General features: G+C 32.2%; 1 protein-coding gene across 1 annotated transcript; it reads left to right on the forward strand.

Moving 5' to 3' along the window:
• Nucleotides 1-34,643: 34,643 nt before the first annotated feature.
• Nucleotides 34,644-60,393, forward strand: LOC139523556 (uncharacterized). The gene is made up of 3 exons (XM_071317673.1): nucleotides 34,644-34,747; nucleotides 57,966-59,710; nucleotides 59,821-60,393. Exon 2 carries the CDS (start codon nucleotides 57,988-57,990, stop codon nucleotides 59,668-59,670), a length of 1,683 nt encoding a protein of 560 aa, XP_071173774.1. The 5' UTR covers nucleotides 34,644-34,747; nucleotides 57,966-57,987; the 3' UTR covers nucleotides 59,671-59,710; nucleotides 59,821-60,393.
• Nucleotides 60,394-60,948: the final 555 nt, after the last annotated feature.

The following is a 60,948-nucleotide window of genomic DNA, read 5'->3' on the forward strand; positions in this document are numbered from 1 at the left end:
TTGAAGTCATAAAGGATTAAAAACCATTTTAACCTACAAAAGAAATAATTGGTATAGAGTATTACATTTGAAATCTAATGTTTACTTTCGTTTCAGTTTACGAAAAAATTATCTGAATCTGCTGAGCGTGTATTGGAAAACATGAAACGGACACCTGTATTTATTACCAAAAATACTCGACAATTCACAGGACGACTTGAACCATTGCCACCTGAAAGGTTTGGCTAATTTGTATTATGATTAAACCAGCAATTATTATGGTTAAATGAATTGACTTTGAAATTCCAAATTTATCATTTCTATTATATTCCCCTGTAATTGAGGGGTAAACTATAGACTTGATGAAATATCTTATTAAAACGGTCGCTTTTTTGAATGGAATCATACCAATTTAATTGCACAAGATGCACATTTCAACATTTAATTTCAGCAGTGATTTTTTCAGCCAATTTGAAAGTATAAAACTTAAAACAAAGATTGATAAGCTGAACAAATTGACTTGTGATACACAAGAAGACTCACAGTTCGCCTGCACTGAAATTGACTGTAACTTCTTCTTTCACTCTTTTGGGCTTGGTAACTCATCGAAACCTACTACTGTTTCAACATCTAGTTTTTATCATGTCAATCAATAGGCAAAATTTCATCTCATTGTTTTTTATTGTTTACAAAATCGTATTTCATTTAAAGAATTTTCCGTTAAAAATGTTTCAAATGTTACCCAAAAAGCTAATGAATATTAAAGATGTAATTAAAACAAAAGTAAACTATGAGGGTGCCGATATAATGCGATCAACTTTACTGATGCATATAACTGTTAACATTCATATCATTTAAATTTAACAAAACAAAAATCAACGGTTGTACAGGTTAAAAATGTAAGCGCACTTAAACTTAATATGATTGTTCAATTACAATGTAGTGTTTTACCTAGTTAAATTTTTTTTGTACAAAATGTTTGATTTTTTTGAAATACTAAGGCTTTTCTACCTCAGGCATATATTACCTTAACTGTATTTGGCAAAACTTTTAGGAATTTTGGTTCTCAATGCTCTTCAACTTCGTACTTTATTTGGCCTATTCAACTTTTTTTGATTCGAGCGTCACTGATGAGTCTTTTGTAGACGAAACGCGCGTCTGTCGTATATACTAAATTTAGTGCTGGTATCTTCATGATCTATGATGAGTTTGTTTATAACCACTGGGTCGTGTTGCTTATGAGTTAACAAATCCGGTAAGTAGTTTAATTCGGTAGGTCACATTTAACTCACCAGTGGCGCTCAATAGGGAAAAAAACTAAAAGACTAAACGTATAGAGTATTCCCGTAACAGTGTGGACAACCGCTTATTTGTGTTTGCAATAATACTGAATCATGTGTTTGAGCTTTTGATTATGCCATTTGATAAGGGAATTTCCGTTTTGAATTTTCCTCGGAATTCAGTTTCTTTGTGATTTTACTTTTTAGTCCTCTGCTACTGTACACCATTATTTGATTTATGCGTTAAGAATCTTTTGCGAACCCACAGTTTGAATGTCTATAACAAGTACGATGTGATTATTAAATCCCAACCAGTCAATTGATAACCTGAGCGCATTAAGAAATGGTCTCCACACTGTCTTGAAAAAGATTCTATCAAGAAAATCAAAAACAAAAATTCACACTGAAGGTCAAACAAGATACAAAATTGAATGACATTCAAAAACGTGAAATTTTTGAAAAAATATGCATTGTACATCAAAGAAAATACATGCTTTGCGTAGATAAACCTTATTGATTCGACAATGATTAAAAATCTTATAAAATTGAAATCTCCAGCAAATGGACATATTAATGATAGTTATATCAAAACACAAGGACTGACCACTGGGTTGGTGAAATTTTTAGGAAGAAACGTCAACCAAAAACAGGTATAGACCCAATAGAAGAAACGCATCGAAGATGCCAGGGGTATAGTTGAATACGCCATAAACGTTTTGCATTTACATTATAAGTAAAATCTGGCAATAACAATAGTAATAAGTAAAATCACAAAGATACTGAATTCCGAGGAAAATGTCAAACGGAAAGTCCCTAATCAAATCGCAAAATCAAAAGCTCAAACAAATCAAACGAATCTAGACAACTGTGATATTCCTGACTTGGTCCAGGCATTTTCTTGTGTAGAAAATGGTAGATTCAAACTAGTTTTAAAGCTAGCTTAATTTCTCACATATATGACAGTCTTATAATATTCTATTATATTCACAACGGTGGGCAATCAAAGCAAACATACATAATAATATAAAATGTAAAAAAAGAGGTACAGCAGTCAACTTTGTGTTATTTTCATAATCACTCTAATAACAAATATTTGCCTGCGCATAGAAAAAAACCGTAGTGTTTCAAATAATCATCAAACTCACAGAAAGTAAACATGTCAATACAAAAGTGATGAGTCTCGGGTAGAAAAGTAATCCAAACGTAGCATCGACCTACAGATTGCAAAACCTCATCATTGATACATGACTTTGGTACAACATACTCGAGGTAAGGTTATGCAGCAATATGTGTCTGCGGAAAGAACAATTTATTGTTTCGAATATTTGAACATCTTATAAAAGTAAGTGATAAAAAAAATAACTAAAAGTAGAACTTTCATCAAACAGAAAGTTTAATAGTAGTCATACAAATGCAGATTTTTTTGTATAGAAATCCTTATTAAATCTCTTTTTGTAGTGTGATTTTACTTATACTTGAAGACGACAGAAATGTTTCATTGTTGTGACCATAACGCCGCCGTCTTTTTATCAAATGTGACCTACCGTATAAAACGTACCACCAAGATTGTGGCGTTATTTTTGCTTAGTTTCTAGTTTTCTATGTTTTGTTTTGTGTACTGTTTGTTGTTTCCTTTCGACGTTGTTTTTTTTTTCTATGATTTTGTCATTTTGTTTTAGACTTATGATTTTGAATGCCCTTTTGGTAATTTAATTTCGCCTCACTTGCATATTTACAGACTTTGAAAACACATTATATGTTAATCATACATGGTTTCTTTTAGCAGTTTTGTTTTTTTAACTAAATGAGCAATTTTGTCATAACAACGTTGGAAGTCTTTTTGTCAGATATTTTTGAGCAAATTTTTCTGTGTAAATAAACCGGTGAAAAAGATTTTTTTGGGAAAAGCCGAAAAATAAAACATTTGACTTTTAGTGCTTTTTAAGAATACTCAAACTTTTTTTTAATTCAGGGACTCTCAAGTTAGCCTGAACGAAAGTATAGCTTCAAGTGATAACGGAAGTAGTGATGACAAAAGTTGTGAAAACGGAGATCGAACAGACTATCAAGATACAGATGAGGATGATAAACTTAATGACTTCGAATCAGCCTTATCTGACGAAGATGATAAAATGCAAGACTTTGCCTTATCTGACGAAGATGATAACATGCAAGACTTTTCCTCATCTTGTAGTTTTGTCAGTAGCATCAATCTATCATCTGATTTAGACAGTTTGACCACTGACAGCGAACTTTTGGTTCCTTTTAGTGATAGAAAGGAAGACAGAGTAGAACTTGATATGGGTAATGGAATTAAATTGTGGACGACGTTACATTATAGTAGCAATTTACGTCGTTTTACAACAATCAAATGGAATATGAGTGATAGAAATGAGAATCAATTTAAAAACCTATTCAATAATGAAAAGAAGTTTTCATCTGATATCTTCAAAATAATTTCAAGGAAAAAGAGAGAAGGACAAGAAAGCAAGACATTATTTAACTTTCCTTTCAGCCAAGCCATGAGTAACAGTAGTATGTTCAGAGTTCCTGTCGATGGAAAGAACATGTCTGCCAATTTTACAACAGATGCAAAGTTTGTTGTAGCTTTTAGTGTTGGGGTCGGCAAAGACAGCAATTGGAAAGAAGCTGAAGCTAAATTGGAGGTATTCATTAGACACCATTAATTCATTTTTGGTATCACTAAAGTCTGTTTGAGAGTCTAATATTAGGAATTTGTGCGCACGTAAAGAGAGATTACACTCACACATTTTGTGTCTGTACCAAGTCTTGACATCTATGTTAGTTGTTGCTTGTTGTTGTCGCTTGTTCTATTCAGGTGTTTGTGGTCGATGTGTTTTGATGTACCTAAATATTTATTGGTATATCCTGTAACAGTTATTCATTCGATATATTTCAGAAGCTTCAAATTGGACAAATTGAAATAACTGAGATGAGAAGTATAGGCCAATAATGAAGTAATCAAAAGAAACCTTGAACTATTTAACATACTGTCTTTCGCAACAGACAGGTGTTTACAAATAATCACAAAAAGACTAGACACTATTGCAAGCTATGAATCTAATTTGATATACAGTTACTAGATAGTATATTTTGTATTGTTTCTGTATTTATAACATCGAGAATGACGGACAATTTATGACAGTGTCTGTTAAATTTCATTTGATTAATATTACCTAGCACTGTTTTCTTCAATGCAAAAATAATCCACATCTAACAAAAAAATCCACTAAAACTTGAGCTAGAAGCCGTCTTGATGTGCGAGCTTAGAGCCATGTTGAAGACTTTTATACGAATTTGAGATTCATAGTGTAAAACCTGCTATATGTCTTGCATGTTTTTATATGTCCAGTTGTTGTTACACTATTTGTATTGTTTCTGTATTTAACAGTACAATTGTAGAGAAATCTGTTTAAATATGTGTAAGATTGTTTGCCAAATAAAAATCCATTTTGCTGATGTTTCATTACTGCTGTAGTTTGGTCGAAATTCTAGCAAATATTTCCCCTAAAACATACACAGTTTCTTGATACGACATTAAACGAAAAGGGACAAGCACAATTACAGGTTTGCATTTCTCTTAAAGACAACAACCAACATCAGCCAAGAAGATGGACATACAGTTAGGTATAACTTTTCTAATGTCACACCTACGATGGAACGTTAACGGGACGTTGCATTTAATGATCTGCGTGTCCTTTCTGTTTTGGTTTAAGGAATTATATAACTAAAACGTGTAATGGGGGATGCATGCATAAATAGAAATGGTTCTACTGTTGGTTTTCCTTGTTTGCGCTGCGGTTTACCTATTGCTGTTAAAACATTATGAAAAAAGTCTTTTTAATAATAGTTAATGGTTTGGTATCAACAATTATAATTCTAAGTTTTTAAAAAACGCGAATTTACTATGAGCAGTTTTATTGCAGGATAATTTTTTCATATTTCCATGCTACCAAATGAGCAGTTTCTGTATTAAATCCGAACCAAAACAAGTATCGCAGAATGTACAGCCATGTGGTTTAACTTTAAACACAGGAACTGATGGTAAATATGTTATGCATATTCCGCCAATCAGCTTTAGACAGAACAGGGACATAACATATCAGGTAGTTTTTTTTAAAGATAATTTTTATATTTCAACTATGAACTAACAACATATTAGAATTTGAAAATCATTGGTTGACCGGTTCATATGTTGTTGTACGAAAACGACATCAAGTTTCATTTTCCAATCAAACAGAATCATAGATAATTTTGAGAGGTAAACAAAGAAAATCATCAATATAAGACTTGACCTGCATTTTGTCATTATAATAATTATATTAAAATTTAAAAGCATTAGTTAAACGGTAAAACATATCAGCACATAGTTGAATGTTTTCAGAACATTTATATCTTTTGCCCCTTTTTTGTAAATAAACTCATCATAGATACCAGGACTAAATTTTGTATAAACGCCAGACGCGCGTTTCGTCTACAAAAGACTCATCAGTGAGACTCGAATCCCAAAAAGTAAAAAAGGCCAAACAAAGTACGACGTTGAAGATCATTGAGGACCAAAATTCCTAAAAGTTTTGCCAAATACAGCTCAGGTAATCTATCCCTTAGGTAGAAAAGCCTAAGTATTTCGAAAATTTCGAGAATTTGAAAACTTAAAGATGTCATAACATGTAAAATGAATTTATTTACCTTAACCTACTCATGTCATATCAAACGTTCAAAAATGATAGTTCTCCTTTTTAAACGTATATATTTAAATTTCTGTTGGTATTCTCGATGTAAAAATATTTTAACATAATTATCATTTTCTCCTCTCTGTTTCATCTTTATGGTTGGGATCTACAAGTATTTGATAATTATGATAGTGTACAGCAAAGCTCTGTATATTCAAACATGAAAAAAAATATAATCGTGCAATAAACCCTCCTAAAATAAGTTATATATGTCGTGTGGTCTAGCGGGACGGCTGCAGTGCAGGCGATTTGGTGTCACGATATCACAGAAGCATGGGTTCGAATCCCGGCGAGGGAAGAACCAAAAATTTGCGAAAGCAAATTTACAGTTCTAACAATGTTGGGTTGATGTTTAGACGAGTTGTATATCCATTATGTACACAGCCATGTATCACCATCATTGATAGCGATCCGATGGATACATCTGTTGTAGGGTTGTCACTGACTCAGACGTACTTATGAATATAATTATTTTCTGTGACTGTATCTTACATTAATTTGTAGGATCCTTTACTATAGATAATTTAGCTGATCTGTAACAATAACATCTTCATGCCTTATATCTCATATACTGTAGTACGCCGCTAGATTAAAACTGACGTGGAAAGGTAACTGGATGGAGATTAATCTCATTAGCACTCATACCATATCTTCTTATATAACATCTCCATGCCTCATATATCATGTACTGCAGTACGCCGCTAGATTAAAACTGACGTGGAAAGGTAACACATGCCCACCGGGGCTTCACAAAAGTAAAGCTTTCGGTGGGCATGTGTTACCTTTCCACGTCAGTTTTAATCTAGCGGCGTACTGCAGTACATGATATATGAGGCATGGAGATGTTATATAAGAAGATATGGTATGAGTGCTAATGAGATTAATCTCCATCCAGTCACAGCTAGTAAAAGTAGACCATAATAAGTCAAAGTACGGTCTTAAACACAGAGCATTGACACCAGCAAGCTATACAGGGGCACAAATGACGAATGTAAAACCATTCGAACTGGAAATCAAACGGTCTTATCTTTATAAAAAAAGAGAAACGGGAAACATTTATGAACCACATCAACAAATGACAAACACTTAACATCAGGGTATTTTTTAGTGCTGGTGCAAACAAATGCATCGGGCGCCGAAAATCACCCAACCTGTAAAAAGCAGTAATATTTCACAACATAGAAAGACACACCAGAAAATATCGATTGAAATGGTTTAACTCAATCATAAGACATATAACCACAAACAAGTGAAAATACACTGAAGGAATACATTTGATCTATGACACAAGGTATATACAAAATTTATAAAACAAGGGAATTAGATGAAAGACAATATCAGAAAGAGAACCAAAACCTTTGACAAAATGTTGCCAAACAAGATCAAGTACACAGGTAAAAAAAAATAAGTTTGTATTGAGTAATCAAATTGAGTAAGGAAATGTGGAATGTGTCAAAGCAGCAACAACCCGAACATAGAGCAGACAACAGCCGAAGGCCACAATGGGTCTTCAATTTCGCGAGATATACAATGTAGCAAGTTATACAATGTCGGCGTACATACTGATATAGATTGAAGTAAAACGTAAACATAACTATACTTCATGTAGAAAATTCAAAAAGTATCTACAATTGAATATCCAACTTGCTAATGATACATTTGCCGGGTTGGAGGAAAGAAAATAAATGACAGAGCGACATAATTCACTAATGAAAACTTCTGGTCTTGTTTAAACTTGTTAAACTTAGTCCTGAAATAGTTTTTCTTCAAGCTGTCAGATTTAACGCAATCAATGAAGTGATTTAACTAAATGTATACTATCAAAACGTGGTAATATTGACATACATATCTAAATGATACTTTAAAATATGTTTTTCAGATATTCCGACCAGCAATTACAAGTGTAAAAAAATCTCTACCTAAGTGGAAGCCAAAGTTGTTGATGGCAGTCAGCGACAAAATATGCATGAAATTTGCGAGGAAATCTTTGAAAACACCTATATACCTATCTTTCCCCTTACCAGAATTTTCAAGAACATCAGGTTTGGAGCCTCGGCTGATTGGCTTCAGAGATAATCGTATATTTATTATGAAAATGGATGTCAAAATAGTTAATGATGAGATATTGTATAAAGTCAAAGGTTATGATGGGTAAGTTGTGTTTGTGTGGATGATTACTGAACATTGTTACAGAAGTTATATTTTTTTTGTAAAAATATCAACCTTTAAAAGATGTGTTTTTCGGATGTTTCAGTCTCGATGAAACTCGTTTCTTGCTCATTTCTGAAACATGTGATAAAAGTGGAAATATCAATGAATTTGAATATATTACAATCAAACTAAACTATGTTAAAAATATTGTGTACGGACAATAGGTAGTTTTAAGGATTTCTTTGTTAATGCCATAACTTAACCGGCCAGTAGCACCAGCCAGCATGCCGAGGAATGAAGTGCGGTGTACACAGAAATGATTTTTCCAAATCCATTCTTTCTTTTCACAATTATTGATAAATTAATGTATATTTTTCAATCATTTATACAAAAGAAGTCGAAATAGTTTGCTTTTTACTATAAATGAAAGAGAGGGCAATCACAAATTTACGGAATTAACAGCATGGTAACCTGGTTCTATAGCGCTAACCCTCTCACTTGAACGACAGTCTCATCAAAATCCGTTATATTTACATTGATGCGTTAAATAAACAGACACAATAAATAAAATAGTAAAAATATGGGTACATCAGTCATCATCGTTTAACAATTTTAAAAGGAACAATTTAAAAGAACACAAAAATATCTACGAACACATTTATTGAATTGAGTGTCTGACGTCAGAAAATTTGTATACGTCACATAAATTTGTCGTTCAATGTGCATACAAACAATTTTAAAATTTACATAGGCAATGTTAGCATACAGGGTTAAAAAAATCAAAAGTATGTAAGAATAAATTTCAGAAATAGACCGAGATTTAAACTAGTCCAAAAGTTGTATATAGAATTTATAAGAATCCAAATATAGTTAATTCCACTACGCCATGTACGCGATTAAATGATTTTGACGTTCGTGGTTTGTGGATGATAAAATCATCTTTAATGAAAGTAAGACAAATATTTAATTGAGAATCAGTGTTTTGTCAATACTAATGACAGCCCGAAAATTGTCACGAAAAATGAACAAAATGATTGAAGTAGTGTACTTTGAAGTATCCATGCACCACCATATCATTTTTCTTCATCAATGGCTTTATCATAGTCATTTAAACTCCAAAATCATCTTAGGAAAAAAGTTAAACTCTAGAAAAGTAACGTGTAAATCCTTAATATTTTCCTTGATTGTTACAAATGTACAATAACAGTGTGCATTGGAAATATGTTAAAATAAAGGTAAATGACCTCTGCAGATTCTTGTTAATCGTTATAAAATTATAACATGTAACTAATTGACACCGCTCTGAAAGGAATTGTATACAGTAACATATGTATAATAGACCGTTGGTTTATCTGTTTGAATGGTTTTATAGAAGTAATTTTGGGGCCCTTTATAGCTTGTTGTACGGTGTGAGTCTAGAGCTCCGTGTTGAAGACTGTAAATTGACCTATAATGGTTGACTTTTTAAAAAAAATGTTATTTGGATGAAGAGTTGTCTCATTGGCACTCACATCTTATCTTTGACATTCCAAATTGGTTGTCGGATTTATACGAGGTAGGCCTTTCAAGTAGGTCGACTGTGTATAATTTTGCTTCCTTATACTGCTAAACGGCGATCGCGTTTCTGTTTTAACCTTCATGAGAAAAGCATAAAATATGGGACTCTACCAAAAAAACTGTTATACCTTCATAATAATTGTTCCACCCGTATATAAAGCGTTTATCTTATTCATTGACAAGTAAGTGCTTTAAAGGTTATTACAGTTTTGTATCAATCAATTTGACATATTTTCTTACTTAAGAATTGAAAGCTTTAGAAAAATCATGGAGTTATAAGTAATTAAGCTTATTTTAGGAATTTCATTACGATAAAGCTTAAGTTTTGACCGAAATATATTTTGTATGAAGCCCTGAAGCGGCTTATTCTGACATATATGCTCACAGTCAACGCTTTTACAAAGCTATGAAATTACCAAAACGAAGCATTCAATACTTATCACTACATGTTTTGATATGATCATGAAAACACGATTACAATCAAGTGTTTCTTTGATTAACCTGTGCAATTTGTTGTGGAAACGTGATTCATCATGAAGGTGACATGTTGTTCATTCTTCATTTCCACTATTTATTGATATTCAATTATAGCTATTTCCTGATAGAAAGCAGTCTGAGAATTATTTTAAAAATTGAATACGAAATGTTATGATTGGTTTGTTACATTATTATCATGACCTTAACTTTTTCTCGCTTGCTTATAGTCGATACATATATTCTTTTTCCTGACCGATTGACCATTGAGATTTTACGACACAAGGGAACCAAAACAAAACTTCTCTAGATTTTAAAACGGTGAATTGATTCAGATTTAATAAATTGTCACCCAGACAATAATACAATTTATTCATTGTAACTTCTTATTCAAATAAGTATGATAGATCAAAGTTGTTTTGAATGGCATGACTTTTAGATTATATAATGCATGACTTTTAGTTTATATAATAGCATGACTTTTAGTCAATCTGATTAAAAACCGATCTCTCATCTCTCCTGTTTTCGCGTGGTAGATATAACGAAACCCGCTTTGAGGTCACATGTGAGTGAACTAGAAGTTACAAATTTATAATGATATGCAAATGAGTTGACGACCAATCAATAAGCCAATCAAAAAAATGTATGAATATTATTTTGACTGACAATTTCGTCGTATATAAATGAGTAACATCCCTTTACCTTACGGTAAACTTTGAAGAAGGGGAAGACTTAATTTCATTGGTCGAAAAAAGACACACCTACGAGGTCACTCGCATGTGACCTCAAAGCGGGTTTCGATAGATCTCCCATGTGACATATCAGAAAACTGGAGCGATGAGAGATCGGTTTTTAATTAGATTGACTTTTAGTTTATATAAATGTTTGTAAGAATGAAAAAATATTAAAAAAATACTCAGGGAAAATAGTAAAATTACAAAAATACTAAACCCCGAGAAAAGTCGCTAATCGAATTGCAAACTTACTTGATAAAAGACATCAAAAGAATGGACAGCAACTGCCATTTTCCTGACTTGGTACAAGTATTTTTAAATGTAGAAAATCGTGGATAAACCTTGTTTTAAAGCGCTAATCTCACTTGTATGACAGTCGCATCATACACTTGTATTAAAAGAGATAATCGAAACTGGAAATACGATTATCCAAATATAGCGACGACAGATATAGGTAAATTCTTCAGTCATTTTACTATTATGATATAATAGTATGTAGCTGTTTTCATTAGAACTATTAATAATATATGCACAAAAAGAAATGTCATAGGATGTTGAAACGTGATTAATTCATCACCATAATTTTATCATGTGCTACCAGATATACGTTTAAGTGTCAATATCAATAAAACGCTATCCAGTTACGATTATCTTCTCATTCTTTAATACCATAATTATCATCGCGAATTTTTCTACGACAATTTTCGAAACGCTTAGACAATTCCAGTGCACTGTTACGATTAAAATACGATGTAATGGTATAGAAAAACCTTGCAGCTGAATAACTATTGACAAAAACATGCTACATTTGAGTAAAATGACTGTGAAGATTTTACCTATATCTACCGTCGCCATATTAAGATAATCGTAATTCCAGTTACGATTACCTCTTTAATACCAGTGATCAAATTCAATTATGTTGACAACGATATGTGAACAAAACAAACAGACATAGAAGGTAAAATGTCACAAATCGGGGTACAATAGCAACACGAACCCCACTTAAAACTGGGGTTGATCACCAGTTCCACAGAAGGGTAGGAAGATCCTGCTCAACACGCGTCTACCGTCGCGTTGCTCATGTTATTATAAAGGCGTTAAGACGTTGTTACCGCATTATATGACAATATATTTTTACCATTCTTGCAGGGCTGCATTAGCTGTTGTACGAGTTGACAGACATTTAGATATTGGTATTTTAAAGAAAGAACTTGACATTTTTTATGGAAATCGCATACTCTGCAATATTATATTGTTTGCCAAAAGTACGAAGGAAGGTTCAAGTGACCTTGGTCAATTATTTGTTCAATGTGTGATAAGAGCAGAACTTAATGATACACTTACAAATTTGATTTCAATCAGACGTTTCAGATGTATCCATGTTACTGATACCTTATGTTTGAAACCTTTACAGAGAATTCGCATTCAAGTATCTGGTGGCATTTCGTCTCTGAATAGGGTTGGAATTCCGGTTCTAAATCATTTCTTGACATTTTTATGTGGATCTAAGGAAAATACAATCGAGTTTCCAGTCAACGTGATAAAAAGCGGGACTCCTTATGCCATTGTGAAGCTTTTGCTGGATAATATGTCACGCGGGATAGTATCAGAAGTTCATTTTGAACCATATATGCCTTTTAAATGTTTGTATGCGGAACACGCCATGTGATATTGAACAGATGTGTGTAAAGGAGAGCTCGCAAAAGCTTTGTCATGTGTATTTTTATAGTGTTGGTAGAGATTCCCTCTACTGTTGGATTTACCACAAACCATTAATAAAAGATATAACAGTAGTTCAGCTAGTGTTAACTATCATTATTTTAGTTTAAGAAAGTTGAAATATTGAAACGAAGAACTTAAAAGAACAAGCTGCCAAAACAAGAAAACAAAAGACAAAACGTAAGCATAATTTGAAAACAGTGATAAAATATCCCATTGTATTAGTAGTACGGCAGCATTGTAATTCTTGTGTTCGGATGTAAGAATAGTAACATGCATATTAAACATATCAAGCGTTTAGTTCTTTGTTCTTTGCTAAAACGTTTGTAGATTTGTCTTTCATTTTTACTTATGTACTTTGTTTATATGCTTTCTATGTTACATATAACGTGGCTCTTTTCTTATATGAACAGTCATTGTGTTATTATGCTATGGTTATTTTCGTACTCCTGTTTTTCATGTTTGCTAATGTGCCTTGTCTATATATCTCTTTGTGTGTCTTTGTTTTACATGTGTTTCTTTTTATAGAGATTAAGATTATAACACAATGTCGACTGCTGATCCTAAGTTTTTGACATTTTACCTTGTGTGTCTTTAGAAAAAACTATATCAACAACGAAAAACAAAATGGCAAACAGATTCTCTATAGACAAATTACGTCAGCAAAAATTAAAGACATGAATACAAAAAAGTACAATAACAAAATAATAGGATGTAAAGATATCGTTCCACACTATAGATATTTTACCAAAATAATGGAATAAACAGTAAAGGTATAAAATATACAAAGACAAATAAAAAATTACTCGTACTAACAGTATCTTTAATCTGTATATCAAGACCAGCATGTTCTAATTTTGAAGTTAGTACATAATCTTTATCTACAAGGTCTTAGTATAAACCAAATTGACTATGAAATTCGTTTTAGGAAGAAAGAAAAAACGAGACGTTCTTTGACATAATCCCGGTTTATTATTTTCTGACCATATACTAGGTAAATTCTGTAAAGTCTTAAGTAGTATCTGCAAGTTCTTGAATACTGAATTAATTAGGAAATTTATATCCCATATGTCGTTGAAATTTGTATATTGATGCATACATGGCTAAGTTAGGGTTAATTATAAATTCAAAATCAAAATCGTTCCGCTTGTAATAGACTCTGATACTGAGAGATAACCGCTTAAATCAAATTCGAGGAAAAAAAAAGAAAATAGAACGAAGTGTTATCAGATCCTGTTAAGCAAAGCTTGGACAAATGATCTGTACTTTAATCAGATTGTATAATTTTTTATAAATCTACTGTACTGTGACACCTATACAGATAATTTGAAAGTGTTGTTCTAATATCATACCAACATACTTTCAAATTTTCAGTTGTCTGATAAAAGTTAATAGACAGTTGTTTCAAAATGAAATTTTAAGTAAAAAGTATATAGATGCTTTATTTCTTAATTATACCCTAATCTTACGTAAAACTAAGAATTGATGTTGGAAATATGTTAAAGAGACAACACAACGACCATGTATAAAAAAACAGTCAAAGGTCACCAATTGGTCTTCAACGAATCGAGAAATCCAGCACCCGGATGAGGGGTACACCTGCCCCTAAACAAAATGTGTTTTAGTTCAGTGAAAATGAACTCCAAAACATATAAATGAATTAAAATTAAAAAAAATAACATACAAGACTAACAAAGAATAGAGGCTCATGATTTGGGACAGGTTCAAAAATACGGCGGAGTAAGTTCATTTATTTTACATATTTTAACATAATTTCATTTTGTTCACTTAAGACTTTCTTAATATTATTCATTGTCAATTACGAAACGATGCAAGTAATTTAAATTTTCACTTGTTTCATGATTTTTTGACAGAAGAACCTTCCTGTCCTAAATGTTTATATAAATGTGAAGACAACCAACATTATTTTTTTGATTGTCCATCATACACTATTAATAGGATCACACTCCTTGATAAACTGTCTGCTTATGGAGTTGATATTGATTTAAACTTGATACTATTTGGTGATCAATCTTTGAGTATTGAAGACAATGTGCAGATAGTTAAGGCTGTTCATGATTATATAAAAAAATCAGAGAGATTTGTATAATGAAATGTATTTTATAGTCCAAAACCAAATTAACTTTTACTTTGTATGTCTGTATTTTGTATTATATTAAGCTCTTAGACCCGAATCAGCTGAAAAATAATTAATATTGAAACAAAAGTTATAATGAAATGACAGTACATTGAAATTAATATTATTAAAGCTAAAAAGTTACTAAATGCACCTTTATTTCTATATCATTCATATATTCAATTTGTTTATCTTTAATTTCTTAAATCTATTTTTTTCTTTCTTTTATTATTAACATTCTTAATTCTTTTTATATTATTATAATTCTTTATTGTATCAATATGGTTACTACTTGCTGTCGTTTTTCTTCAGGTGCAATAATTTAGTAAAAATAAGTACATGATATCAAACATGTTGTTTTAAAAATGAGTTATTAAATTTATTATTTTAGATAGCTGACTGGAGACCATTTAGTTTAATATGAGACCTCTAAATCAATGTTGGAGTTTATAAAACTTAAACTTTTTTCATAGTAAATTTTTTATTAATTTTTCATTTGAAGCATTTTGAAAATAGTCATACTTTTGATCTGATTTAACTATTTGAAACATCATTCCAGTCAGCTAAGAGGTATTTTTGAAAAAGTAATTCTGTTTTGTCTTTATGTTTGTGCATGTGTTGCTTTGTTTGAATGTAATATATTGTACCTTGTTTTGTGGAAAGGGCTTACATAGGCTATGCCTATTGCCCAATCCAATTCAATTTATTTGAATAAAATATTGTTTAAACTAAACTTTCTTATGAAATAATCGTTATTATAAAAATAGTATTTCTAAAAAATTCGAAAAGGTTTTCTTGATTGAATACAGGACTGACAAAAAAAACCAATGAAATATTATCAGAACGGATACAAGAATAGAAAAAAATATAAATGTGTAATGATCAATTTTTATCAGAGGTTTTTTTTATGATACTTTTGAAAATTCTAATCGAAAATGTAATAAATGTTATATGACATAGATTATATCAGCAACAAAACAGTGACAAATGAACTATAAGTTGAAATATAGTCAAGAAATAGCGATACCAACCAAGTGCAACTATAAAAGCATTAAGAATAAGTGTGTGTCCAACAGATGCTTTTCTAAATATTCATACATCCGGAACGCCTTAACCTATGTCTTTTAAAGCCAGATACCAATTACTAGTAAAAGCGATGCTCCAAGTTAACAAAGGAAACAATAAGTTGCAAATGTTAAACGTCCGACATTCTTGTTTGATTTGCCACTTGAAGCCAAATATTGAAAAAAAAACCAAGTATGTATTCATTTGTAAGAAGCGAAATAGTCGAATAGTTATATTGACAACTATCTGCACTTCAGTTTTTCTGTTGTTTCGTTGTTTTCCTCTTAAAGTTGATGTGTTTCCCCGAGTTTTAGTTTTTAACCCGGATTTGTTTTTTTTCAATTGATTTATGACTTTCGACCAGTAGTATACTATGGTTGGCTTTATTTACATATAAATATAAAAAAGAAAATGTGGTATGGTTGCCTATGGAACAACTGTCCACAAGAGACTAAAATGACACATACATTAAGAACTATAGGTCACCGTACGGCCTTCAACAATGAGAAAAGCCATAAAGTTCATCTGAGGTAGTTGGTGTTTTCGCTTTTAAGTATATAAAAGATACAAAACGACAAAGACCATGCTGACAGTTTGTCTTGCTAACCATATATACTGATAGAATGATAGCTAGAAACATCACAGTTCCAATTTTACAAATTGTAGGCCTTGTTGTGATTCGCTGTTTCGTATGATCACATTATTAACAGGTTGCAAGTATTTTATACGGAGCCTTTAAAATACAACTACTTTCAACACTTATTAAAACACAATAACAGGTTTTTTTGAAAACCAATAGACACATCTTAGAACATCCAGTAGAACCGGGACAAAAATAATCACACATGATACGATTATTCCTATGTAACCAATAGAAACGGAACTAGTTCGGTCATCTGCTGCCGAACTTTTAGAACGTATAAACCGGTTAGTGTTTGTCTTTTGTACCCGGATTTTCATCTGAAGCGCTTCTAATTCCGGTTTCATGAGATCCTTGATTTCAAGCGTGCTGAGGTTAGCATTTTGTAAATACAACGTACCATTTATTATGTCCAACATCCGCGCATGGGCATTGACACGAAATAATTGATAAGCCAGTATTTGAACTTGTCGAACCATGTAACGTTGTGGTATCTGTATTTGCAGTGGGAGTGATGTCTGCTAACACTACAAAGTAAAACAAAATATGTAAGTGTACCATAAACTATTAAATGAAACTATAAACTAGAAGTGCATGTTCTAACTATATAAACTTCATTTGCAGAAATGTGCCTTACTCAAAAACTGCGCAAACAGAGTAACATAAAAGAATGACTTTGATTAACCGACACGATATGTTTATGTCTCGACTCACTACCGACTGAATTTTAACGTCTTTTTTAAAAATATCATAACATATAATTTAAACTATTGTGTCTTATTCCAGATTGTCACATTTGAGTGTGGATTCGAATGGCGGATTATTCATATATATAAGGAGAATCCTACCCTTTTGATGTATACGGTTTCTAACCTTGTTGTATTCATATGATTACATTATATGTTGTTTTGTGAGAATTTAACTCTATTATCTGCTGTTTTTGTCGCATAAATAGCTAACTTACATGAATTTGCTAAATGCAGTATTTTTAATAGTTGTTTTCAAAGGTACCAGGATTATAATTTTAATAGTACGCCAGACGCGCATTTGGTCTACATAAGACTCATCAGTGACGCTCATATCAAAATATTTGTAAAGCCAAACAAGTACAAAGGTGAATAGCATTGAGGATCCAAATTTCCTAAAAGTTGTGCCAAATACGGCTAAGGTAATCTATGCTTGGGATAAGAAAATACTAATTTTTTTCGAAAAGTTTTGTAAACAGGAAATTTGAAAAATTACCACGTTATTGATATTCATGTCAACATCAAAGTGTTGACTACTGGGCTGGTGATACCACGTTTAACTAATACAAATGTTTTTTCTATTAACTGATTTAACGCCTTTTGAATTTTTTTAAAGTACCTTTAAAGAGTTATTGTACACGATAGCTAGAATATTTTAGCTGCTACATTTACTCTTATCAATCGAGAAGTACAAAACAGACACATATAATTACCCCTCCTATAGACAGAATTTCTCCAATAACCTCCGCAAGTCTGACTTTTATTTCCAACACACCCATTGTTGCACTCATTTTCTGGTCGTTGTGGGTAAATAGTTGGATCTCCAATTGAGTTTCCACAGAAACACTGACGTGTTGCCGAAAATGTGCGTTATTTTATTCTTTAAGTTCTTATTCAGTAAGGATAAAAAAAAACATTTTATAACTGGAGATGTTTACAGAAATGTATCGATTTTTTTCTATAACGGTTTATATATGAATTATACCTATTTCATGAACACGTCTGCTTTTACATTTTGTGAACATTCTCACTGCACATTAATTTAATTGTGCATCATATCTTTTATGTATGTGTTAAAAAATAAGATGTGGTATGATTGCCAATGAGACAACTATCCACAAGAGACCAAAATGACACAGACATTAACAACTATAGATCACCGTGCGAACTTGAACAATGAGCAAAGCCCATACAGCATCGTCAGCTATAAAAGGCCCCGATATGAACATGTAAAACAATTCAAATGAGAAAACTAACGGCCTTATTTATATAAAATCTATGTTTTGATGTTATGCTATTGTTTCAGATAAAGAGGTAGAAGGATTGGTACCAGTAAAACGTTTAATCTCGCTGCAAATGTTCGCACCGGTCCTAAGTCAGGAATCTGATGTACAGTAGTTGTCGTTTGTTTATGTAATTTATACGTGTTTCTCGTTTCTCGTTTTTTATATAGATTAGACACATGTTTGAATGGTTGTACACTAGTAATTTTGGGGCCCTTTATAGCTTGTTGTTCTGTGTGAGCCAAGGCTCCGCGTTGAACGCTGCACATTGACCTATAATAGTTTACTTTTTTTCTTAAATTGTTATTTTGATGGAGTGTTGTCACATTGGCACTCACACCACATCTTCCTATATCTATATGTCAGGTTTCTCTTGTGTATGTCTTTCTTGCATGTGACGTTGGTCTGTACATTCCGTTATCGTGTTATTGTGTAATGGTAATTTTTTGATTATATATCTGTTTGGTTTTATAGTGATTAAAATGGTAACAGAACGATGACTGCTGTATCCTTCTTTGTTGACATTTTAACCTATTGTGTCGGTTTGTTGACAATAGAATGGATTTTTAAACGTCTGACTTACATCTGAGGGGTTCAATTAGCTGTAAAACAAGGTTTAATCCACCATTTTCTACATAAAATACCTGTATTAAGTCAGGAATATTACAATTGTTGTCCATTCTTTTGATCCGTTTTGAATTTCCTTGGAGTTTATTTTATTTTATTTTTTTATTGCAATTCTAAATGATCGTGTATTGCTTCAAACTTTTTAAAATTGATAGTTTTATGGGAGGACAGTTATCATTGTTAAGTCATATATAAGTCTTGTTTCGTAATAAAACCGAAAAAAATAGAACCATATTAGTATAAGCATAAATAACAATTACATTAAAAATTTAATAAAATATCCATATCACCTACATAGATAAATATTTTGACAAATAATTTGGTGTCCCTAAAATTTGGAATACACTTTTTAATACTTAAATACTAGAATGAACTAAATTCAAACCAGCTGATCATAAACTATGGATCGTGGAAGAAAACCACAACAGGAAATAAAAGGACGCGATGTAATCTAAAACAAGAACTATCTTTAAAAAAGGTATCCGACGTATTTAAATTTTAGTATATGTTTAAACCTATCATTTCAGAAGCACAATGACTTAATGATGCAGGACCTCTTTAATAAAATCTCCATCTGAATGTAACTACAAGAAATTCTTTACTAAGTCTTGTTATATTAAGGCAATGATATTTAAGAATATTGTGATGACACCTAAAAAAATTATTTGTCAAAAAATCCAGTGCAAATAACAAGAAACAAATATACATTTACTACTGTCTACATTAAACTTAATTCATGGTTAACAAAGCTAGAAACTATTGGTAGTATAAGTAGTATCTTTCTGTTTACATTCACCAAAACCCCGCAGAAATCTCACATGCGTACACATGTAGGTGCGTTCTAAAAGTCATGGAAAAATTATATAATTGTCCCGAATAAACAGCTGTCATGGATCCAAAGAGTTTTTGGAGAAACAATTATTCTAATAAAAATATAAATCTTTGTAACATCTAGTTCAAATATTTATAGTTTTTAACTTGCTTTCCGTCACGATATAATTTTCGAGACGTTTTTTCAAACACAACCAAATCACCCACCATGTCAGCATTTTGTCCAATCACAGAAAGGATTTTCGAGCATGCGTATTCTGTTGCCATAGTTAAGCGTCCTTAAGTTCAAAGTGCACAAACCGAAACTATACCGACTACGTCGGAAAAAAACTCACTAGCAGTGGCGGATCCAGAAATGTTTATAAATATGGGCCCACTGACTGCCTAAGAAGTCGCCCGCGCCGGATATGCTTCAGTGATTCCCTAAATAAACAAAAAATTTCCCAGAAAAAGGAAAAAATCCTCCTCTGACTAGCTCTTTACAACTAAACGACGCCAGTTAAATAAACACAAACCGGGTCACATATTGAGCTATCTAAATAACAAAGAAGAACCAGTATTTTTTTTTACCAAAGGCGTATTTCGTTAGATTTAGTCATTTTATATTGTAAGGATTTAGTTATAGAAGACGACAGTACCAATCTGAAACGAAAGTAAAAAAATAAGCTGTGGGTGCTAGTGAGTTAAATTCACCTCTGTAACACAAAGAACCATCAACGTTTATCACGTTTAGCTTGACACAAATGTCCCCTTTCAACTGACTTTATAGTTTGTTCGTATGTTTTGTTTAAGTACATGTTAAATTTCGACAAATCATGAATGTGTCTGTCTCAAGTCATAACTCTGTTACTTAGTTGGTTGCACGTGCTGTTGTATATCATTCGTTAATTTTTCGTTCATTGGTTTTATATTTTAATCAAACCATTCGTATTTTTGTTTGTTTGAATCGTTTTACATTTTTTATTAGAGGCCGTACATTTAACTTATGGTTGTTAACCATTTTATTGGTCTCTAGAGGAGATTTGGCTCATTGGCAATCATGCCTCTTTTTCTTAGCAAATGCTGAAGACTGGTTTGGGCATTCTTGGAACAATAGATAGTGACATTCTGTATTAGCAGATATTTTATGACGATTTTCAATGATTAAAATACTTTAGACCAGTTTGGTCATTCTTCTAAAGACAGTAAGGAACAGTCTCCTGTTAAAATTTAGATCAAGTTGATTTTTCTCAGACAGAGTCTTACCTGAAGTCCAAAGTGAGAATATTTTGCACATTTATCGTAGCATAGCTCAAAAGTCATACGGCTATCGTCTATCATGTCATCTAGCATTCGCTGTGGGTCATCTTTATAGCAACCCATGTATTCATAACCTGTTGCAAAAGTAATGGCATCTTTTATCAGAAAGCTAAATAACTTATTGTGATATGTATATTAATTTGCATGAATTATTATTATTTTTTTAAAGGTTACCTTTGTATTATAAATTATGTTTATTATTGTAAACTTACCTCATGTTACACATAGATGTGTCCAAGCGTTGCTTTACAATAAAATATTGAAATATTAATCTTGTTACCCATCAAGATGGTTTGTCTGAATGTTTTATTCCTGTAAATTGTATTAGCTTTTTTGCAAAAATGGAACCACTGTTTTTTGTCTTTTCACCATTTGTTTTTTTTTTGTGGTGAGATAAGTATTCGTTACATTTCGTTATGTAAATTGGTTCGTATTCGTTTGTTTAATTCTTTACATTTGTTTTTGTTATAAGTTATACAAAAAATTTGATTTGATAAAGTACAGTTAAGAAAATCTTTGTACGATTTGACAATGTTTTGAACGATTTCTATTTTTATAAAACCTTTGACAGATTTCGATTTTGTTGAATCTTTACAACGATTTTAAATTGTTTGTAGGGTCACAGTACTTTTTGTACATTAAGAACAAAAACATGATAGATGAATTAATTGATTTTGAACTAATGATTCTGAACATGTTCGATTTATTTAATCGTTTAAAAAAACGTTGACACAGCTATCTTGTTTAAGGCCGTGTTCACATTGACCTGAACTTTGTGTTGTGTTAGTGTAACTCAAACATTAACTAAACATAATTACGTTCCTATTGATAAAACTCAATATTTGCATGTAGTTTAAATCATGTTTTGTCTACACGCAGTCGATAGTCGATGTAGGCTTTGTGTAGGTTAAGTGTACACAAAACAAGGCATTCAGAACTTTAATTTTCCCATGTATATTTGAAAAAATATACAATATTAAACGCTATAATGTATGGGGAAACTTTGAATTTCGAATATTTGTTCATTCTAATCATCTGTTTGATCTGATTTTTTTTAAATCAAATTATGGAAAAATCCTTCCCTTTTTTTTTAAAGACAAATGGTCGTTCCCTTACTTAATAGAAAAGTTGTTCGAAAATTTGAATTCGGTTCTACGTCAATCTAATTAAAATATTGATTTCTGATTTCGTAACAGTACATATATAACGTAATCAGAGATCAATATTTTAATTAGTTTGGTTCTACGTAATGAACATTTAAATGACATATAGTTTACAAGCGTGAACAAATCTTATGTACATGTAACTAAACAAATTTTATAGATGTGAACAAATTTAATGTGAAACTAGTGTGCATTACATTAAACCAAAATGTAAAAATGTTAACTGTACACGGCGTTTGGTGTGAACACGGGCTAACTTTGTAAAATGAACTCATTCCAAATTAAAAGATAACAATCGTACGACTCCTTCATCTTTCGTCCGGCAAATGAACAATCATTCAAAAATAAAACACACCCGATATATACAGATCATATGAGTATTCTGGGTTTAAAGACACAATATCGAGATTACACGATGCTAATTATCTAAAGACAATGAAACATCGTATTGATCTATCGATTGGTGACGTTGAGACCGCAGTATCAATATAGTATCGATGTCATTTGTTCTATCTTGTAGCACGTTTTGTTTTATTTGACCAAGTTTGTATCAGAAGCACATCTTTATAATGCAAATATGTAGGGGCGTAATGTATCAATTGTGATATACAAAGTATAATCGTCTGATCTGTAATTTTACATATTGTAAACCTGTTTCAGATTGTGAAACTTCGCCTGAGTGTGAATACACATGACAGAATACGCCTACCCTATCGACATACATATGCTTGGTCTTATCTCAATCGATTAACGAAATATGAACATCGGTAAACTTCTTTCGCCTTGATCTGTTGTGCATCAAATTGAATGTTATTAATCATTTCTGAGCCAAACAGTTTGTTTATGCCCGCGTCACACTGTCCCGATTTTTATATACGAAGGACATCCGAATGCGAAAATTGTAAGTTCGTACGAAGTTTGTCCCGATCTCGTTAATACCAAAAAGTTACCGAAGCAAGTACGATGAATAACGAAGTCTATACGATGGTGCCGAAATTATATACGATAGCAAAAGATGGACATACGAAGGTTAACCGAAGACGGGTATTTAAGATTCATATCTCAGCCGAAGCCTACACGATGGATCACGAAGGCTACACGATGGATTACGAAGGCTACACGATGGATTACGAAGGCTACACGATGGATTACGATGATGGCGCGATGGCCATACGATGTCTAAAAGACGTCGTGTACAGCTTACGATGCATTAAAGTTATATGCCGAAGGCATCACGCGTTTTAAATTGTTTGATCAATATTGAATATATATTATACTGTACATTTAATTTCTGGTTTAATCATAAGACGGAAGACCGTGGGCTTGAAGGGTAAAACTCGACTCTGAGTCTCTGCATATAATGCCGCCTACTACATGTAAGTTGCGTGTAGATAAAATTGTTATGGACACTCTAGAACCAAAATGCTCAAAACTTGGTATAGTGTTACTCGTTAAGAATATCTTAAGCGCTATTGACTTTAAAGTTCAAAGGTCAAGGTCACAGTGGCAATTGTTATATAAGGCAATATCACCCTTCTGGACACTCTAAAACCAATATGCTTCAAAAGATTTTAACCACGTTTGGTATATTGTTCCTCCTTGTAATGATCTGACATTTTTTACGTCCAAGGCCAAAGGTCAAGGTCATGCAGATGGACTTGTTTTTTTCTCCTTGAAATAGAATAATACACAGGAAATTGGTTGCTCATTTTTTTACCTGCTGGTTCTAAAGACAATATTAAAGGTATTTCCAGTTACTGAATGTTTTGGTTGATTTCTAAAAAAAAAATTTATGTATCAAATATGCATATTCAATTTACCATTTTCTGCATGTGTCATAAACAAATATAGTGTCCATATTTGTCCCCAATATGTTACATACGAGGGGATGCCACGCTCGGCATTGCCTTGTTTGAACTGTAAAATGTGTTCACTAGTCTGAATCATCACCCATAATTATGCCCATGTTTACTGATCTATCTTAAAGGTAAGGTAATGGGTTCGTTGATCCCTTTTATTCAAAAAGAGCACTTTCCAGGAGAATATCATAATAATATAGACAAAGGGAAGGATGTGGGGAAAGCAAAAAATGCGGCAAAATATGATGTATAGAAAACAAAATGGTTACAACAACTCAGACGATACATAAAAAATCAGAATAATAAAGAAAAAGTTGGTTTCCCTATATACATGTAGGTAAAATATGATATTTTAAAAGTATTGCATTGATATTAGAATTAATAGCATTTGTTTTTTTTTTGTATAAATGAAAAAACACAGCACTTCAAATGTTACACGGACATAAATTTTTTAAACTTTTGATTTTAACTAACTTCTGAATGTATATTTAGACTCAATTGTTGTTTATATTTGAACAATATTTTTTAAAGTTAGTATTTTCTTAATTTTTTGTTGGCGAAAACAACATTTTCCGCATGGAATGTCTGCATATTTACAATTGATATTAAACAATATCGCTTTGTGATATAAGAAACGTTTTTATTGATTCACTTCTTCCATAGACTGATCTTTAGCGTATACAAGAGCCAGACTGTACTTGTATTGTAAGAGAAAAAAAGGAAAAATCACACAAATACTTAACTTCGAGGAAAATTCAAATTGGAAGCCCATACACATCAAACGAATGAATAACAACTGTCATATTTCTGACTTAGTACAGGCATTTTTTATATAGAAAATTATTGATAAATCCTGGTTTTATAGCTAGCTAAACCTCTCACTTGTATGTCAGTCGCATAAAATTCCAATATATTGACAACGATATGTGAACAAAACAAACAGACATAATAGGTAAAAATGTCAAATAGGGGTAATAGTAAGAGGCATTATAATCTTTGGGATAAAAAGTAAATCACATAAAATCGGAACTCCGCGGAAAACTAAATAATGAAGTCCCCAATCAACTAACAAAATCAAAAGCTCAAACACATCAAACGAATGGATAACAATGTCTACCTCTAACTTGGTTTTAAGGCTAGCTTAACCTCTGACTTGTATGACAGTTGCATCAAATTCCATCAAGGAAATCATGAAAGGAAATATAAGCCCGGGAATAACATTTCAATTGGAATTGGGAGATATATACTCCGTATGCAGGCGCTGCTGGAATGTTGCTACATAAAAATGAAAAGTTCACAATTGGGAAGCTGAAATCTTCTCTTTTGTCGTAAAGTTTTGTTAATCGACTCTCATTTTAAATATTTAGATGGAAGTTAAGATATGAAGCAGACCTAATTGTATCTGTTGTATCATTTATCTGTCTAAATAAAGGCAACAGTAGTATAAGTAGTATAAGCCAGATACAAATTTGGTTTGCATAGTTTACGAGCAGGCTGAGCAACAGCTGCGGCTTGTGCTGGTTTGAAGATATGGTAGATTTTGTCTGATGCTTGGTCCGTTTCTGTGTGTGTTAGTTACATTGTAGTGTTGTGTCGTTGTTCTCCTCTTATAATTATGCGTTTCCCTCAGTTTTAGTTTGTTACCCCGATTTTGTTTTTTGTCCATGGATTTATGAGTTTGAACAGCGGTATACTATTGTTGCCTTTATAGATAACCAACACGATAGTTGGGCTTCAAATACCGAAAAGGATCATGAAACAATTCAGAAAAAAATTCTGATAAAAAATGATCGTTTCTAAGAATCTTGGTTTAAAATTTGTAGTAAAATGGCCGTTTATTTTATCGTCTATGTCATTTCAGAAAGTGTGCTACTCACTTGGAGAGTTAATTTGTATACAAGACAGTTGTATTTACTAAATAATTTATGTTCGGTGAAGCTTGTCGAATCGGAACTGAAATTTATTTATTAGTAATACCGAAATCACATGTATGCGTTTATTTCAATTCGACGCGTGATGAAGAGCACATGGATGAATACCTTATTGTCACTGTATGATATCATTGGTTTCTTAGATAGATGTACTAATATATTGATATGAATTGGCTTGATGTTTTAGAGTGTATTGTTTGAATGATTAAAATATTAAAGTCCGCTTCTCACCTTGAATCTGAGAGCTCATTCGTGTAGTATACAAGTTTTGATTTGTATTGATTAAATCGGCTAAGCTTATCGACACTATAAAATAATCATTTAATCAACCTCTAACAAATTGGTAGTTTGCCAAGATAGGAAAATAACATGTTTGTTTGTGAAAATGGCGAGCTAGCATTGTAACTTAGTATCGTTTTATCGTTTTGGGTACCTAGTCAATATAACGACAATAATATCAAATTTCTACCAACTGAATACGTTATCATTGTCATTGTCAATATCCTGTCACAGTACATTTATGTGCAAAAATGTTGTTATTTAATGAAGGAAGCACAACCTCTGACATGAAAAATAAGAAACAAACGTCGTATTTTAAAATATATACAGATTACTTACACGGAAGTGTCCATTCCTATTGAAACTTACAATAGCTGTCGGAGTACTAGTAAGACTACACATTTACAAAGGTAAGCCATATAGTGGTGATCTCAAATAATTTTATTACAATCAAATAAATTTGCCGTTCTAGATTTTTGCTTGCTCTTGGGACAAAACCATCTGTCCAAAAGAAAGCCGAAAAACCTACAGAAAAATTGAAGGAAGCTAAACAGAGTCACCACAGAATACCGAGTCTTGTTGAGCATATTATTTGAAGGCGACCTAAATGAAGATCTAAATAAACAAACAGGCACGAAGCGCAACCTCTATCTCCGTGATTTCATAAAGGAATGCAACTTGAAATACGATAATAAAGAAAAAACCTTTGTTAACTCACTCGGACAGCAATCATCAGAAATAGACTATTTTCTGCATATCCTGCCAGAAAATGAATCTGACAACAAACAAGTACTCAACCACGTGACAGAAAACACATCCGATCATCACCCAATTCGTATGAGTACCAAATTCACTTATGAAAGCTTAAATAACAGTCATGCGCAAACTAGCAGCAAAATTGCAAAAAGAGCTAACTGGGACAAAGTAGACAAAGAATGGTATTCTGCTCACATCAACATACATATAGACAGCCTCCAACTAAGAGAAAATATGAAAGAAACAGAAATTGAGCAAGCTACATCCAAATTATGTGAACTCCGAAGAGAAACAGCTAACCTAACATCTTCATCAAAGGCAAAATTCAAATCAAAGCCAAAATTAAAAGTGTGGACGCCTGAAATACAAATAGCGTTGAAAATTGCAAGACAAAAATATAAATGTTTGGAAACATCACGGGAGACCCAACAACAAAAGCAACATAGTGCTCCAGGAGAAAAATCAAACAAAGAAGGACTTTCGTCGGTCAGTAAGAATAGAGATTGCTAAAATAAGAGACAAGGAGAAGGAAACTATTCTAGAAACAAGAGTAAAAGATACAAAAATGTTCCACCAACTCGTGCGTAACAACAGGAAGAAAGGAAATGTTGTAATCACGGAGCTAGAGGTTAACGGAGTCAAATACATGGAGATTGGAAATATCATCACAGGATTTGAGGAACACTTTAGAAGTCTTGCAACATTCAACAACCAGAGGACATAGACAGTGCATAGCATAACCAAGTTGAAGATGATATTCAGAGTATAAACAGGATTGTGCAACGTAATAACATCAGAAACGTCACGCACATCGAAATTACAAACGCCATCAGATTGATAAACAGAGGAAAATGGGCAGATTTCCAGGGCATAACCATTGAACATATTACCCATGCAGGATCTGACATAGAAACAACGTTTGTCACACTTGTGGGATGTATCTTCAAGCACAGAAGTGTATCAGCATCGCTAAAAATGGGACTCCTGACACCGGTTTTTAAAAATAAAGGAACAAGACAGCAAGCTACCAACTATAGAGGAATTACAGTGCTACCAGTCATTGGCAAAATAATCGAAACAGTCATTAAAGAGCATACGAACAACAAAGTACTAGAAACACAAAATAAAAGAAAGAGAGGTTTCACTGCAGGATCGTCACCTATGAACTCGGCGCTGCCAATTGAAGAAAGTTACAGAGAATCCAACGACAACAATACAACTTTCCAACTGTACTCTTACATGTCTTAGACGCAAAAGCTGCCTTTGACACTGTCATCCATAGTCATATGATCAGGAGGGTCTTTATGGCAGGAATCGACAATGGACACTGGGGACTGATCAAAGATCTCCACGAAAATGCTAAAAGTGCTATTAAATGGGAAGGAAACATTTCTCAGCCATTCGACGTAAACCAGGGAGTGCGACAAGGATGTCTACTTAGCACCAATCTCTACAAAGTATACATCAACCAGCTACTAAAGATGTATGAAACAACTGATGCAGGATACAGAATTGGAAACATAAGTGTAAACAGTACTGCTTGTGCAGATGACGTCGCACTAATTAGCGAGGAACCAGGCCAAATACAATTGCTTATAAACATGGCATGTGATTACGCATACATGGAAGGCTACCAATTACAACCTACAAAAAGCGTAGTCCTTAACATTACCAACAGGAAGCGAAAACAGGACCCTGTATCAACATCATTTACCATGGCCCAACATGAAATGTCATCAGTGAGGAGTGCCTCGGAGGAGGATTTCACGGCTATAATGGATTAGATGTAGAGACAATGGTGCATCTGTACAAAATATATGTATCCCCAGTGATTCTCTATGGTTTGGAGCTAATACTACCTACAACAAGCTCATTCGCACTAAATAAAAATTTCCAAAAAAAGCTACTCAAGCAAATACTGTCATTACCAACTTGCGTAGCAGATATAACTATTAACATCTTAACCGGAATATTGCCAATAGAAGCCCAACTACATATTCGAGCACTTGGACTCTTCAACAACATCTATAATCAGCCTGAATAAAGTATGGAAAAATCGCTAGCTAGACGACAACTTATCGTTAAAAACAACCAAAGTTCTAGTTGGTTTGTCGCCGTAAAACATATGCTCAGGAAGTTCAATCTGCAAGAAGCCACATGGTAACTGGACAACCCCGTCAAAAAATCCTTGTGGATCTCAAACATCAAGAGAACAGTGCATAATAACTGGAGCAAATCAATAGTGCAACTGCTGCCACTATATAAAGGACTAGACCATCTCACAACGGAAAACCTGGAAAAAGGTAAAATTCATCCTCTATTCAGAATTAACTGCCACTCAGCAATAGATAAGGCAAGACTACCAGTTAAACTAAAACTGCTTATTGGATCATATATTCTACAAAGCAAGCGAATACAAATGTATAAGGATGAAACCGATCCGAAGTGCCTACTATGCTCAAAGGATGATGAAACTGTGACCCATTTCATATTACACTGCGTACAACTCCGAAATATTAGGAACAAGATATTTCTAGAAACAGTTGATATACTAAACAATCTTGGAATTCAATTTAATGAGCTATTGGACAATGAAAAGTTACAAATAATTCTGGACATCACACCGGTAGCAACATCAATGAAACTCTCTCCAGCCAGTGTAGCAAAAGTAGAACGCCAAACTAGACGCTTGATATATCCGTTACATATAGCCCGCTATAAGATAGTATGCGGATGATAATTACAATAATTATGACTTTAAAAAGGGAAAGAATAACCGCTTCCACATTAAAAAGAAGGAACAATATATTTGCCACAAAATTTGTATACATTCACCAGTCAATTTTACAGAGCGAAAATAACGAACCTATTTTAGCATATATATAGCTAACAGAATTTTAAGCAATACATGAATTATATAACACAAAGGACCTTTTAGAAGAAATGAATATAACTTTTTGATAATACTTTATAATACAGCTTCTAATCCATGAGGAAGAGGCATGCACTCATTCTTTTATCTTTTTACCGTTTTTACTGCAATTATGGAATAATGCTGTTGATACTTTAAAGACTCATACTAACTTTTAAAGAATGCATCTAGTATCGGTTAGGGGGACACATGTGAAACCAGTGTATATATATATAAAGAAAGAGAGGAATTTTAAAGTACGTGACGACTTTTAATCAGCACAGTAACATTGTAAATATAACAAGGAATTTTAATATAATTGTGTGTGGGTAGGACGTCACTATGTAAATAGATCACTGCAACACATATTTGGTGACCACATCACTGTATATAGGAAAGATCACAAGTTCTACATACTACCGTATGGTTCCTCTACAAAGGGGGTTAAAGATACAGAGGTAAGGTAAGGATGACAGGATCCACATTTTCTCTAATTATTTTTTCAAACAAATTGTTTGGACGTCTGATCTTAGCGCTACAATAACAATCTGTGTGTATACATGTTTATGTCTCTGTATTTATTAAATAATTTATATTCGTTTGAGCAGAGGCAAATTTTTATAAATATGTTGCTGGTTTGAGCTTGTCGAATTAAAACTGTAAATAAATATAAATCCCAGGCTACCAAAAAAACACGACTTTTTGCGTAAACCCCTGAGGGTTTACGCAGTATATATTGGACGATATCTGTAGTCTTTCGGAACACCGGATGTTATTCGGAACACTTCTGTTCTTTCTATGACCACCTTTCAAATACATGCGCAATAGCTTCTATGACCACCTTTCAAATACATGCGCAATAGCTTACTAATCTGTTGAATACGCATTAGCATCTTAAGTTGCTATAGAGATATTTTACGTATGATCTGAAATTTATTATGATATGATATTTCCTTGCACACGATTACAAGCTGCTAATATTAACCTACATGCGTGTATTTTAATTAGAGTCAAACGTTGAAACCAGCTGTGTTAAGATATGAGATAAGATTTCATGTAAACAATGCGATTTATATTCTGAACGAGAATAATTAAAAATAAAATCTTTTAAAATAGCATTTTATTTTAGATTTTAAGTTTAGGGAAGATGTACATGATGTAAAAAGCAAGCTATTTATTTTTTTACTGAAATTAAAGGGAAGTCTTTCTTGCATATGATTAAATTACAGTTATTTTTTGTGATTAAATATTGCAACTTTAATAAAAAAAAAAATTGGTTATTAAAAATGTAATTAAATAGATATTGAATATGAAATTTTTAGATACCGAGTGATAACAGATGCAGATAGAGATAAGAACAGATACTTTCTATTTATAGTTACCTTAGCCACAATACTTTCTATTTATAGTTACCTTAGCCAGGGAACTAATTATCACTTCTGTAGTAATTAATTTTAAAATGTTCCTCTTTATAAAAACAAAATAATTATTTTTTTGTGAAAACAATCAGATAATGAATTTTCGGTTTTTATAGATTATGTATAAATTTGATATTTAGGTTTTTTATGCATGTAAAATAATTTTATGAAATTTTGAAGTTTGTTTTATTAATGATATTTTTAATTTTTTTATCAAAAGCAACAAAGCTTTGTTTGATCATTTTGATAATGTACTGATATAAACGCGTTCTCTATAAATTAATTAAAAGCTCCTGGTCAACAGTTAGTACTGTTCTCATAACTGTGTAAACTGAACTTCCTCTGATGTCTTATATAATCGTTACGGTGTATGGGTTGTATGTGTTTCTTTGTGGTGTTAAATTAGCCTTGCAAAAACAAATCGGTTGTTGTACTAATTAATTAGTTAACAAGACAGTAAGTGAGTATAAAATTATTTTTAATTGATACAGAGATATAGAAAGATGTGGTGTGAGTGCCAATGAGACAACTCTCCATTCAAATGACAATTTAAGAAAATAAACCATTATATGTCAATGTACGTCTTTCAACACGGACGAAGCCTTGGCTCACACTGAACAAACATAGAAACACCTAGAACCTTGATATTGAATGACATATATAATTGGAGATTACTTTCTCTAGATTCAACTGGTTTGAGTTAAAAAAAAAAATCAATATTGGAAATCAATTAATTTGTCATTCAAAACAGATTCGCTTTAAAATTCAGAAGATGTGGTATGAATGTCATTGACACAACTCCCTTTCAAGACACAATGTGGTACAATTAGGCAAAATGTAAATTTACAGGTTACATTTTTTTCTTTCAATACAAACCATCTCAGTGATCAGTAGGTTATACAGTGCACCCAAATGACTAGACTAGTATAAGAGAAGCAGGATAGGTCAATATAAGAAACCTACAAGGCTACTTCAGTTCAATTTAAATATTTAGATTATTCTAACATGTCTAATGAAATAATCAAATGGCAGAGAGAAAATGTGTTTGTAAAGTGGTAGGAATACCAAAAGAGAACTCTCCAGTAAGATACAGTGTAGTTAAAGTAAGGAATTATAGGTTATAATACAGCCTTCAATATTTGGCTTACTTTGAACTGCATCCTACTAAGTGTACCAAAACACTGTTATAACAATTCAAACAACATGCTTCTGACTAAAACATGTGCTTATGAATATACCTGTTTTAAAAAATATTACATACATACCATAAAACATTAATGTAACTATACCATGTAAAAGACACTTTTTACAGCTTTTACATTAATGCTAGCAAGACAAATCTTTGTTTGGCTTGCTTGCTTTGTTTGCTCAAGCATGGTAATTAAGATAGGCGGGGCTTCAACTTGTATACACATCATACTTAGATTGTATTGGATGTTATGTCTGAGGTTAAGGACACTTAATTTTAAAACATCACATGACAAATATTCTCACATGTTTTCTCACCTGTAAAAATACAATAATTTGTCAATGAAAGAAAAATATAAACTTTTTTCTTGTATGAGGCTGATCGAGAAACTTATAACATATCAATATATTAGTTCAGTCAGTTATTTCCATGTCTCTCCTTCGATTATGCAACTCAAGAAATTTTCCAAAAAATGGGAAACAATTGTATCGAAAAGAGAAAATCGAGTGCACCTTTTTTATGTTAGGGTGTGTTTGAGATGAATATTTTGTCTTGAAAATGTACAAAACAAGAGTATTTGATACATTATCTCGCTTCAGACTCTATCATTTTATATAGCAAAGCTACAGGTTGACTCTTTAACATAAAAAAATCACAGTACTAAAAGATGAAATATAGGGGCCAAGTGAAATACCTATCCAGTGGATCACAAAATCAGAGTAGGTGTGTTCGAATAGCTATTTTACTAAAAGTGCTTGACAGTCTTTAAGTTGGATCTCTGAAAAAATAATTGTCTTCCGTTTCTACGATTGTGAAAATGAACTGGCGTAATAGGAAGATAATTTCGACGAAGTAGAATCCTGTCTGTATTGTATATTTACAGGTAAGGAAACATGTGAGAATATGTATCTTGTGATGTTTTAAAATTTAGTGACCTTAACCTCCAACATAACGTCCAATAAAATTTAAGTATGATGTATACAAGCTGAAGCCCCGCCTATCTCAATTACCATGCTTGAGCAAACATTGATACAAACAAAGCAAGCAAGCCAAACAAAGATTTGTCTTGCTAGCATTAATGTAAAAGCTGTAAAAGTTAATGAAAGAACATGTTTAAATATAAAAGGAACACCTTACAATTTTCATAATTGTGAATTTTCTTTGTTCAAATAACTATGAACATACACTACAGCGCAGGTGGATTCTGCTTTGTCTACCGGCCCACCAAAGGAGTGGGCACCGGGTGGGCAAAAATTCTACCTTGTCCACTCTGCTCACCCATAGGAGTGGGCATGCAGTTTCTTTTGTTTAATCTAAAAAAAAACATGCAAGTACAATCACTTGAAAAAAGCAGATAAGCATTTGTAATCAATATTTTTACAAAAAAGAGATTATAGCTAGAGTGGGCACGGGTAGGCAGGTGGAAAAGGCAAAATCAAACACAGGCTGTTGTGTGTCTCAAATTCCAATAAAAACAGCTATTAAAAGAGGGACAAAAGATACCAAAGGGACAGTCAAACTCATCAATCCATATCAAACTGACAACGCCATGGCTAAAAATGAAAAAGACAAACAAACTAAAGCACACACAACACAACATAGAAAACTAAAGAATAAACAACACGAACCCCACCAAAAACCTAGGGATGATTTCACGTATTGCATTTCTTTTTTTATAAGCACAAACATTATTAATTTGTAATTAAGCCTAGAAACCAACTCTTTTCTTAAAAAATATTTAATATTTAATACCAAACATGCATTTTGGGTTTACGATTGCATTTCTTTTTTAAAGAAAGCAACTTGTTTCTTTTTTCTATAAATTATTGATTAACACCGAGAAGTTTGAATGACATTTTCCTAGCATATTATCTTTGTTTACTTCCCCTTACATACTTTCCCGTTATAATGTAATCAACATGATCAATGACAGAAGAGAATTATGTTAAAAATTATGATTTGAATGTAAGAAACTAAATAATAATTACTAAGTATCACAGTTATTTTATTAAAACATATTTTAAGCCATTTGGAATACAGATGCGGATCAAGGAATTTGTAGAAAAGGGGCGTTGTCGTTGGCTTACTGCCATACGGCTAGTCCAAATAATTATGACGTCTGGCAAGGCGGGGGGTTACACTAATGACTGGACCGAATGACAGGACCAAATGACAGGACCAAATGAAAAATACTAATAACTTTTTCATTTCTCAAAGGATTGATCTCAAATTTGAAACATAATAAGATTTCATCATTTGATATATAGATTTAAAAAAATAAATTAAAAAAAATTGTAAGAAACTTTAGAAAACGTGACATGACCAATTCTGGTAATGACAGGACCAACATCGACAATGACAGGACCAAATAAAAATGCTAATAACTTTTTTATTTTTCAAAGGAATTATCTCAGATTTGAAATATAAAATGATATGTCATATTTTGAAACCAAAATGTTATAAAAAATATAGATTTTTTTCAAAAACTTTCGAAAACATGACCATCGCTGACTGACATGACCAACCTCGACAATGACCGGACCAGGTGAAATTGCTAATTACTCTTTTATTTCTCAGAATATTTCTCTGAAATTTGAAATATGTGAAGATTGTGCCATTTTATACATAAATATAAGAAAAAAGGGGAAAAAAGCTTGCTGTAATGTGACCTGGTCAACGTTGTCAATGATAGGACAATCCTCGACAATGACAGGACCAAATAAAAATTCTCATTATGCTTTATTTTTTGTCATAATATTCCTCTCAAATTTGAAATAATGACAATTTAGACCATTTCGCACATCATATAAGAAAAATATAGAAAAAAAAACGTATTGAAAGCTTTCGGTTATGTGACCTGACCAACATCGGCTATGATCTGGCCGATGAAACTGAATCATAATTTCTTTCTTATTTTAATGAAATTGTTCAATTCTGATCTATAATAAGTAAGATATTTCTTAAAAATTCAGGAAAATATATTTTATGATGGTTAAAAATCTTGACCTAGCTGCTAAACGTATGTTGGCGTAGTTTAAGAGATAGTTCATGTAACTAAAAATAAATTAAGATTTATTGAATTATCATCATAATATTTCTTGATATCATGAAGTCCAATTTAAGCCACTTTGGAAAGGTATCAAACCTTTTAAAGTAGTCCGTGAAAATGTTTGCTTCAGTATATTTTATGAAAATATTTAAAAACTGCCAAGAAATCATGCATGCAATGGTCGGGCATACTTCAAGAAATGTTTATTTGTTTATTATAAGAAATAAAACTAACAAGATATATCCTGCATTAACTCGAGCATTCCTTTAGTAATGCATGGAAATAATTATTTACTGTTCTGAAAATATTAATAAAACAACGACATGAACTATTATGTGATTTTAATTACTGTCATCACAATCTTTATTGGATATATCAACTTCTTTATGGCTTATGTCACATCTTTTGTTTGTTACCTTTTAATTGTGTTCAGACGTGTCAGATTATGACCAGTAATTAATATACAAAATATTCTGAATGAATGAATGAATGATCTTTATTCTCATAAACGAAAAACATATAGTTACAGAGAAGATATAACAATGATATATATAGCATATATATGAGATATAGCATGTGTGAAATATCAATTAATATGATAAATATTTGTACAAAAGATAAATAAACATATAGTTGTACTAATCAGAAGGATAGACTTTCACAGCAATATATTTAATAATCAACAAAGTTTCTCAAGCTCAACAATATTTCTACACCTCTATTTAATACAGTATACCAATAAAAAGTTCAAATAACGCGGTGGGCGTTCGCAGACCTAACGTTTTTCCCCAAGTTAGCTTTTTTCCCTTATTTGCTAAAAACTTAATCATTCAATCTTAATGTGTGTTTTTTTTATAATTAATTTCAACAAGGATTTGTATAGTAGGAACTATGGTCATTTCACGTTTTTGCAAAAAAAAAAATTAGATTTTTTTTTCTTTAGGTATGCCTTGTCTTTAATTGATGTATTAAAAAAGATGAGATCTTATTATATCTTAAATCTGAGATAATTCCTGTCATTGTCGAGGTTTGTCCTGTCATTGTCAGTGTTGGTCAGGTCACATTACAGCAAGCTTTTAATATTTTTTTTTCTATATTATTCCTTTCTCTATGTATAAAATGGTTAAATCTATAATTATATTTCAAATTTCAGAAAATATGTTTTAGAAATAAAAGAGTAATTAGCCATTTCATCTGGTCCTGTCATTGTCGAGGTTGGTCATGTTTCGAAAGTTTTTGAAAAAAATCTATATTTTTTTATAACATTTATGTTTCAAAATATGACATATCATTTTATGTTTCAAATCTGAGATCATTCTTTTGAAAAATAAAAAAGTTATTGGCATTCTTATTTGGTCCTGTCATTGTCAATGTTGGTCCTGTCATTATCAGAGTTGGTCCTGTCACGTTTTCTAAAGTTTCTTACAATTTTTTTTTATTTATTTTTTTAAATCTATATATCAAATGATGAAATCTTATTATGTTTCAAATTTGAGATCAATTCTTTGAGAAATGAAAAAGTAATTAGCATTTTTCATTTGGTCCTGTCATTCGGTCCTGTCATTCGGTCCAGTCATTAGTGTAACCCCAAGGCGGGTACCACGATTTCCCGAGAAATACGAGAAAAACGTAATATCCCCAAAACAAACTAATTTATCCCCGAGAAAAAGATTTTTAATGATGTTATAGGTATTATACTGCTTAAATTAGTGTAACAGCATACAATAATAAGGTTTAAGGCGTTCATAATTAATAAAAATACACGCAATCTTCAGAAAATCGATCTTTATATAATCATATATTTATAGAAAGACAGAACCAAATGAAAAATGCTTATAACTTTTTCATTTCTAAAAGGATTAATCTCAAATTTGTAACTAAATTAAATTTCATCATTTTTAAATGAAATTACACTTTTATTGAATAAAAACGCGTAATATCTCTAATTAATATTCTTTAGTATTGTGAATAGTAGTATGACACTATAAAAAGAAGCATAACACCATAAAAAATCTTTTTCTCGGGATATATCAGTTTGTTTTGGGGATATAATGTTTTTTTCTGGGACGCCTTCCTACGTCTTTTCTGGGACGCCTTCCTACGACCTACGACGTAGGAAGGCGTCCCAGAAAAAAATTAAAATAGCCTTGCCAGACGTTATTATTATTTGGACTACTCAGGAACATATATATGTATACTGTTCCCAGGACTACCATACGGCATACCTACATGATACATGTAAGATCGTTATGGGGCTCATATGGAAGGATCCTTTTTAGACCTCTTTATTTTAGTACACTTTCAAAACTGATACAATCATCAATCCTGCATGGTTTGGGGCAATATTTCACACAATAATAAGTTATGTATAGAAGAACTATGTGTGCATGTCCTCATCAATTTAATTGAATTCTACTTAAGGGCATACATACATTTACAGGGGAGGTAATGACGTTGCTAACGTAAATTGTTATTTCCAGGACGTCACCCTATGACTTATCGGGGAAAAGATGCAGTTTTCGGCTGATTTTTAGCATTTCAACTTATTTAACTTAAAAACAAGTTCATGCCTTCATGGACCCCTCTTTTTAGCTCACCTGTCCCGAAGGGACAAGTGAGCTTATGCCATCACTTGGCGTCCGTCGTCTTCCGTCGTCTGTCGTCCGTCGTCGTCTGTCGTCGTCTGTTGTCGTAAACTATTTCAAGAATCTTCTCCTCTGAAACTACTGGGCCAAATACTTTCAAACTTTAACTGAATGTTCCTTAGGGTATCTAATTTATAAATTGTATCCGAAGTTTTGATCTATCAACAAACATGGTCGCCATTGCTAAAAATAGAACATAGGGGTCAAATGCAGTTTTTGGCTTATAACTCAAAAACCAAAGCATTTAGAGCAAATCTGACATGGGGTAATATTGTTTATCAGGTCAACCTGTTGTTGGGTTGCTGCCCCTGAATTGGTAATTTTAAGGAAATTTTGCTGTTTTTATACGACCGCAAAATTTGAAAAAATTTTCGTCGTATATTGCTATCACGTTGGCGTCGGCGTCGTCGTCCGAATACTTTTAGTTTTCGCACTCTAACTTTAGTAAAAGTGAATAGAAATCTATGAAATTTTAACACAAGGTTTATGACCACAAAAGGAAGGTTGGGATTGATTTTGGGAGTTTTAGTCCCAACATTTTAGGAATTAGGGGCCAAAAAGGGCCCAAATAAGCATTTTCTTGGTTTTCGCACTATAACTTTAGTTTAAGTAAATAGAAATCTATGAAATTTTGACATAAGGTTTATGACCACAAAAGAAAGGTTGGGATTGATTTTGGGAGTTTTGGTCCCAACAGTTTAGGAATTAGGGGCCAAAAAAGGGCCAAAATAAGCATTATTCTTGGTTTTCGCACAATAACTTTAGTTTAAGTAAATAGAAATCAATGAAATTTAAACACAATGTTTATGACAACAAAAGGAAGGTTGGTATTGATTTTGGGAGTTTAGGTCCCAACAGTTTAGGAATTAGGGGCCAGAAAGGGACCCAAATAAGCATTTTTTTTGGTTTTCGCACCATAACTTTAGTTTAAGTAAATAGAAATCTATGAAATTTTGACATAAGGTTTATGACCACAAAAGAAAGGTTGGGATTGATTTTGGGAGTTTTGGTTTCAACAGTTTAGGAATTAGGGGCCAAAAAAGGGCCCAAATAAGCATTATTCTTGGTTTTCACACAATAACTTTAGTTTAAGTAAATAGAAATCTATGAAATTTAAACACAAGGTTTATGACCATAAAAGGAAGGTTGGTATTGATTTTGGGAGTTTTGGTCCCAACAGTTTAGGAATAAAGGGCCCAAAGGGTCCAGATTTAAACTTTGTTTGATTTTATCAAAAATTGAATAACTGGGGTTCTTTGATATGCCGAATCTAACTGTGTATGTAGATTCTTAATTTTTGGTCCCGTTTTCAAATTGGTCTACATTAAGGTCCAAAGGGTCCAAAATTAAACTTAGTTTGATTTTAACAAAAATTGAATCCTTGGGGTTATTTGATATGCTGAATCTAAAAATGTACTTAGATTTTTTATTATTGGCCCAGTTTTCAAGTTGGTCCAAATCGGGGTCCAAAATTAAACTTTGTTTGATTTCATCAAAAATTGAATAATTGGGGTTCTTTGATATGCCAAATCTAACTGTGTATGTAGATTCTTAATTTTTGGTCCAGTTTTCAAATTGGTTTACATTAACGTCCAAAGGGTCCAAAATTAAACTAAGTTTGATTTTAACAAAAATTAAATTCTTGGGCTTATTTGATATGCTTTATCTAAATATGTACTTTGATTTTTGATTATGGGCCCAGTTTTCAAGTTGGTCCAAATCAGGATTCCATATCAAGTATTGTGCAATAGCAAGAAATTTTCAATTGCACAGTATTGCACAAAAGCAAGAAATATCTAATTGCACAATATTGTGCAATAGCAATTAATTTTCAATTGGAGTTATCTTTCTTTGTATAGAATAGTAGTTGATAATATATGTTGGAAATTTACCAGACATGACTATGATGTCATTTTCTATTTTTATTTGCCAATAACTTTATGTAAATAACTTCATTGGAAATTTGCCAATATAAAATGTTGCTGATGAAGCTTTTTTTCCTTATCTTATCTAAAATGTTTTTAGATAATGTATGTTGGACATTTGCCAGACATAACTATGATGTCATTTTCTATTTTTATTTGCCAATAACTTTATGTAAATAACTTCATTGGAAATTTGCCAATATAAAATGTTGCTGATGAAGTTTTTTTTATTGTTTTATACAATAAACAATGTATATTCACTTTTACTACCAACCAATCTTTACCATTCAGTGATAACAAGCACTTTATTTTACATTTTAATATCTTATGATGTATTTAAAAGAGTAGTTATTGTTGCAAACTCCATTAGAAATTTGAATTGATATCAGTTTTGGAAAAAGGGAAACAGGGATGTGAAAAAAAGAGGGGGGGGGGGGGTTAAATTTTTCTCATTTCAGATTTCATAAATAAAAAGAAAATTTCTTCAAACATTTTTTTAAAAGGATTAATATTCAACAGCATAGTGAATTGCTCAAAGGCAAAAAAAAAACTTTTAAGTTCATTAGACCACATTCATTCTGTGTCAGAAACCTATGCTGTGTCAACTATTTAATTTTAGATTTAAAAAGTTTGAAGAAATCTTTAATTGATTTGTAAAATCTTGACATTTGTTTTGTGTAAAAAAAACAACATATAATGTCAAAAATTTGATCACAATCCAAATTCAGAGCTGTATCACGCTTGAATGTTTTGTCCATACTTGCCCCAACTGTCCAGGGTTCGACCTCTGCGGTCGTATAAAGCTGCGCCCTGCGGAGCACCTGGTTGGTTATTATCTTGAATATTATTATAGATAGAGATAAACTGTAAACAGGAATAATGTTCAGCAAAGTAAGATTTACAAATAAGTCAACATGACGGAAATGATCAGTTGATCCCTTTAGGAGTTATTGCCCTTTATAGTCAATTTTTAACCATTTTTCGTAAATCTTAGTAATCTTTTACAAAAATCTTCTCCTCTGAAACTACTGGGCCAAATACTTCCAAACTTTAACTGAATGTTCCTTAGGGTATCTAGTTTGTAAATTATATCCGAAGTTGTGATCCATCAACAAACATGGTCGCCATTGCTAAAAATAGAACATAGGGGTCAAATGCAGTTTTTGGCTTATAACTCAAATACCAAAGCATTTAGAGCAAATCTGACATGGGATAATATTGTTTATCAGGTCAAGATCTATCTGCCCTGAAATTTTCAGATGAATCAGACCTGTTGTTGGGTTACTGCCCCTGAATTGGTAATTTTAAAGAAATTTTGCTGTTTTTGGTTATTATCTTGAATATTATTATAGATAGAGATAAACTGTAAACAGCAATAATGTTCAGCAAAGTAAGATTTACAAATAAGTCAAACATGACGGAAATGGTCAGTTGACCCCTTTAGGAGTTATTGCCCTTTATAGTCAATTTTTCACCATTTTTTGTAAATCTTAGTAATCTTTTACAAAAATCTTCTCCTCTGAAACTACTGGGCCAAATACTTCCAAACTTTAACTGAATGTTCCTTAGGGTATCTAGTTTGTAAATTATATCCGAAGTTGTGATCCATCAACAAACATGGTCGCCATTGCTAAAAATAGAACATAGGGGTCAAATGCAGTTTTTGGCTTATAACTCAAATACCAAAGCATTTAGAGCAAATCTGACATGGGATAATATTGTTTATCAGGTCAAGATCTATCTGCCCTGAAATTTTCAGATAAATCAGACAACCTGTTGTTGGGTTGCTGCCCCTGAATTGATAATTTTAAGGAAATTTTGCTGTTTTTGTTTATTATCTTGAATATAATTATAGATAGAAATAAACTGTAAACAGCAATAATGTTCAGCAAAGTAAGATCTTCAATTAAGTCAATTTGACCAAAATTGTCAATTGACCCCTTAAGGAGTTATTGCCCTTTAAAGACTTTTTTCACAATTTGTTCATCATGTTGACTTACTTTAAAAATTCTTCTCCTTTGAAACTGCTTTATCAATTTCAGCCAAACTTAGGCTAAATGAGTTTCAGAGTATCTAGTATAAGTTTTATATTTTATTTCCTTGTATGTCAAGAAACATAGCTCCTATGGCTAAAATAGAACATAGGAGAAAATGATTATTTTTTTTGGCTTTTGAAGAAAATAGGACAATCCAAAAAACATTTAAATAAATTGAAAAGCCAAAATAATCATTGATGAGAGATTTAACCAAAAGAATTAAGGTGAGCGATTCAGGCTCTTGAGAGCCTCTTGGTTAAAATGCCATTTGGTTTGATTAAGCGAAAAGATTATGTGGGCCAATTTTCATGAAAACGTACATAGTGCAATTTTGTTTAAATTTGATAAATATACAGCAAAAAATGATGTTTTTTTCTACATTCATGAACATTTGATAAATATGAGTTATTTCTGAATAAGAAATGTATACAGTTTTAGGATACTTATAAAATACAGAAATTACAAATTATTTATAAACAAACAAAAAATTGTGCTTATCTTTTAAAACAAAAAGCTATGTTTTTCTTTCGAAAGGAAAATTACAGCCACAAATCGTAATTTTGCACAAATATACAAATTTTGACCTCTTTTTACTCAAAAAGTATATGTAGCACATGAAGGTATATTTTTTATTTGGCCGTGGCTATTTTGCCAGCTCCGGCAAAATAGTCTCTTAGGGGCTATTTTACCAGCTACGACAAAATAGCCTCCTTGGTGCTATTTTGCCGGTGTCGTATGGTATTTGGAACCCCCTAAAAAGTGAACCCAGGGTCAATATACCATGCGATAAAATGACCCCGGAGTCGTAATACCGCATGGTATTTTGACCGGGGTCATTTTTTACATATGGTATTTTGAACCCCCCTGCGGCACATTGAACCCCTCTGTTTTTGATAAATAGTATTGCAGATTATCTAATTTAATATTTATTGGCTATCATTTTTTGGAAAATGACGCAGTCATTGTTCCATAACTGCCGACCTGAACTTCATTACATTGCTCTGCCTACCGCGCTTGGTTTCGTATTTCCTATTTTCCAAACAAACTGGAACCTGCTTGTGTTATCATTATGCATCATTGTGTAGTATTAAACCAGCCAGGACCCAGTTTACACTGGTTTTTGCTTGTATTCCACTACACTCGAACAAAGTGTTGTAGTTTGACGGGAACCAGTTTTAGAATTTGTAAACTACAAAACGTAATCGGTTATTGTTCATTCCGTTTTGGTGTTTCATACCGACTTATATGGTTTGAATAAGCTTAAGACCATTTAAACATTAATGTGATAGGTATATTAAAGATTGTTTTACAAAAGGATTGAACTGTTTTACTTTCAAAGTCGTACTATAGGGATATCTGTCATATACGGATTTCCACTCTCACCGGTTAATTTCTTCTTTTACACGTGCTTTGGAAACTTCCTGTTTAATCGCAAGTTTTAAAATTGTTTTTGAGTGAATTAAACTTATTTTAACAATCATGAAGCGTTCCAGAATCATTTTAAAGCAGTTTCTTCTTCTCTTTGATGATGGGAAATAGGTTTTCTCAAGAAAATACCGCAAACGATCGCAGAGGAATTGAAACGTACAAGTCAAGTCGGCACCTGGTTAAATTGGCATCTAGTCAAATCGGCACCTATTCGACGTCAATTCGGCATCCAATAATATTTGATATAATATTTTCTATTCAATTAATTAATTACTGTTACCAAGTACATAGTGAATATGTTGTTGTGTATTTCGGTAAACCACGAAACGAAAGTGAATATGTGGTGTATAAAGGTAAACAACGAAGCCCTTACCAAAGCTGTTGTTTTAACAATTAGACAATTTGTGTAATTGTAAAAACAAGTCAATTATTAAAATAAAATGGAAAACTATGAGTCCCTTTCAATAAATCAAACTTTCATGCCAAATAATTAGCAAATTTAAGGTGTTTGTTTTTCAGTAAAGTTTAAACAGCATTAAACCAACAATCCTGTAAAATGCTCAACTGGTTAAAATAATGCAGAAAAATACACAATATCTCATGTATTAGTCCAAATAATTATGACGTCTGGCAAGGCTAATTTATTATTTTTCTGGGACGCCTTCCTACGACGTTCAGGTGCCAATTTAACTAGGTGCCAGTTTGACTAGAATTCTTTGACAAATGTTTGAAACTATCTGAGTTTCATTAGACCTTTGATAGCAGTAACAAAAAGATTATTTACTTAATATTTTGTGGGAGAAGGGGGTTCAGACTGTGTGGCATCAGGTCTGTTTGTGCCCAATACATTTTCGCACCCTACACGTTCGCACATTCACACTCTACTCATTCACGCCCAATTTTAATTCAAATTCAAGTTGAATAATTGGAAAATTATGGTTGTTGTTTTAAATTGCTTTGGTGTAAATACTGAATGTATTTATAGCTTGGTATGAGTAAAACATTGAAGATATTTTAAAGGAAAAAACACAAAAGATAATTGTTTTTAACAGCTTGGTCCCATTGATCTGAAACAACGAAACAATAAAACATAGAAACCAAAATATAGCAATCCACTAATATAACCAAAACATGATAAAATTTATTCAACACGCAGAAACAAACATAGTCAGAATCTCACTTCATTTTGAAACAAGTCAATGAAACAAGTTATAGCAATACACTAACCAAAACATGATTAAGAGTTATTCAACACAAAATAAAACGTTGACAAAATACCACTTTATTTAGAAAGGATTATTATTATTTTTAGCAATACCTTATCCAAAACATAATTAAGATTTATTCAACACAAAAAAAAAATTGCTGTCTAACTTTATTTTGAGACAATGACAACAATTATACTTATAAGAAAACACTTGCTTACATAGTTATTAAACACAAAACCAATTAAGATTGGGTGTGAACATGTAGGGTGTGAAAGTGAAAGGGGTGAAAATGAGTGGGCGCAAACGTGAATGGAAGCGAACGGACTCAGATTCAGACTATGTACCAGTGAGAAATATACAAGCCTTTCTACGGTATTTATTTGTACAATTCAGCTAGTCTTGACCTATTCATTTGTCTTAAAAAACCAGCCAGTTGTCACCTTCACTTCACACACACACACATATACGAATATCAATTATATGCTTACGATACATGTTGCATTGTTAAACTAATTACGGTATGTGAAAATCAAGACTTGCATAAAAACTATCCCAATATTAGAGACAGTGGCGTCATTTTTCTTCAGAGCTTTCAGCTCTTTGATTTTAATTTGAGGTTTTAAGTAGGGGGTTCAATATACCGCAGGGGGGTCAAAATACCATGGCTATGTAAAATTTTTAAAATATCTTTTCCAGCATGTTAACTACATACAAACTCCTCATTGGAGTATAATTAATATGTTAAGGAGTTAGGATAGCTAGAATTTTTGAAATTTAAGGTCTATAGTAGGGGGTTCAATATACCGCAGGGGGGTCAAAATACCATGGCTAAGTTAAATTTTTAAAATATCTTTTCCAGCATGTTAAATACATACAAACTACTTATTGGAGTATAATTACTATGTTAAAGAGTTAGAAAAGCTTGAATTTTTGAAATTCAAGGTCTATAGTAGGGGTTCAATATACCGCAGGGGGGTCAAGTTAAAGATATTTTGAAAATTTTACTTTGCCATGGTATTTTGACCTCCCTGCGGTATATTAAACCCCCTACTTTAGACCTTTAATTAAAAAAAATTCTGGCAATTCTAACTCTTTTATATAGTAAGAATACACCAATAAGTAGTTTGTATGTACATGTATTAAACTTGCTGGAAAAGATATTTTGAAAATTTTACATAGCCATGGTATTTTGACCCCCTGCAATATATTGAACCCCTTACTCTAGACCCTTAATTTAAAAAAGACTGGCAATTCTTATTCTTTTATGTAGTTAGAATACACCAATAAGTAGTTTGTATGTATAAAACTTGCTGGAAAAGATATTTTGAAAATTTTACTTTGTCGTGGTATTTTGACCCCCTGCGATATATTGAACCCCTTACTCTAGACAATTGAAAAAATTCTGGCAATTTTGACTCTTATATGTAGTTAGAATACACCAACAAGTTTGTATGTATTAAACTTGATGGAAAAGACATTTTGAAAATTTTACTTTGCCATGGTATTTTGACACCCCCCTGCGGTATATTGAACCCCCTACTCGAGACCTTTAATTCAAAACATTCAGGCAATTCTAACTCTTTTATGTTGTAAGAATAGACCAATAAGTTAGTTTGTATGTACAACATGTATTAAACTTGATCGAAAAGATATTTTGAAAATTTTACTTTGCCATGGTATAATTTGACCACCCTGCAGTATATTGAACCCCTTACTCTAGGCCTTTAATTTCAGAAATTCTGGCAATAGACCACTTTCGAGTTCATCCGTCACCGGCAAAAACTCGTCAATTATACACGCCTTTATGACGTCATTTACCAGATAGAGGGGCTCGCCTGTATCCCTGCACTATTTACGTTCATCAAGCGTCTTAGTGATCGTCTTTGTGCAGGATAAACTAGAAATAATGGTTGCTCTGTAGGTACTTACTGACATTTCCCTAATGACAGCAGTGTTGATTGTCAATTTTGAGAATTCAATTTGCCGAATAATTCGTACAATATAGAATTATAGTTTTCCAACCACTCGCTCAACATTGGAAGGAAGTGACGACGCCCCCAAACGCACAAATGACGATGATAAAGGCGCGTATAATTGACGAGTTTTTTCCGGTGACGGATGAACTCGAAAGTGGTCTATTCGAACTCTTTTATGTAGTAAGAATACATCAATAAGTAGTTTGTATGTATTAAACTTGCTTGTAAAGATATTTTGAAAATTTTACTTTGACATGGTATTTTGACCCCTTACTCTAGACCTTTAATTTCCAAAAATCTGGCAATTCTAACACTTTTATGTAGTTAGAATTCACCAATAAGTAGTTTGTATGTATTTAACTTGCTGGAAAAGATATTTTTTTAAATTTTACTTCGCCATGGTATTTTGACCCCCTCCCCCTTTTTTTACCATGGAAAATCAAAACTACCCTTATATATGTTCCAGACCATATGAGTATTTGGACCATATGGGTATATACTCATATGGTATGGTCGGGGTAATTAACACTCTGTTACAGTTTACTTTTAATACTTCTAAACTCTTCATATGGTATGACCGTTCATTCAAAAGACGCTATCATATAGGTAATTTTATCGTTATATTATAATAAAAAGATAAGCAAATAAAAATAAGAAGTTTCACATTGTCAATTTTACTTAATTGTCAAATTTAAAGTAAACACATTTTATACCGATGGTCATTACCGATGGTCATAACCGATTTGTTAATACGAGTAAATGGCAATATGTCGACTAAAAAATTAAATTCCAAAAATTTCTTAATGAACTGTTACATAAGAAGTCACTGGAAAGTAGCATACTATTAGTTTATTTAAGTTGTGTTGTGAAGATGGTGTATTGCAGTCAACCATTTTACGATATTTGAGATCTAGAGCTTCTTAAAAACACTGTAGACATCAGAATTGCCAAAGACCTCGGTATCACTGTACGCAGCTGCAAAAAAGGCTTGTTTTTCACTCGCAAACAAAATGTGTAAATGAAAAAGATCGTGCACAAAACTTGCAAATGCAAAAAAGCTATGATACCGTGTGGAAGTGAATGTCATTCAAGCCTACATGCACTAATGTAACTAGCGATGAAAACTAACTATGGCATCAATATTAAATTTTTACGTAGTTTTTTTTATTATAAAATTAAAAAATTGTCATGTTTTAAACAATCACTGTTTTTTTTAGATAAAGTTCTTGTATTATTGAAACGTTTATAATGTAATTTGGAAAAATAAATATACCTATATGGTCCAAATACTCATATGGTCCGGCCCGTTCATAACCAAACGAGTATTATACTCATATGGTCCGACCATACGCGTACGGTCGGACCATATGAGTATACGCATATGGTCATGACCATACGCGTATGGTCCAAATACTCATATGGTCCGGAATATATATACATATGTTATAATTATAAATAATTAAAGCATTCAAGCTACATATGGTCTAGTTATATTGTGTCAATAAGTATTTTGAATGACATTTTGTTGGTAGAGACTTCAGAGCACTTATACCAAACAAAGATATTTCTTTTAATCAAGCATGGAAAATGTACCTCCCCTTCTTGTATGAATGATTTTTTAATCTATGATAAGCCTTAGATTAATGTAAAATGTTCTAATAATCATCTAGGATGAAAAAAACAGGGGGGTTCAATTTTACCATGGGGGTTCAATTTACCATGGGGGGAGTTCAATTTACCATAGCGGTATTTTGACCCCGGGGTCAATTTACCATGGGGTTCAAAATACCATGTGACACCGGCTCTATCAAAAAAGCGATTTATATAAAGTTTTGCTATTTTGCCGGTCTTAATTAATATTAAAATAGTAGCAAATGAATTAAGAATAGAGAAAATATAGAAATCTGTATACGTCTTCTTTAAAACATTTATACAAATCTTGCATATTAAAATTGATATTCCATGCAAAGCATTCAAACCCATACAAAACATCGACATTTTAATTAAACCTTTAATAGAAATATCCTATAAATTTGAAATAAAAAGTAACATTAATAAAAATTTTAAAATAAAATGCTTTACAGGCGTTAAAAACCAGTGCCATGTTTTTTGGTACATTTTTTTAGTCTGGTATAAGAAAGATGCTGCCACTGCAGACATGAAGTGCACATAATACTTTTTAAGATTGACTGCAATGTTCCTTTTGTGTCTGCACTGATCACTTGTTTTAAAAGTTGTAGATATATTTAACATTCATAGAAGAAATGCTGACAATAGCTATATTTATATGCATCGTCTCTACATTATTCTTTATTAGTCTGAATACTTTAGTTGCACCATATATTTATTTTTAAAGTTAAGTCTGTTTTTCATGAAATGTATAGTCCTCGTTCCACTGTTACATAATTGTCGTTTTCAAAGTGCTCCAATATCCAACAATTTAAAATTTTTACATGTAATCTAATGAGTGCCGTTCACCAAAAGTTGATTAACCAGATCTAAAAGGCAAGGAAGAGACGAAAAATTTATTGACATCTAGCCACATATGTGATTTGTGCATAAATCATTTATAAAATGTATTTCATAAAGTCTGATTAAAAATCTGAAATAAGACCGGCAAAATAGCAAAACTCTATATAAATCACTATTTTGCCAGAGTCTGCATAATAGCGCCAAGGAGGCTAATTTGCCAGAACCGGTTAAATAGCACCTAAGAGGCTAATTTGTCGGAGCCGGCAAAATAATCACTGCCTTTTTAGCTCACCTGGTCGGAAGGGCTTATATATATATAAATGTGAGCTTTTCCCATCACTTTGCGTCCGGCATCGTCGTTAACTTTTACAAAAATCTTCTTCTCTGAAACTACTGTGCCAAATTAAACCAAACTTGGCCACAATCATCATTGGGGTATCTAGTTTAAAAAATGTGTCCGGTGACCCTGCCAACCAACCAAGATGGCCGCCTGGCTAAAAATAGAACATAGGGGTAAAATGCAGTTTTTGGCTTATAACTTAAAAACCAAAGCATTTAGAGCAAATCTGACATGGGGTTTTAGTGTTTTCAAGGTCAAGATCTACAATGTACCTGCCCTGAAATTTTCAGATGAATTGGACAACTCGTTGTTGGGTTGCTGCCCCTAAATTGGTAATTTTAAGGAAATTTTACTGTTTTTGGTTATTATCTTGAATATATTTATAGATAAAAATAAACTGTAAACAGCAATAATGTTCAGCAAAGTAGATTTACAAATAATTCAACATGACCGAAATGGTCAGTTGACCCGTTTAGGAGTTATTGCCCTTTATAGTCAATTTTTAACCATTTTTCGTAAATCTTAGTAATTTTTTACAAAAATCTTCTCTAAAACTACTGGGCCAAATTAATCCAAACTTAGCCACAATCATCATTGGGGTATCTAGTTTAAAAAAATGTGTTGTGTGACCTTGCCAACCAACCAAGATGGCTGCCATGGCTAAAAATAGTACATAGGGGATAAATTGTTTATCAGGTCAAGATCCATCTGCCCTGAAATTTTCAGACCAAACAGACAACCTGTTGTTGGGTTGCTGCCCCATAATTTAGTAATTTTAAGGAAATTTTGCAGTTTTGGTTATTATCTTGAATATTATAATTAAGATAGAGATAAACTGTAAACAGCAAAAATGTTCAGCAAAGTAAGATCTAAAAATAAGTCAACATGACCAAAATTGTCAATTTACCCCTTAAGGAGTTATTGCCCTTTATAGTCATTTTTAAACAATTTTCATAACTTTTTGTAATTTTTTGTAAATTTTTAACCGGATTTTTGTTACAAAAATGTCGGTTATTGATTTGGGGATGTACGGCGGTCGGGCGGCCGCGGGGTCGGCAACCAAATGTTGTCCGTACATTTACTCATGAAACGTTCAACCAAAGCTTTTCAAATTTTAATATGTTGTTACAGACAACAAGATGAAGGTCAAGTTCAATAATGATGATTTTGACATTTACCGTTCAGGAGTTATGGTTCTTGAAAGATTGAAAAATGGCATTTCCAGTCGTGTCCGTGCATTTACGTATGAACTGTTCAACCAAAGCTTCCCAAATTTTAATATGTTGTTACTGATGACAAAATGGAGGTCAAGTTAAATAATGACGATTTTGACTTTTACCATTCTGGAGTTATGGTTCTTGAAAGATTGAAAAATGGCTTTTCAGTCGTGTCCGTGCATTTACTCATGAACTGTTCAACCAAAGCTTTTCAAATTTTAATATGTTGTTACTGATGACAAAATGGAGGTCAAGTTCAATAATGACGATTTTGACTTTTACCGTTCAGGAGTTATGGTTCTTGAAAGATTGAAAAATGGCTTTTCAAGTCGTGTTCGTGCATTTACTCATGAACCATTCAACCTAAGCTTTTCAAATTTTGATATGTTGATACTGATGACAAAATGGAGGTCAAATTTGATATTGACGATTTTCACTTTCACCGTTCATCAGTTATGGTTCTTGTGATATTGGCAGGATACAAATAAATGTTAATAAATCCGATTTGCTTTCGTTGTGACAGCCTCTTGTTAGAATATATTTTCCACTGTAATTACTGGGCCAAGTTCATTATAGATAGAGATAATTGTAGCAAGAAGAATGTCCAGTAAAGTAAGATCTACAAACACATCATGATCACCAAAACACAATTTTGTCATGAATTTATCTGTGTCTATTGTTTAATATGCACATAGACCAAGGTGAGTGACACAGGCTCTTGAGAGCCTCTAGTTTTTACATATTTCTTTTAATCAGGTAAAAAATAGTCTATATGGAAATGTTTATCATAATGTAAATACAGGATCAAAACTGTATGGTATTCCCTTAACTGATACATACATGTAACTGACTCCCAATGACAATCAATACTAATTTTAACAGCTTCCACAGTTTTTGAAGAAATAACTTCTAATCATTAATAATAGGGTGTGGAAATGTCTTAAATGAAAAGAAGTGTTACATCCATTGTTTTCACTAATTTCCAATTATGGCCACGGGTTCCTTGATGACTAGCTGCAGAACTGTAGCTCTTAGGTCCTTATGTTATTTTTTTTCTATTTGCGGACCATAGAGAGCAACTAAATTTTCTGAAGCATGACAGGAACAAGCCCCCCTTACATGCCTTATGTAAGTCAGCAGCCCCCCCCCCCCCCCCCCTTATAAAAAGTTCTGCATCTGCCACTGGTCATCAAGTAGATGCGGAACCATAGCTCTTAGGTCCTTATGTTATTTTGGTATCGTCTGCATTTTTTTTTACTATAGACTACAACATTGTAAATCATTTATGAATATTATAAAAGAACGGGTCCTAGTACACATTGGAGCACTCCAATTATTATATTTTGCCATTCAGATTTTCCCCCTTTCATCAAAAGTTGTTGTCAACGTTCAAGGGAAATTCCGCGATTTTTTACTTATCATCTTATTATGTTCATCTTAACATAAAAAACACATTTGAAAAGTTTTAAATTTATATTCCTTCTAATAACGGAGAAAATCAAGTATTTGTAACTTTTTTGGTTGAATTCTCGAGTGGGTCGTACGTTTTAGCCCGATTTGTTGAATTCTGGGAAAAAATAAAATCTGTTTAACTCTTATAGCTTATCGACAATATACGTAATTAAAAGCGCACAGCTGACGAATGGTCGTAGTTATTAACCACAATATAAGAATGAACGAAAATGAATATGCATATACCGTTTTGTATTGATTGAATTAAACTCCTATACAATTATCTCTAGTAAATGTTTTCGAATAAATTTCATTAATTATTGTTGAGATTTTTTTCATAAAATATTTCTTAAACATATTTACTGATATTGAACTGAAAATATTTCAGTTCTATTTACCGTTATTGTTTTGATAATCATTTTAATGCAACTAATGTGTGAGCAGAGTGTGTATATTATTTTGTAAAGGTCACTGTATATTTCTCGGCTTGAGGTCAATTCGTTTACCTTGTAGCTATTTAGCCGCAGGTGTGAGTTCAAGCGTACACAGGTATGAATGTTGTTATTTGGAAAGGATTAGCAGAAAGGATTACAAAGAGTATGCTGTATTTAATTAAAATACACTAAGATTTAATACACGATGAGAATAAAGATACAATAATTTTAAAAATTGTGTAAATTAATTGAAAATAAAATTCAGATTCGTAATTCCGAAAGTGTATAAAAATAAAAGGAAACAATTTTTGATTACTTTCTTAGCGGCAATTGGCGTAAAGATTCAAATATGAAGTAAAAAATATTAGTTTTAATCTTTAATAAAAACTAAATGCAATATTATCCAATTTGATATACCAGTGCACATCTGTTTGATATCATTGACTTTACCGGAATTTCTTAACTTGTATTCAAATCTGGCTGTGTTTAAATGCTAATAAAACTATCGCAATTTTAAAGTTTTTAATTGAAAAAAAAATACAACATACAACATGCATGATTTTTTTTTAGTTTCTTTTTAACATTTCATTTTCACATAATTAAATTCATTGGACAATCATTTACACGGTCTTTTTTGTGAAAAGAATACCAATTATCTAAACTAAGGCATTATTATTTTTGAGGATTTTTGTACATCTTTTTTTTTAAATTCTATGATAATATTTGTGCAATGTTGAACATGATAGCCGTCATTAATCCAAATAAGTAATACAGTAGTTATAATAACACTTATATTTTAGTCATGCATAACTGATATTGACGAATTTAGAATAGTTCGTCCATACATCGTTGTTCTTGAAACAATCATTATTAGTACACATGTAAGTTTCCTGACGTATAAGCGCCATTGAGGATGAGCTCCAGATAAAGCAGACTAGTAGCGTTTCGTTCGTTTGTTTGTTGGGAAAGGAGAGGAAATGCAACCACTTGTACAGATAAACGACAGAATTACCATACAAGCATTTATAGTCAACACAATCAGAAAGAGTTCCCATCGTTGGACGGGGAATATGAAGGCTTCCAAGAATGAACAAGTGACATGTCTAACTCTGAACAGTTAGAAAACGGACTATCAACATCGACCGCTTGTTCTTGATATTTGAAACTGCATGCATATATACGTATACGTTTATGATAGTGATGAGTTCTTGCGTCTGACAAAAAATAAATCTCTTCATGGTTATATCTTGCCATACGTGTATATTGGTTTGTATTAAGGTGATTACTCAAAATCGTTATTTGAAAATCCTGTTTGTGAGATGTAGATTCATTTCAATACAGAAATTTCGTCTATATATTAAGTTTCACAAGTGCATAACACGGAGAAGCTCTGAAGGTAAATTACTTCCATTTTGTTTGGGTGTGAACCATCGATGTTTACAGCAATATCAAAGAATAAGATGATGATGGTAGAAAGAACTATGGGCGTCATGTGGCAAATATTACATGCATATCGGACCATGAGTTGTCAATCTGTATGAAAAGATTTCCAATACAACCATATCATTGAGAAGGATTGTTTACATGTTATACTCTCGTACTAGTATTACAGGGTTCTTGTGGCGTTCACCTTTGACACACATCTTTTTAACGATGTTTAAAAAAAAGACAGAACCAATTTAATGTAATATTTCCCTATTTTTTAAATATAACTAAAAGTCTTTTATCTGACAAGAATACCCCTATTTAGCGGACAAGTAATTTATTCTTTTTTCTGTTATTGAATACCAAGAAAGAAAATATATCCCGTAATTAATTTGAAACTTTGATACTCAACAGTTTTCCAGCAAAATATTCACATCCCTTTGGGATACTTAGTGTTCATCCAGTGGCATATATGACAATTGTGATGACGAATTCCTTCCTTTGTTCGAGAACAATCTTATTGAAATATAAATCTGTGATTTTACTATGTCCACAACTTCAACTTGAATGAACCAAAGCAAAAGTTATACATCGACCTGTATTTAAATCAAATTGGTTCTCTTCTTCTTCTGGTATACAATAGTCTATCGACATTCGATGATAACATACTGATGGCATACGTGGACTAGTCTATTTACAAAACTTTTACCCCAATTTATTCAAAATATATGTTTTTTTCTTATGTTCAATGTATACATGTATATCTTTTAAATTGCGCTATAGTTCCATAACTTTCTACCCAGTCGTATAAACGAATCGTCGACAAGTGCGTACATTTTATTAAATCAATATTTCTGGTATGTTCCAATCTGTCCTTCACTATTGACAATGAGTATATATATTACATTTTCCCAAATTCACCCTTGGAAAAAATATTCAAATAGATTTTAATTTCATCAAATCTTATTTTAAGGGTATTATTTATGTTTTTATGAATAATATTCTTTACACCAGAAATATTATTTAAAAACAAGCGTATGAGTTTAGTAATGACAAGTAAGACAGAGTTGTATATTATACATCTGATAGTTCAAAATGAAAAGTTATAAGTTATCGGCCGTGTACACTGATCAATACCTGCAGAAGTGAAACGATGCATGAACTTGCAAGCCCGACAGGAAATCGCTTGAATACCTGGACGTGTCACCTCACACCCCTAACAATACCTTTGGAAGTAATACCTTTAGCCATGCTGGTGATCAGATGAGGGAAGATCAGAATTTATTTGAAAAAAAGTTTATTACTTTACAGAACTATGAACAAATTAGATTTTCGAAAACAATTTTCACGGAACACTTATTTATGATTTTAACTTTGACTTTTTACCTAATTCCAATATCAACAGTTTAAAAACAACAGACCATGGTAATTTAAAAAAAATAAGAATATTTTCCGTATCAAGTTAGTTAGTCGGATAAAACAACCGTACGATTGACAAGATATCGACACGCAATTACAACTACATCGGTTACTGTAGTTTTGTTCCTTTGTGGTTTATAGACATATCGTTGTTATTAATCGGGAAAGAAGACAAAATGACCGAACGCAGAGAATTGATACTCTAAATTTAAAATCGATGGTGATCGCTTATCTAGCGGAATAAAACTTTAATATCTATGAATTTGAGCATTTTTATACAAAATGAACATAATATCAATTTTTGATTTTTTTGCGTAGTTTCCCTTTCAGTTAAAAAGTCAGTCGTCTATCCTAATATGGATCCACAAATACCATATGAACATAGGTGCTTTGATTATCTTTTATGATTTTCAAATTCAGAAATTATTGCATGCATTTCTTAATGCGATTTTGTCATTTTCGACTAAAATGCAATTTTAATTTTTGCAATATTGAGAAAAAATCTGTTTATTTCATGTGAAACAAGAATGTGTCCCAAGTACACGGATGTCTCAACTAAATTTAATGAAATGTATATATAATGCTTATAACCACTAAACTCTGTTTAATTTCAAATTTTCATGATTTTGGCAGCTTCACTTTTACACTTATTGAGCTATGTCCCCTTATAACGTTATATGCTAGCGGGGTCATCATCTGTGTGCCTATGGACACATTCCCCATTTATTTAATATTAAAGATCTTCGTATATTACCATCTTATTATTATATATAAATTATACTGTTGTGCAAATCTTTAGACTTTCATATAAATTTGCTTTCACAAATTTGCTGATTTATCATCGTTTGTGCTGATGTTTAAAGTAATTATGAATATATAATGTGTTTCTAGCTGTGTATCACATTAACTGGTGATCCAATGGAATTTCCAACTGCTTTTTAAGATGTAATCTCCAGGCACTTAGGCTTCCACTGCAAATAAAAACTGAATGCACAATTTTAATGGTGCTGAAAGTGGCAATAAATAATCAATTAATTTAACATAAACATTTTATTTTGTTTAAAAACATCAATGTCTCAGGTCAAAACAGCTGTTTTATCATGTTTATACAAACGATAACTATTCATTGCTAGTGTAATCAACATCCTGTTTGAATAGTGAAAACCTCATTGTACAATGTACATATGCATGTACATATAACACATATAAAGTACATCATCATGTTGTGTCTGTATCAATATATGATTATATTTTACTCCTCAAAATAATATCAATACATGTATCTACAATTGTCTTCTAACTGTATAAATGATTGGATTATTAATTGCATGGGTAACCTTTTAAATGTTTTATATATATATATATATCATAAACTCATGATCAAGATATCAAGTATTGTAACTTTAAAGATCATAGAAATAGCCATGCACAAGTAATGATATTCCTTCATCAGTGGAAGTTTCACCATTTTGTTTGAAACAGTGTACTTTCCCAATATTGTTTAAAATTACATACCTGCCAACTTTTCAAAATGCCCATGGGGGTTTTACGTGCAAGATGGATCCTAGAGTTCAACAAAACATCAAGGGGGCCTTCAAATATATTTTAATGTTGTTATTTTGGCTTCTTCATACTATTACAAGCTTATAGCCATTGTAAAATTTATTGTTTTGTTTAAATTGTGGACAGAATTGCTCTTTCAAAATGTCCATGTGGGAGCCTCCATGGGGAAATCCCCCTCAAATAGTGACAGTTTGCAGGTATGAAATTATATGACATATTTCTTGATAACCAGTAGAAAACATTCATCAGACAGCTACCGATGCCCAATAGAAAAAGGAACAAAGTAGACATCTTATATCACTATACCGCCATCATTTACAAGTAGCTGTGCTTGTATACATGATATATATGTCAAGCTCTAAATTACAAATAGTCCAGGTTCATTGACTTTCTTTAATATTGTTCATTTGTTAATGTGCTGTTCGGCTAAGATAATATAAAATGCAAAGTTTATAATGGTAGTATTAGTCTTAGCCAAATTATGGACTACAATAATTTAACTATACTTTGCAACCAATCAATTATTCTTTAAAAAATTAGCATTTTATGTTTGTGCCTTCTGTCTGATAAACTAGAATTTATTATATTTTTCAGGTAAAAACAACCTATATAAATCATGTCGGGACATGCCATGCCAGCTATATGTGGTCCTTGCTTAGAAGGAGGAAATAAAAATCCATCTCTCAAATGGTGTACTATTTGTGAGGAACAGTTGTGTTCAGGGTGTGTTCAACATCATCAATCTTTAAAACTAACAAGAAATCATTATTTAACAGAAATAAGAAATGATGCTTCTTCTTCATATGCTACAGAAAACAAAGGAACAATCCTTAAAACACCTGAAACATGTGTATATCACCCATCAGTTGAAATACAGTTTTATTGCAAGAAACATGATATTATGTTATGTGATGCTTGCCTTGGTTCACATCCGTCATGTAATAGTGATATAGTTCCTATCGACCTTGCTTCCAATGGGACAAAAAACTCACAAAATTTCCACAGTATTCAAACAGAAATTACAAATATTTTACAAAGTTTCAGTGCTATTCTTGCAAATAAGCAGACAGTTGAACAGATATTTTCTAACGAGGTTTCTTCAGCAAAAAAGAAAATTGATGAAATAAGACTAGAACTGGTTAGATACCTTGAGGAAATGATTGATAAAACATTATTGAAGGATGTTGAAAGTCAAGAAAAAAAAGTTCTCGATCAATTGATGAAAGACAAAACAGTTGCAGAAGATGGACGAAAAGAAGCTGCTTGGTTCTTAGACGAAATGTCTTCCATACTGAATACGGGATCAGATAAACAAGCATTTATGTTACTGCAAAGATTGAAAGCTTTCAAGAACGTAAGGGACCTACAAGTGAAAGAAATGTCTTACAACATGCAGGCATATTCGTTGAAAATGGAACTCACTGATCCAGTTGAATTGTGTTCTAAAATGGAATTACTATTTGGAAAAGTAAATATGGAGTCAACACCATACAATGTGAACATGGTGCAAGGGATGAAAATATCAGCTATTTGTGCAACACCTGGCGAGTCAATTAAGACTGAAAAATTTGTATGCAGTGTATCAATAACGGACGCTGGTCATCTTCTTGTTGTTGAGTTGAACCTTTTTTCATCCTCAAAGGTGTTTTTATTTAATGATGCTGGAGGTCATATAAGTAATATTAAAATTCCAGGCTCACCAACAGATAGCACTGCAGTTCCTGGTGGAAACAAAGCTGTTGTATTAGTGGACAATAAAAAACTTCTATTCCTGGAAAAAGATGGTACCGGTACACTTCATTGCAAAAATATCATGAAGATGGCAAAAGGTTGTAACCTTATAACTGCCTCATGGAGTAAATTATATATCGCTTATAAAAGTGAAATTATTGTAATGGATATCAATGGTCATGCTGTCCAGTATTTGAAGACCCTTCAAATGTCCGGTGGTCAGATTCAAGCTTTTAGTGTTGGTAGGGATGATGAAGTGTATTATGCAATTGCGGATTGTTTATATTGTATGAAGGATTATGGTGAGGAAGTTTGTCTATACCAAACTCAAGATTTGAAAGATGTCTCTGGAATTGTTCTTGACACAGATGGAAATGTTTACATTTGTGGTAAGACATCGAACAATATTCATGTCTTGAAACAAAAGGATAGCTCTGCACAGGTTTTGTTAAGGGAAGGAGATGTTCTACAGAAACCCAGTGGTATTTGCTTTGACAAGTTCAGAAACATGTTATTTGTATATTACACATCCTATGATCCTATTCAAGTTTACAATGTTACAATGTAGATGATACATCATGAAAACATAACATGATGGAAAACCATAGGCAAGCAACAATTAACTTGAAGGGAGGGCCGGGTTATGATCCTATTCAAGTTTACAATGTTACAATGTAGATGATACATCATGAAAACATAACATGATGGAAAACCATAGGCAAGCAACAATTAACTTGAAGGGAGGGCCGGGTTATGCCAGTTTCTTGTCTGAGTCAGATAAAAAAAATGTTTTTTGATGCTATCAATCAAATTATTTTTTTCAATATTTGACACTTTCATGACTTTAGGTTATGAGGAAAAACTGGATTCAGAATATTTTTTTGGCATCTGCTTGACTACGTTATTTTTATTCTTCATCAAATTGAGGCTCAGAATATTTGTGAAAATAATCCTCCAGGTGCAGGATTTTTATTGCTACTTTGAAGACCTGTTGGTGGCCTTCGGCTGTTTTCTGCTCTTTGGTTGGATTGTTGTCTCTTTGACACATTCCCCATTTCCATTCTCAATTTTAAATATTCTTTATATACTATGTATAGAATGTATTATTTTTTATTAACAATTGTTAGTTTTATAGGTATGTATGATATATATTATGCATGTTGTAAGCTATTTATTTATTTCTTATCATTGATAATTATATTGTACAATTTTGTATCTCTAGATCTGTATCATAATCAATGTTTTGCAATTGCCCTTTAAGGGTATCAATAAATATATATATATACACGTATATGCAGATTTGTAAGACTGAGTAAAGAAAAAAGAATCCTTGTTTTAATTTAGAAAGAGCCAGCTAGCAATTATAATGAATAGGTTATAGATATATTTCATTTACGTTATGCACGAAACCACTTCGTAAGGCCAAACAAAAGAGTATGTGAATTAACTGTACCTACCTACCCTTATTTTTATCCCCTACCCTAAAGTTTTTTTTACCATTTTTGACTAATCACTGTTAAAGTCGCAAAGTTGCTCCCATAGACATGATAGATGCAATATTAAAAACAAAAAAAATCCCTAGCTACATGTACCTATCCTATTTTTTCAGCACATGACAGTAAACACATATACTTTTTTGTTTGGCCTTATGTTTGTCAAACGATGGAAGTATTATACATGTATTGATCAACTGTTGATGTAAAACTTCTATGGTCAAACTCAAATTAGAAAAAAAGACTTAAAATGGATTGACTTGAGCTTTTTTCCGTAATGAGATAAATTCTCCCAAAAACATCTCATAAAAATCAAAGTAGGCTTTTTGTGTTACAAATGTATGCAATTAACA

Source organism: Mytilus edulis, chromosome 5 (genome assembly GCF_963676685.1).
Source record: "Mytilus edulis chromosome 5, xbMytEdul2.2, whole genome shotgun sequence".
Taxonomy (NCBI): domain Eukaryota; kingdom Metazoa; phylum Mollusca; class Bivalvia; order Mytilida; family Mytilidae; genus Mytilus; species Mytilus edulis.

Excerpts from the sequence above, each read along its gene's own strand:
- LOC139523556 (XM_071317673.1), top strand. The coding sequence starts at position 57,988 with ATGTCGGGACATGCCATGCCAGCTATATGTGGTCCTTGCTTAGAAGGA.